The sequence below is a fragment of the Magallana gigas genome, chromosome 7 (genome assembly GCF_963853765.1).
Source record: "Magallana gigas chromosome 7, xbMagGiga1.1, whole genome shotgun sequence".
Lineage (NCBI taxonomy): Eukaryota > Metazoa > Mollusca > Bivalvia > Ostreida > Ostreidae > Magallana > Magallana gigas.
This window is the reverse complement of record NC_088859.1, coordinates 5,342,276-5,395,120: the sequence shown is the minus strand read 5'-3', so window position 1 is coordinate 5,395,120 and position 52,845 is coordinate 5,342,276. Positions and strand designations below refer to the sequence as shown.

The 52,845-nt window shown below is 37.4% G+C and overlaps 4 protein-coding genes across 4 annotated transcripts; 1 reads left to right on the top strand and 3 right to left on the bottom strand.

Annotated features, from left to right (window-relative positions):
* Positions 1-3,893: 3,893 nt before the first annotated feature.
* LOC105324650 (uncharacterized) lies at positions 3,894-8,081 on the bottom strand. Its single transcript, XM_011423773.4, has 2 exons — positions 7,710-8,081; positions 3,894-6,219 (listed from the first exon to the last, which is right to left on the bottom strand). The coding sequence occupies exons 1-2, from the start codon at positions 7,730-7,732 to the stop codon at positions 4,194-4,196; spliced, it is 2,049 nt and encodes a 682-aa protein (XP_011422075.3). The 5' UTR covers positions 7,733-8,081; the 3' UTR covers positions 3,894-4,193.
* A 139-nt stretch (positions 8,082-8,220) lies between these two features.
* On the bottom strand, positions 8,221-25,293 carry LOC105324652 (amyloid protein-binding protein 2). Its single transcript, XM_011423775.4, has 9 exons — positions 25,173-25,293; positions 24,224-24,866; positions 23,010-23,702; positions 21,816-21,940; positions 19,828-19,933; positions 19,471-19,678; positions 15,507-15,687; positions 10,105-10,277; positions 8,221-9,949 (listed from the first exon to the last, which is right to left on the bottom strand). The coding sequence occupies exons 2-9, from the start codon at positions 24,863-24,865 to the stop codon at positions 9,684-9,686; spliced, it is 2,394 nt and encodes a 797-aa protein (XP_011422077.3). The 5' UTR covers position 24,866; positions 25,173-25,293; the 3' UTR covers positions 8,221-9,683.
* Positions 25,266-29,305, top strand: LOC105324651 (ATP-dependent Clp protease proteolytic subunit). Its single transcript, XM_011423774.4, has 5 exons — positions 25,266-25,366; positions 25,547-25,690; positions 26,547-26,831; positions 28,771-28,876; positions 29,109-29,305. The coding sequence occupies exons 1-5, from the start codon at positions 25,337-25,339 to the stop codon at positions 29,216-29,218; spliced, it is 675 nt and encodes a 224-aa protein (XP_011422076.3). The 5' UTR covers positions 25,266-25,336; the 3' UTR covers positions 29,219-29,305.
* A 561-nt stretch (positions 29,306-29,866) lies between these two features.
* LOC105324653 (uncharacterized) lies at positions 29,867-49,869 on the bottom strand. Its single transcript, XM_066067803.1, has 26 exons — positions 49,716-49,869; positions 49,282-49,396; positions 48,375-48,692; positions 48,097-48,229; positions 47,751-47,859; positions 47,378-47,462; positions 46,350-46,487; positions 45,659-45,773; positions 45,188-45,288; positions 44,573-44,770; positions 43,472-44,458; positions 43,166-43,333; positions 42,782-42,916; positions 39,363-39,511; positions 38,687-38,811; positions 37,971-38,146; positions 35,980-36,061; positions 35,698-35,904; positions 35,402-35,483; positions 34,841-34,948; positions 33,681-33,724; positions 32,834-32,936; positions 31,465-32,575; positions 30,456-31,234; positions 30,235-30,271; positions 29,867-30,145 (listed from the first exon to the last, which is right to left on the bottom strand). Exons 1-26 carry the CDS (start codon positions 49,749-49,751, stop codon positions 30,075-30,077), a joined length of 5,712 nt encoding a protein of 1,903 aa, XP_065923875.1. The 5' UTR covers positions 49,752-49,869; the 3' UTR covers positions 29,867-30,074.
* Positions 49,870-52,845: the final 2,976 nt, after the last annotated feature.

Sequence of the window (52,845 nt, the reverse complement as noted above, 5' to 3'; positions counted from 1 at the left end):
GAAATCAATAAAAACAAATTAAAATATACCGGTATATTATAATTCAACATCGTGTTATAATAACATACATTTAAAACAAAAAAAGTTTAATTTTTTTTTAAAAGACCACCAGTTGGATTTGAACCCAAAATACTGAATGTATGTATTCACTAAATCCAGGACGAAACCACTGACCACGGAGACTTGTCAATATATGCTCTATAAAGTACTGTTTGAAACACCACTGTCATATCAATGGACTTTGTTTTTTATCCTTCAAAAAATAATTTGAAAAGTACATAATTAGTCATCTCTGGGTCATCTCTCCATCTTTTTTTAAAATGCGACATTTTTAATGTTGAAATATGTTACCTTTACACGTTTCAAATTTGTGGAGAGAAGACCCAGAGACAACAAAATCATTTAAAAACAGTTGTAAATAAGTAGGATTTTGCATGAACTGCATCGTGTTGCTATATTTAGACCCATATTATAATAAAACCTTTTGCATTTCAAATATTTTCCCACTCATTCCACATCCAACAGAAACCAAATAACGGTTATAATTCGAAAAATATCAAAATTAATTGATGAAATTTTCACTCTCCTTCTACGCCCAGATTCCTGCCGAATCTACATCTTAAGCGCCCACATTCAAATTTACATATAAAAAATTGAATGATCATGGAGTTGCCCCCCCCCCCCCACTTTTTTGGGAGTATGTAAAAAATAGACATGAAAATAAGGAAATGAGGAGTGAAATTGAAGTTATATACCACTATAACACGCCAGCCCCCCCCCCCCCCCCCCCGATTAGGATTTTGAAGATTTTTGGAAAGTGTAAATTTCCTTTTTTTTTTCTTTTTTTTTTGCTTGTCAAGATTTTTTGGATAAGTCTGCCCCCCCCCCCCCCCCCCACTTTCAAAAACGATGCTACGTGCCTGAGTAATAATCAATTAAATACCTGAGCTGTTAAAATTATTATGTAATATTATGCATTAAAAGTTGTTCTTTATAAAACATGCAGCTTAAGGGGATTATATATTTATGATGTGGATTCCATATGTTTACATGTACAGGGACTGTACTAAGACAGACTGTTCAATGTGTTGTTATTCATCTCGATATATATATATATATATATATATATATATATATATATATATATATATATATATATATATATATATATATATATATATATATATATATATATATATATATATATATGTGAATCAAACAAATATTTAAAGGACTTGGACTCGATTGGACATGTTGGAGCTAAAACAAAATTCAATTAAGTTTGTTTTATAAATAATTTTCTACAGTTGATAAAGGCAGCATTCACGATCCTTTTTTTACAATACTCTTTCAAAAACAAAAACAAAGTCGGGATAGGGCTACATTATTGCAGCTACTACACTATATGTGGTTGCTTTTACTAAAGAACTATATATGATACGAGTCAAATTTGGTCCCCATAATTCGCAATTTTTAAGTGGTTCAATTATACATTAGATTGTTCTGTTATTTTTAGAGTAGCTGATGTAATGTATGTTTTTCACCTATTAGTTTGATACATTTGCACTCACTGGCAGTATATGAAATCAAAACTGGCGTATTTTTGTAATTTCATCAAATTCAGTCAAAAATTTACATTTTCCTCCTTTTTGGAATAATTGGAAATAAAGAGTGGAGCTTTGAACAAAAAAAAAACTTTTTGTCACTGACAAGTCTTGTATAAATAAATCTTTGATGAAAATATTTTGTTGTTCAAGTAATCGCTCTATGTTTTCTGAACGACAATTAAGCCGTTTCATATGCTAAAAATGCAAAAATATGGGGAAAAGGTTCACTTTTTGATGTCATATTTCAAAATTGTGTTCATTTGGATCACAATTAAAATTATGAAAAACTTTCAGATCTATATCCGACATTATCCGTACAAACGAGGACAAAAATTTCGGTAAATGACGATGTTCATTATAGGGGCTATATTACGCCCATACATTTATATACTAGTAGTTCTTTACTGTTATATTGGCTGATTGGTTTTAGAGAAGAATTTTAAATATTTTTCTTTACATTTTCTAACGTAAAAATTTGACCCCTCCCCCATTGTGGCCCCATCCTACCCCATGGGATCATGATTGGAACAAATTTGATTCTACCCTACCTAAGGATACTTCCATACAAATTACAGCTTTTCAGGCCAAATGATTTTTAAGAAGTTTTTTTCCTATGTAAAAATTCGACCCCACCCAATTTAGACCTTACCCTACCCCGGGGACCATGATTTTAACAAACTTGAATCTTCCCTACCCATACAGGTAATTTTTTTTTGCTGGCCAAGTGGTTTTTGAGAAGATTTTCAAAATGTTTCTCATCTTATTCCTATATAAAACTTCAAATTCCATTGTGACCCCCTTAGCTTCCCCCTTATGATTATACAAACTTGAATCTACACTACCCGGATGCTTTCACACAAGTTTCAGTTTTTCTGGCCGAATGGATTTAGACAAGAAGATTTTTAAAATTTGCTCTATATACATGCAACTTCCTATAAACATTGTTAAAATTCGACTCGCCATTGTGGCCTAACCCTACACCCTCCCCTTGGGAAACATGATTTGATCAAATTTGAGAATCTACACTACCCGAAGATGCTTCCACGCAAGTTAGAGCCTATGACTAAATGTTTTTTTAAACGAAATTTTTTTCTCCATATACTCTTTATAAAGAGGATGAGATAATTAATGTTACTAAGTCTGAGACAAGTAAATGGACGATAGTAAATTCCCTTAAGAATTTAATGGTACTTTTTTTCTACAGAGTTCCAAAACTAGCATTAGTTTTTGTGCGCCGTAAATTGCATCTTTTAAATACTGTAGCTCCCAGGTCGTCCATCCGACTTTTTAGACCGGGAGCTACAGACCTGCAGCTAAGATACAGAGTAGCGGTAAATGAACTTCTATCAACGAATATTTACATTTTCAACCGTCTTTGTCTGTGATAACATTACGAATCAACTTTGAACCCTAAAACGCAATAACTTCATAAAGCATGAGTGACACAAAATGGGCGTGTCTTATAGCATAACCGAAATACGGTATTGGCCGCACCGCGTAGTAATACATAGCATGTGCTACAAAAAAAATATTGGTTTTATAATAATGGTGTTTTAAAGTGTACAAATTGGAAATAATATAACTATCAGTCTTTAAATATTATGAGGTGATAATTTTGGTCGGAGCGTGGTCAAATCTATCATAAAGCCCTTCGAGCTTTATTGGATATTATCACCTCATAATACTCAAAGAACGATTCCTTAAATCAGTCAGCTTTGTATGTTCCAACTAACAGACCTACAAACGCATAATTAAAAACTATATAGCTAATGATCAGACATTCAACCAAGGTAAACTAAAAAGGAAGGAAATATATCGACTCGTATTGTAGTTTGGTTCCCCTCCATCCTCTCCTGTATTCGTTATGACACAAATGTATACCCTCAGGGGACTGTGACTTTTACCTTCTGCTCCGAATCAAAATTAAGCACTATTATATAGTGCCTGTTTTGGAGGGTAACAGTTGAAATTGACACTCCGAGAGGTGTCAATTTCAACTGTTATCCTCCCAAACAGGCACTATTTATTTTGTTATACTGAATGTCTTAATTTTAAAGAAAACATCACTGCTTTTAGATAGGAATAACGTGAATTCTAAGGCGAACCTTACGCGCATGATTTTCGCGCATGTTACAATTTTTAATGGTACCCGTTGCTAAGTGCGTTGCTAACGCTGAGGGTAATAAAACAAATTATGAACTGCGTCTAAACCAATCAGATTTCAGTATTTAACATGAAAGTTTAACAATAAGAAAAGGAACACTGTCAAGAAGACGTGAAGCTGTGATTTTTTATTGTAAGCGACCGAAAGTAACAATAATGCAGTATAAGGTATAAATATGAAAAATATGTTATGAATAAAACGTTGAACAAACACTCTAAACAAAATTTTGGTTTAAAAAAAATAACGCACTTTGAAATTTTGCTAAGTGCGTTGTAACAATGCAGGTATCAAAGGAATTGCTCGACCAAACAGAAGAGCCGATATCTCATTAAATGAATATTGAATGGTTCTTAAATCAGTCGTTTCCCCATTATAAATTCACCTCAGAATCATCTACGTGTGATAGTGTGCAGTTATCCCCACTATAAATCCTGTATTCTCCTCTGTGTAGCAGTGTGTATTTTGTGTAATGGATACTGTGTGAGTGACTGTTGGTATGAGTATAGAGCAGCCTGGAGGTTCCCTGTGATCTGTTGACAGATCCCCAGGATCTCCCAGTAGATGTCTCTGTATAGATCAGGTACATACAGTCCCTGATCATGGTGGACTAGGACCTGTAGCTCATCTAGAGCTGCTTGTGATAATGTTGTATCAATGTGTCTGTAACACAAGAACTCTAGGAAGTGTAACATTACAAACACTGGGATATATAATACATGCACTACATTCTGTAGAGCAGACTGTTGTTCTGGTATTAGTTCACTGATATAAAAGATTCTGTTGTCAAGTATGATATCCTTTGCTACAGCTTGTCTCATCTTTGTAGACAAGGACTGTCCCCCTACAGCCTCAATATATCTCTCCCTATCTACACATCCATTATACATCAGATATGGCTGTGCTAACTTGGCCTTTGTTATCTTTATAATAGATGAAGCTTCCCTGTATCTGAGTGTCTTGTAATAATAAATGGCAATGAATAACATGTCAGAAACATTCCCAAACTTGGCTGCTAATTTCAGCATGTGGCGGGACATTTTGTCTGCAATATACATCCGTTTGTTAGCTCTTGTGTTAGTGCACATGTTGTGTAATACAACAGCTGTGTTTCGAAGGAAGGACGCTGTAAGTCTCTGTAACATGAAGACTTGATAGTGTGTTAGGCGTAAATCTACCCACTGTTCTATTCCATATAGGTATTTCACACAACTGTGGAGATCTATGTTGAGTCCGCTATAGCAAGTAATACCATATACTATCTCATAGCCAAGTTCTACATCACAGTCAACTTCAGACTTCATGAAATTCTCATCTGTACAAACAAAAACTCTAGGATTGTACAGGACATCAATGATGTAGGACCTGATAGAGGGACTCTGTAACAGACAGGCCAGACCTTTCTTGTACAATTCATGTAACTGTAGGAACAATCTGTTTTGTGCTGAGCCATGGACCTTTGTCAGAAACATGTTGTTTTGTGGGATGAAAAAGTTAGGACAGATCCCCTTATACACCCATTTTAGGAGGAGTTTAAAGCAGACCCAGAAACCTGCTAGGAGGTTTTGTGGACACCAGTGAGGTAGTGTGTTTTGTTGAATTGCCCAGAAAATAGTTGTCTTCATGTGATAGGAACACAACAGTTTATTGGTTTCTTCTAACTGTTTATTTAAAACTTCTTTAAGAAAAAGTTTTAATAATCCATAAGTCAAAAACTGACAGTGGTTCATTGCATACACACATTTATACTCTGCCTGGGAGAAAGAAATTCTCCATTCTTCATTTGCATGGGGTCCTAATGGGTGTCCTATTGCTACAAAGTGACATCCATTTCTGACAATGTCATCAACAACTTCAGAATCAGGCCATGAGTGACATCTGTTTATCCATGAGGAAGCAGACAGAGGCCAAAAGTCACAAACAAAACACAAGGCAAGGTCACCTTCATGTCCTTCTTTAATAATACAACTACCACAGGGTCCATGTTCAGTAACATTAAGCCCCAATGCTGAACCAAGTAATACTATCTGTCTGAATGCAGAACTAGACATATAGACTTTGTCATTCATTCTGACGCATGCTGGTTGGACGTATATGGATCTTGTTGGTGTCAGTAACTGAAGTAGAGTGAATCCTGGTGGACTCTCAGAACTGTCAGAGAGAATCAAGGTTGTACTGGCTTTGTTGTAATACTCAGACTGAGACATGTCCATGATCACTCGGTGGTTGTTTGGCCATAGCATAACGTCCACATCTGATCCCTCCAGTCTGAACCCTTCTCTTCTACTTCCACTCAACATCATAATGACTCCATCATAAGGTGCCACTCGTCTCCCCACCATCTCTATTATGTCCGCTCTCTCCCTTCTCATGGCCACCTGTTTTGAGGTTCCCACTTTATCACGCAGTCCCACAAACACGGACTCTGACATGTGATGCAGTCCCTCATATCTGTCAATACCAATAAAAAAATACATTGAATTGACTCAGGAATCTCTATTTTGCAGTGTATAAGGCCATGCATTTCTGTACCAACAACTAGAAACCAATTTGAAAGAAATCAAATTTATGCTTTAAGCATAATATATTCTAAAATGTGGATTTATTTAAAGTTCAAGACCTGAATATTAATCACCTTTATCACGCACTCCCCCCCCCCCACCCCGGCCTTGTACGCCATCTGACAGCTTTTTCAAGAAATGCAGACTACGCATTACCACGGGATGCAAAACAACAATATATTAGTAATGTTGATGAACAAGCGCATTTAAAGTAATTATGTGCCAACGGTGAAATTATCGTAAATTTGACTATATAGTACTTTTATCACAGACAAAGACAATGCAAAATGTAAATGAAAGGATATAAATTGAACAAGAACCGGTTCATATCAATTATGTATATAAAAGAAGCGCACAATGAAAAGCAACTGAATGGATGAAATGAACAATACCGATACATTGCGATGAAATATGATATATGGGGGATGGGGGGGGGGGGGGGGGGGGGCTGGGGGCTGGCGTAGTATATAACTTCAATTTCACTCCTCCTTTCCTTCTTTCATATCAATTTTTTACATACTTGGGGGGGGGGGGCAACTCCATGATAATTCTATTTTTTATATGTAAATTTTATAAAATCTTTTGCTGCGAGAAAAAGTGGGGGAGGGGGGGCAGGCCCCCCTGCCCCCCCCCCCCCCCCCCCGATGCTACGTGCCTGCAGACAGCTGTATGTTTGTACGAGTATCAACATCAAAACGAATGGGGAATAGGATTTTATTTTTATCCATTTTTTAATTCATGTATAATCCAAAACTCGAATAACAATTAGTCACATGAACGTAAAGCAAAATTTACATCTACCAAGTATTATTCCCTCTATTTTTTACGGAAACTTATAGTTAATTCATAGCTCTATAAAAACACTAGACTGAAATCTACACGCTCCGTTTATCGATTGGTCGAAACCTACAGCGACCCAAGGAAAATCACAGATTCCACGAAATAATCCTGATGATGTCAGACTCAAAGTCTCACAGGAGACGATTCATTATCAATTTATTGAATAGTTAAAAGAAAGATGTTAATATAAACAATAAAATGCTTTCTTTAATGATTCATTCGGGTTATGAAGGTAGCGATTATTGCAGAAAAAATATACATAAATCGCTAACGCAGGTTATGTATATTTTTGCAATGTCGCTACCTTCATATAAAACCCGCATGAATCATTAAAGAAAGAATTTTATTGTTAAAATAACACAAAACTCGAATATCAATTAGTCGCATGTCAACGTAAAGAAAAAACCCCGCTAACAACGAATTTAAATGATTCCGCGGGGTAACTTTACATTTTCTTTACTTCACATATCTACCAATGTCGTGGACACAATCTAATGAACAAGAGTTCAACGTTTGTCGAATCTCACAGATAATACTTACATTTGTTGTGTAAAGGAATCCATCTCTCTTGTAAAGTATCACGGGAAAACTTAAAAAAAATGATCAAAGACGACAGGGTTTTTTGGTTTTTTTTTTACGTCTTATCGCTTATCATAAATGATTCAAATATACGTCAATGTTTGATTAGACTGTAAAATTATAACATTGACTGAACAATTTCCATATAAGGAAGCAAATGTTAAAAAAACCCAAAATATCATAAGCTGACTTAATTTAGATGTGAGCATTTCTTATTTACCCACTCTTTCGAATAATTCTATTGGTAACGATATTTGTTAAATAAATTTTCTAGTCAACTGGTTCATTACTAATACATTAATTAGGACTGTTTATAAGGGTATCTTAAAAATTCACACAGGCACGGTATTACCCCCCCCCCCCTTTACCTCCACATCACTTGCTTGTTATCGCTTCCCCTTTTATTGACAATATAATGAGTTAGGACGCCCCTCCCTGTTCTAGAAGGAATGTAACAACGGCAACAGCTTAATCAGAGAGTCCACATTTTATTATCCAGTACATAGAAATCATTGAGCAAGGTACATGTAAATATTATGTGTATAATCAGGAAATCAAAACGTACAAATGGCTGAAGTAACTAAAGACAACAGTAATACAGAACAGCAATATCTTATTCAACAAACATGGACGGAGTAAGTATTACACTACCACACAGCAGTGTGCCAGAATATCCCACATCAGAGAGTATAACAAAAAAAATGTCATGTACATTAAGATTCGTAATACTGAGATTAACAAAGCACTTGAACTTACCCATGCTATTAATTAAAATGTACCACACATTGTACAAGTATATACCATAACATGTAAATAGTCTTTAAACTATATATATAGTGTTTCTCTTCAGGGGTTGATGCTTGGTAATATGTTAAATTACAAAATAAAATAAAATTCAATGCACAGGGTTAAATGTATGTACTACGACACTGTACATGTATAAACAAAATAGCCATCAATCATAACACTGGGCCACCACCATCTGGTTCTCCTGATGTGTTGTAAAGTCGATGCTGCCATTTTGTGCAGTTTTATCATACAACATGTATCATGTACAGTAATTATGTTGTATCTTGTACAATATTTGTATCTTATACAATAGAACTCTTGTATCTTGTACAATAATAATCTTATATATTGTACAATTATTATCTTGTAATATCTTGTACAATAATTTTCTTGCATCTCGTACAATAATTTTCTTGTATCTTGTACAATAATAATCTTATATTTTGTACAATAATCATCTTCTATCTTGTACAATAATAATCTTATATTTTGTACAATAATCATCTTCTATCTTGTACAATGATAATCTTGTATTTTGTACAATGATCATCTTCTATCTTGTATGATAATAATCTTGTATGTTGTACAATAATAATCTTGTATGTTGTACAATAATTATCTTGTTTTATGTTCAATGTTTACCTTGTATCTTGTACAATGTGTATCGTGATAACCGTTTATTAGACAGTTCCTCTGTCTACAATTTAAGGTACATTTCACAAGTGCAGCAATAATATTGAGTCTACAACAAAAATCCCCAAGATTGCATAGGTATCAAATTTATATGATTTTTGAAAACTAAAAAAGGTAAACAGATAAAACTATAGGGAATGTTATTATCAAGCTAATGGTCTCCAGTATAGCTGAATCTCTTAAAGGTATTTATAATTAAGAAGACTATGGTAAAAATAGTCTTATGGAATACTGAAATACATGTAGATGAAGATGACAAGAAGCTGGGATTTTCCTGATACCTGACATCATGCTAATAAAGGTCATAGTTTCTTAATGACTTGTCAAGAATCTTTTTTCATTTTTATAATTGTTACAGAAAACCAAGGGATGAAGAAAACTTTGAAGCATTAAATGTAAAGTAATTATTAATTGTCATCATCACATGATGCTCCTTAAACAAAACAATGGCCTTCAATTCTTGGCTTTCTTGAGTACACTCAAAATGGCCTTGCCCTTCTTCTCCCAAACATTGAACTCGTCCTTGAAGTTGTCGATGGTGGGGGGATCCTCCTGAAGCTGTTGGAGCGTGACCACCGTGTCGTGCTTGGGGTTGTCCCGGAGCCACTTGGACAGCTGAATCTGATAGTGGTCACTCTCCTTGTTACGGTTCAGTGACTGCAAGGTCGCAATCAGCGTGTCATAGACCACATGGACCCACTTCAGATAAACTCCACAGTCTGGAGAATTCAACAAAACATATTCATTACTTACATAGACGATCTGCATTTCTTGTGCAAGAATAAAAAAGATGTGAAAACAATACACAACCACACTTTCTGTCAAAAAGTTTTGAAAAATGGAAAGAAAATAATTAAGATTCCATAAAGAATACCTGGTACTTTAACAACATTTTGTAGGAAATGGATGGCCTCCCTTGGTTTGTCCATGACCTTGAAGAAGGTGCCAAGGGTAGCATTGGCCAGCATCAGGAAGTGGCTGTTCTCCGGCTGACACAGCTTCATGTACAGCACGCTCCTCTTCAACATCTCCTCTGCCTGCTCAGTCCTGTACATCAAACATTGACCAGATCAAGAAAAGTCACTCTGATACATCAATCAGATCAAAAAGGTCAGTCAGATGAATCAACCAGTTCAAAAAGGTCAGTCAGATACATCAACCAGGTCAAAAAGGTCAGTCAGATACATCAACCAGGTCTAAAAGGTCAGTCAGATACATTAACTAGGTCTAAACGGTCAGTCAGATACATCAACCAAGTCAAAAAGGTCAGTCAGATACATCAACCAGGTCTAAAAGGTCAGTCAGATACATCAACCAGGTCAAAAAGGTCAGTCAGATACATCAACCAGATCTAAAAGGTCACTCAGATACATCAACCAGATCTAAAAGGTCACTCAGATACATCAACCATGTCTAAAAGGTCAGTCAGATACATCAACCAGGTCTAAAAGGTCAGTCAGATACATCAACCAGGTCTAAAAGGTCAGTCAGATACATCAACCAGGTCAAAAAGGTCAGTCAGATACATCAACCAGATCTAAAAGGTCAGTCAGATACATCAACCAGGTCTAAAAGGTCACTCAGATACATCAACCAGGTCGAAAAGGTCAGTCAGATACATCAACCAGTCAAAAAGGTCAGTCAGATATATCAACTAGGTCTAAAAGGTCACTCAGATACATCAACCAGGTCGAAAAGGTCAGTCAGATACATCAACCAGTCAAAAAGGTCAGTCAGATATATCAACTAGGTCTAAAAGGTCAGTCAGATACATCAACCAGGTCTAAAAGGTCAGTCAGATACATCAACCAGTCAAAAAGGTCAGTCAGATATATCAACTAGGTCTAAAAGGTCAGTCAGATACATCAACCAGGTCTAAAAGGTCAGTCAGATACATCAACCAGATCTAAAAGGTCAGTCAGATACATCAACCATGTCTAAAAGGTCAGTCAGATACATCAACCAGGTCAAAAAGGTCAGTCAGATACATCAACCAGATCTAAAAGGTCAGTCAGATACATCAACCAAGTCAAGAAAGGTCAGTCAGATACATCAACCAGGTCTAAAAGGTCACTCAGATACATCAACCAAGTCAAAAAGGTCAGTCAGATACATCAACCAGTCAAAAAGGTCAGTCAGATACATCAACTAGGTCTAAACGGTCAGTCAGATACATCAACCAGGTCTAAAAGGTCACTCAGATACATCAACCAGATCTAAAAGGTCAGTCAGATACATCAACCAAGTCAAGAAAGGTCAGTCAGATACATCATCCAGCTCTAAAAGGTCACTCAGATACATCAACCAGGTCGAAAAGGTCAGTCAGATACATCAACCAGTCAAAAAGGTCAGTCAGATACATCAACTAGGTCTAAACGGTCAGTCAGATACATCAACCAGGTCTAAAAGGTCACTCAGATACATCAACCATGTTTAAAAGGTCACTCAGATACATCAACCAGGTCAAAAAGGTCAGTCAGATACATCAACCAGTCAAAAAGGTCAGTCAGATACATCAACTAGGTCTAAACGGTCAGTCAGATACATCAACCAGGTCTAAAAGGTCACTCAGATACATCAACCATGTCTAAAAGGTCACTCAGATACATCAACCAGGTCAAAAAGGTCAGTCAGATACATCAACCAGGTCAAAAAGGTCAGTCAGATACATCAACTAGGTCTAAACGGTCAGTCAGATACATCAATCAGGTTGAAAAGGTCAGTCAGATACATCAACTAAGTCTAAAAGGTCAGTCAGATACATCAACCAGGACAAAAAGGTCACTCAGATACATCAACCAGGTCTAAAAGGTCAGTCAGATACATCAACCAGGTCAAAAAGGTCAGTCAGATACATCAACTAGGTCTAAACGGTGGGTCAGATACATCAATCAGGTTGAAAAGGTCAGTCAGATACATCAACTAGGTCTAAAAGGTCAGTCAGATACATCAACCAGGTCAAAAAGGTCACTCAGATACATCAACCAGGTCTAAAAGGTCAGTCAGATACATCAACTAGGTCTAAAAGGTCAGTCAGATACATCAACCAGGTCAAAAAGGTCAGTCAGATACATCAACTAGGTCTAAACGGTCAGTCAGATACATCAACCATGTCTAAAAGGTCAGTCAGATACATCAACCAGGTCTAAAAGGTCACTCAGATACATCAACCAGTCTAAAAGGTCAGTCAGATATATCAACCAGGTCTAAAAGGTCAGTCAGATACATCAACCAGGTCTAAAAGGTCAGTCAGATACATCAACCAGGTCTAAAAGGTCAGTCAGATACATCAACCAGATCTAAAAGGTCAGTCAGATACATCAACCATGTCTAAAAGGTCAGTCAGATACATCAACCAGGTCTAAAAGGTCAGTCAGATACATCAACCAGGTCAAAAAGGTCAGTCAGATACATCAACCAGATCTAAAAGGTCAGTCAGATACATCAACCAAGTCAAGAAAGGTCAGTCAGATACATCAACCAGGTCTAAAAGGTCACTCAGATACATCAACCAGGTCGAAAAGGTCAGTCAGATACATCAACCAGTCAAAAAGGTCAGTCAGATACATCAACTAGGTCTAAACGGTCAGTCAGATACATCAACCAGGTCTAAAAGGTCACTCAGATACATCAACCATGTCTAAAAGGTCACTCAGATACATCAACCAGGTCAAAAAGGTCACTCAGATACATCAACCAGGTCAAAAAGGTCAGTCAGATACATCAACTAGGTCTAAACGGTCAGTCAGATACATCAAGCAGGTTTAAAAGGTCAGTCAGATACATCAACTAGGTCTAAAAGGTCACTCAGATACATCAACCAGGTCTAAAAGGTCAGTCAGATTCATCAACTAGGTCTAAAAGGTCAGTCAGATACATCAACCAGGTCAAAAAGGTCAGTCAGATACATCAACTAGGTCTAAACGGTCAGTCAGATACATCAACCAGATCTAAAAGGTCAGTCAGATACATCAACCAAGTCAAGAAAGGTCAGTCAGATGCATCAACCAGGTCTAAAAGGTCAGTCAGATACATCAACCAGATCTAAACAGTCAGTCAGATACATCAACCAGGTCTAAAAGGTCAGTCAGATACATCAACCAGGTCTAAAAGGTCAGTCAGATACATCAACCAGATCTAAAAGGTCAGTCAGATACATCAACCAGGTCTAAAATGTCAGTCAGATACATCAACAAGGTGTAAAAGGTCACTCAGATACATCAACCAGGTCAAAAAGGTCAGTCAGATACATCAACCAGTCAAAAAGGTCAGTCAGATACATCAACCAGTCAAAAAGGTCAGTCAGATACATCAACTAGGTCTAAACGGTCAGTCAGATACATCAATCATGCCAAGAAAAATTATTCTTCGATCAGATACATCAAGAGTAACATTATCCTGGTCAAGGGAGGTCAGTCAGATACATCAACCAGGTCAAAAAAGTCAGTCAGATACATCAACTAGGTCTAAACGGTCAGTCAGATACATCAACCAGGTCAAAAAGGTCAGTCAGATACATCAACCAGATCTAAAAGGTCACTCAGATACATCAACTAGGTCTAAAAGGTCAGTCAGATACATCAACTAGGTCTAAACGGTCAGTCAGATACATCAACTAGGTCTAAACGGTCAGTCAGATACATCGACTAGGTCTAAACAGTCAGTCAGATACATCAACCAGGTCTAAAAGTTCAGTCAGATACATCAACCAGATCTAAAAGGTCAGTCAGATACATCAACCAGTCTAAAAGGTCACTCAGATACATCAACCAGTCTAAAAGGTCAGTCAGATACATCAACCAGATCAAAAAGGTCAGTCAGAGGGAGGTCATTTAGATACATCAAACAGGTCAAGGGAGGTCATTTAGATACATCAAACAGGTCAAGAGAGGTCATTAAGATATATTAAACAGGTCAAGAGAGGTCATTTCGATACATCAAACAGGTCAAGAGAGGTCATTCTCCAATCAGATACAGTACATCAAGAGCAACTTTATCAATGTCAAGAAAAGTCATTTTGATATAGCAAGCAGGTCAAGAAAGGTCATTCAGATATACCGTACACCGGGTTATTTTCGCCCTGTGTCATTTTCACCCTTCTACACTTTCAAATAGTTTCGTTCCATCTTGAATTTGCCCTGACATGTTTGTGTTTACTATGATTTGATTTGAGATATTGGAATTCGCCCAGTCTTAAATTCGCCCACTGACAACGAGGGCGAAAGGGGCGAAAATAAAACGGTGGCGAAAATTTCCGTGTATACAGTAGTAAGCAGGTCAAGAGAGGTCTTTCAGATACATCAAGCTACATCAACCAGTGCCAATTTTTATTACACATGTAATTATTTCTCCAATACTAAACAAAACATTTCAAAGATTTTCAGAAGAGATTACAGACACCATTTTCCAGAAGGTGAGAAATTGAAAATGAGGGATCGCTTTACAATTTTGACACTACAAGACTATGTTTAAACAAGATATCTGTGAGCCAATGCTCACTAGTGATACCCCCGCTCTGATGTAAATATGCAAAATAAGCAAAGTCGACATTTAACAGAAAGCTGGCATCCGATTGGTACAGAAATATATCCCACAATATGGCATGCCTATACAAATTGTGTGTTAAAATTTCAAGCATCTGCTATAAATAGCTGCTGAGAAATCTTTGAGGAAAATTTGGGCTAAAATAAACAAAGTACTCATTTAACAGGAAGTTGACGTCCATTTGGTACAAAAATATATCCCACGATAAAGCATGCCTATACAAATACTGTGTAAAAATTTCAAGCACCTGCGATAAACAGTTGCTAAGAATTCTTTGACAAAAATTTGTTTGAAAATTTTTGCTAAAAATAAACAAAGTCATCATTTAACAGGAAGTTAAAGTCTTATTGGTACAAATATATATCCCACGATATGGCATGCCTATACAAATACTGTGTAAAAATTTCAAGCATCTGCGATGAATAGTTGCTGAGATAAATGCGGCAGAAATTTTTGTTACGGACGGACAGACAGACAGACAGATGGACAGACGGACGGACAGATAGATGGGCAGACAGACAGACACACAAGGGTAAAACAGTATACCCCCTCTCCTTCGGAGCGGGGGTATAATAATTGATTGCAAGGTTCCTACAGGTAATATCATACAGAAAATTTTAATTTATCTTTCAAAAATGAGATTGACTATCAAATCATTTTATGGCAAAACACATTTTATTTTCCCATGAACAGACAGAAACTTAGATAAATCTCAACAGTTAGTTAACTTACTGGTCCATTTTAATGTAGATCTGGCCGAGCAGTAGACATATCTGTGCTGTGCGGAAACTGAGTTCTCCGTACGTGGATGAAACGACCATCAGTGCCTGTTTTGCCTCAACCTCAGCCTGCTTCAGAGAGGCCTCCTGAGACTCCTTGGAGGAATGCAGAGCCTTCCACTGGAGAGCAGAGGCTGAAAACAAAGAGGCAGATACCTCACTGAAGATAGGGGCAAACACATGACTACGTATAATAGCCTGAATAAAGGGAAATTGGATTCAACACTGAACTAAAATTTAGCAACAGTTCTAGACTAAATTGATAGTGTTACAACTCCTCTAAACACAATTAAACTACACTGATAATGTTACACTGAATTGCATTAGACCTAATCTATACTGAAAAATCTACACTTACTTTACACAAAAATTATTAGACTGAATATACACTGCAAATGTTACACTTACTCTACAATGATAGTGTAAAACTTTAACTACACTGATAATGTTACACTTAAACTACACTGATAATGTTACACTTCAACTACACTGACAATGTTACACTTCAACTACACTGATAATGTTACACTTAAACTACACTGATAATGTTACACTTAAACTACACTGATACTGTTACACTTAAACTACACTGATAATGTTACACTTAAACTACACTAATAGTTTTACACTTAACCTACACTGAAAGTGTTACAATTAAACTACACTGATAATGTTACACTTAGACTACACTGATAATGTTACACTTAAACTACACTGATACTGTTACACTTAAACTACACCGATGTTACACTTAAACTACACTGACAATGTTACACTTGAACTACACTGATAGTGTTACACTTAAACTACACTGATAATGTTACACTTAAACTACGCTGATAGTTTTACACTTAACCTACACTGAAAGTGTTACACTTAAACTACACTGATAATGTTACACTTCAACTACACTGATAGTGTTACATTTAAACTACACTGATAATGTTACACTTAAACTACACTGATAGTGTTACACTTAAACTGCACTGATAATGTTACACTTATACGACACTGATACTGTAGATTCCTTATTAAATGCGAGAAATTATTATCCACTTAAAATCGCGAGAAGCACTCTTTACCAATTTTAAAATCTCGCCATTATTTTTTGAGAGTTGAGAACTATGAGAAATTAGAATAAAAGTTCCGCATTCGCGCTTTTATGTTCTCGCAATTTGATACAAAACAGCAAGGTCGCAGAATTAAATACTCGCGTAATATAAGGAATTTACAGTAATGTTACACTTAAACTACACTGACAATGTTACACTTAAACTACACTGATAATGTTACAAATAAACTACACTGATAATGTAACATTTAAACTACACTGACAATGTTACAATTAAACTACACTGACAATGTTACAATTAAACTACACTGATAATGTTACACTTAAACTACACTGATAGTGTTACACTTAAACTACACTGATAATGTTACACTTAAACTACACTGATAGTTTTACACTTAACCTACACTGAAAGTGTTACACTTAAACTACACTGACAATGTTACAAATAAACTACACTGACAATGTTACAATTAAACTACACTGACAATGTTACAATTAAACTACACTGATAATGTTACACTTAAACTACACTGACAATGTTACACTTAAACTACACTGACAATGTTACAAATAAACTACACTGATAATGTAACATTTAAACTACACTGACAATGTTACAATTAAACTACACTGATAATGTAACATTTAAACTACACCGATGTTACACTTAAACTACACTGATAATGTTACACTTAGACTACACTGATAATGTTACACTTAAACTTATATACTCATAGTGTTACACATGTTTAACAATGAACTGATGTTACATCTGTCCTAAATTGATATTTGTCCACTATACCACTGTGGTCCATTTATTGTTCTGTAGATACACCTCTGTTTACCATAATTTGGTTATATTTCTTATCTAATTTTGAACACTGCTTAGATTTTGTTGCTCAAATGTTAATTACCAGTAATCACTGTTGAAATATTAAAGGGACTTAGACATGATTTGAGATCATTTTTTTTTTATTTTTTATATATAAAATGGTTTACTGGTGCATTTTAAATGATTGACCAAAATATCAAAATCCTGACAATCCTAATCTGTTGGGGGGAGGGGGGGGGGTATACCTTTATCTTCAATTACATTGATTATTTCCTTATTTTCAATTCAATTTCTTACATGGTCCCATAAAAGTGGGGGAGGGGGCCAACTCCATGTCAATTCAATTTTTTGTACATGTATGTCAATTTAAGAAAAATCATTGTTGCGCAAAAAAGTGGGGATGGGGGGGCCAGCCCCCCGCCCCCCTGATACTACATGCCTGATGTTTTGTGATTAAAGTTTGAAGGAACATGTACAATCTAACTTAAAGAGCTTATATATAATGTAGCTGTGTTTAGACCAATAAAGGCACTAAAGTTGGAACAACTGGTATTTCCTTCCCCAACCAATCGTTGTGTTCTGAGAAGTCCTCCAGTTATGTCTCATTATGTCTCAGAAAAGAAAAGTAAGGAAGAATTCCTCAAAATAGGAAGCAATCTACTACAGCAACATGTGCACACTTATACATACAAGTAAAATTAGTATGTGCAGGAAGACACAATCTTTCAATAGATTTCAAGTTCTAGTAATCTATTAAAAAAACACACAAAAATATTTTAAAGGTTTCATACTGCATTTTTTCCATATAAAAGATGAAAAAAAACTCAATTTAGATTCCTTAGTTCTTTGATAATATCCTGATTCATTCAAATGAAATACCTGTAATCTATAATCATTATAAAAGGGAAGGTGTAAATTTCCACAATGTGTATTTTATTATTTATTAAGTTAATAATTTAACACACTCTGATATTTATATTCGCTAGCCAAGGGTTTTCAGTCCACTCCGCTCCCCATAAACCCTCAGCAGATCTCAAAATGAAAACTCAGTGATGCAGCCATCTAGGGAAAACTAGAGTTGTACCCTTTGCAGCGTCACATTTTAATCCAATGAAATAACGGGCTATATACACTCCACAGAATTAAAAATTACTTGAAAATATATATTGACTGGTGGGTCTCAGAAATGAAATATGTACAATTTAATAAATGTTTTATTGATATGATCGTAATCTTTGGTGTGAGTAAAAAGTTGCTGATATATTTAAAACTTTCGTGTCATAAACCAAGGGATCATTGTCGTGAAAATAGAAATTAAACAATGGTGATACCACCGCTGGGGACTAGGCACTTGTGTCAACTTGTCAAAAGCACCAACAGTTTTACCAAATACTACACGCGTTGTTCACACTACTACAGACTCCACATAAAGACATTATTTACAAAGCAGGCGTTTTAAAACTTGTAATTGGATCAGTTACTCACAGCTGCAACCAATCATAAAACAGCTTGTCATCAAGCTTTTGTAATGAGATCTACCAAGTGTTTATGGGGAGCGGAGTGGACTGAAAATCCTTGGCTAGCGAAGATGAATATTGGAGCACATTAATAAATAATAAGATAGACATGTGTAAATTTACACCTTATCTTTCAACAATGATTATATAAAACCTATTCCACACCTTCTCAACACTGATAGTTTTACACTTGTCCTACACTGACACCTGTGAAACACTGATAGTTCCACACCTGTTACACACTGATTATTTCACACCTGTTAAACACTGATAGTTCCACACCTGTTAGACACTGATAGTTCTACACTTGTCCTACACTGACACCTGTTTAACATTGATAGTTTTCTACCTGTTCAACACTAACATTTCTACACATGTTAAACACTGATAATTATTCACATTTCACTGATTTTACACTGATAGTTTATACTGACAGTTCTACAGACAGTGTTTACACACCTGTTCTACCTGACCTGTGGGCTGTTTCACTTACCTGAACTGTGAAGGAACATGGCCATCATTCCATGGTACTGGTCCGGGAGCTGAGCCCGGGCAATTCTCAGGGCTTCAGAGGCATGGTGAAAGTAGGCCATGTCCTCAAAGTCCTGTACGGCCAGCAGGGCCTTAGAGACTGCCCTGTGGGCCAGGGCGACATCAATCATCTCACAACCGTAAGTCTTCTGGGCAGTGCGCAGGGTGTACTGTCAAAACAGATATAATAGATTTAAAGACTGAAGGAGACTTATAAGATCAAAAAAATATTTTCAAAAATTCAAAATTCAAAAAAATTAAATTCTTTAAATCTTAATGTGAAGCAAAATGGTCAGTAACAACAGAAACATTGAACTACCTTAGCAATCTGTACACCGTTTTTGTCCTGTTTGAAATCGCTGGAGAAGTGGCAGTAGTGGAGAAGAGCTTTGATATAAAGGGGATGGCTGGTCCCAAAATGATGTCTGTAACAATGCAAGTGATTGGTCACAAAATACCATGCTACATGTGTGTGTCATCTATGGTAGGGATCAACTGACAATTATCTATGGTATACCAGTACTGGTGCATTAATTTTGAATTTCATAATAGATTAAAACATAGGACTCAAGAATTAAAGCAATAAATTTATTGCTTTAATTCTTGAGTCCTATGTTTTAATCTATTATGAAATTCGAAATTAAGCTACAAATGATTGAAGGAAAGTTTCAATATATATAATTGTAGAATGAGTCAATCTTTTCGTTACTTCAAAAGGAGATCATTTCAAAACTAGAAACAGTTAAAATGCTCTCCAGGAAACAGTTATATTTTGCAAAAAATAGTTGTATTGCCCTCCAGAAACTGTTATATCATCGTAGCAATTATTCTGCATGTTAATAACGTTGGGTTCAAAATTAAAAGAGACAGTGAGTTTCCAATTGCATTTCATTCCTTTTTTTTAGATGAACTTTAATTTTTGATTAATGAGAAAAAACCTAGTAAATACAAGAATAATAATCAAGGGTGTGTGTGCTGAAAACAACAAAGTCAACCAGGGAAAAGATTACAAAAACTCTGAATTTTAAGTTAGGCAAAATGATGCATGTAATTCATGGAATTAAATATGGAATATCTTCAAAACATTTTACGCTAATTGAAAGATATGATCATGATATTTTGTAAATAATATATTTATTAATGAAATATATATATGTCGTAAACCAATATTGGTATTTAAAAAAATGTTATATTATAATAACATTTAAAACATGTCCTCAAGGAACAATACCAGAATATGTGTCCCTTGGTCACACTAGGAAAGCCCTGAAGTGTTAATTATGGCGCCAAATGTGGAAGCCAGAAGACAACTCTAAGGCTTTCCTGTCACCTCGGGGCAAACACTCTAGTATTATCACTGTTGAAGCCATGTGTAATATAAACTGTAAACAATGTTTTATTCGCGTGCCAGAAATTTTCACGAGTTCGTGAGGGCCTCGTCGCGTATATTTCTCGCCGCAAACAGTCTTCGTCATTTAGTTGTTATAACAAGAGGGTCTTAATAAGGCTTGGTTGCAAACATTTGTTTTTGCGAACCAAATTATCAAAAGTAAATCGCAAAATACAGTTGTCACGAGTAAAAATTGGTTTACAGTAGATTATTACACAGCATTTTTATATTGCATCCTGTTTAATAGCTCCAGGTGGCTGTATATCAGCTCGATCAAGAGCCATCAGGCTTGAGGGCTAATATATAGAAACCGAAGGCTTATGTAGGATGCGATATAAAAAATGTCATGTCATGATTTTTGTATCATATACTTATAGAAAATAAAAAAATAAATAAAAACCATCAGGTGATTAATGATTATTGTCAACAAATTGCTCCGTGTCTAAATACTAGTATTTCGTATCTTATAAACTTTCCAGAAAGTTTTGTGCCAGCTGTTTGTAATATACCAAGTTGACATCAACGATCAATATTTTATTTGACATCAAACTTGGAGATCGAAGTTAAACAACACATACCGAACTCTTATAGCCGATGATTAACAGAAAGGGGTGTGTAATAACAACCTAAGATTGCCGGAGAGGGGTGTGTTATAAATTTTATTACACACCCCTAGGGTTTATTACACACGGAAGGCAAATTTTCGGTTTATAACGCACAGGGCAAAATAGGGTATATTTTCTATACAATATAATTATATGTAAAACATATCATTAATTGTTGCTTTATGACCATTTTTCTTTGTCCCTGTTAAAAGAAAGTTAAAACCTCTCTCTACTGTACTGATAATAAGTTGTAATGTATTTTAGTGTTGTTAAACAAACTGATTCTGTGTAAACTCTGATATGGATGAGTACCTGGCCTGTTGAACGGCTTGAATGGCCAACGTCTCCGCTCTCTTTATGCTCCACCTAGCGCAGTACGCCATCACTCCCGCACACAGGGCGGTGACAGCATCCGCTGGACACTCCTGGTTCATACTCTGTCGGGGGGGAAAAGACAAGTTGTTATTCAGTGCCTTACTGACAATCAAACATGGTTTAGGGGAATAGGATGAGATACACACAGCTCCATATTAAATTTGCCTCTAAAGTACAACAGTTCCAATAGTATTAGCCTATAAATATTCAAACAACATATAAACTATATAGACTTTAACATGCCAACAGTGGATCAAAGCAATACAAATAACTGGAACTTAATTTGTTTCATCTTTAGATCATTTTCCTAATGAAGGATGAAATCATAACTCAACAAATTCAGGTTAAAAAAAAAAAAGTTTGCTAGATATTTAATAACTAGCCAGATATCTGGCAACACGGGGCTTAGCTTTCTTAACTTACAATCATGGAAGGTTTTTGACAGATTTTACTATGTATGGCTGATCAATCATTTCTGGGTTTATTTTCCCTGTACCAGATTATCAATTTAGAGATAGAAGATTACATTCTTATTTAAACAGCTATGGAGAATCATTTTGACTGAATAAGATTGACTTCTCCATAACACAACAGGAGGATTATCAAGTTAATCCCTGATTAAAATGAATGCACTGTGGTTTATTTTGTAATATTTCAGCCTTTCTTTTTAACAATGTACAAAACAATGAACAGATTACAAGCCATTCCATTTGAGCTACAGCTTATCCTAAGTAATAAACTTAATTATGGTCAAGCATATTTAATATAATTCATCTAAATTTGTTTGGCAGTATAAATCTGTGTTCAGTTGAAATAATGTAGAAACAACTACCTCTGTCTTATCAATTAGAATCAATCTATATATACAATGTATATACTTTATGATGAAGTGTTCATTGATAGTCTTCTTGCCATTAAAATACATACAACAAAATCCATTCACATATACATATTTATGTTTTTACATCACAAGAGAGTTAAAATCTTTGTAGAGGAGCAGAGTGGATCATAAACCCTTGGTCAGCAATAATGAGAGATTATTAAAAAGTTATTTTAAACAGTTATTCAAATGAAAATTAAATAAGAGGGAGACTTGTCAAGATAAACAGAACTGAGGTACAAGTGACTTGCCTTGATAGCTTTCTGTGCCCATCCATAGGCGGAATTAGCAGATCCGTACTCCAGCATCAATGTGGACATTTCCACATAGAATGGAGTTTTGTCAATGATGTCCTGCCCAAACGACATCATGGAGATCTGCCATTCCATCTCATTCACCAACCCATAGGCATTCTGAACTTTCTTAAAGTCATAGTTCATGTTCCTGAAATGCATCAGCTTGACGAAACCCTTGTATTTGGTCATCCAGGAGTCGACGCTGTGAGAGAGGTTCAAAACGGCCAGCAGAATGGTCATGATCACCTCCGCCTGCTGGAAGTAGCCGTACTTCCCCAGGAAATCCATCAGGGTGAAGCCCAGTTTGATTGCAGACTGGGTCGTATCGGAACCCACGCGAGTAAAATCCATCCCCTCCAATACTGAACCGAATGATTGCACAATGTCTATCATAAGGTCCACATCTGACCGCTCCAACATCCGCAGATATTTAAAGTACATGTGGTGATTCTTGGTGTCAAACAGAACGTCATGTACTGCCTCACACATGCACAGTTCAAACCCTTCCGGCAGCTGTTTCCTTCTGGATAACACAGCTACTATCTCAAGTTTTCTGATTTTCTCCAGAACAAGCTTTTCTTGTTCTAACTGAGCTTTGTCATATTTGTCTTGTGAGGTCTCTAGTTCTCTAAACAAATCCTCTGGTACCTAGAAGAGGGAGAAAACTTTTGAAGCATCTGAGTTTAAAGGATAAATTATCATTGATTGCTATAAATAAAGTACAATTAATGTATATAATTTGAAGTTCTGATACAATATTCTATGGTCTTATTACATTTCCTTATGATAAATGTTAAAACATATTCAGTGTTGCCAGCAAGACAATTTAGTCACATTTACTGAAAAAAAACCCTAACTTAAGTCAATCATGAATTTAGTACATAACTGTAAAAGTGGTTATTTACACTGGTGGTTAAGTACACGTTTTCTATGGTCAAACAATATGCATGGGTGTTCAATATGTGAATGCCTGATTTACTATATTAAACTTGAGATTTTTTTACCATACGCTGGGGGGGGGGGGGGGGTATTTTAAGCAGTTTTAAGCTTACAGCTAACTAGTGTAAATTTCCCCCACGCATAAATAACCCCTGACCACTTTTATAGTGTAATTCATAGTTCACAATACATTGTACTTGATCTTTTGCCAAGAAGAGATGCACTGCTACCTGAAGGAGAGATCTGAAGTTGTCTGGGGTGGTCACCCACTGCTGGAAGAAGCCTTTGACCAGCGTCATGGTCTGCGGCTTGTCGTGACTGACCGACACCTTGTCCTCTCTCTCTGGGACATTGTCTCGCGCACCTTTCTCTGTCATCACTTCTTCCTCCTCCGAGCGTTTCTTCCCTGCAATATTCCTTCCCATACTCCTCTCCTGTTCCTGTTTGGAGATTTCTGGCAGTGGTTCGTAGTGTGGCAGTTTTAGTGAGGCTGTCGAGCTGCTGAATTTTGAGGATTGAGACATCGGGCGATGAATGACCGTGTTGTCTAGGAACTCAACCAGAGAACGGTAACGCTTTCTTGTCTCAGCGTTGGCGTCCTCAGGGGATAAAATGGACTGTCTAAATATGTTGTACCAGTCAGGTACATGGGTTTTGGTTGTTACGATGTCTACAAGTCGGCGAGCTTTATCTGCTGGGGTCGTTCCTCTATCGACCCGCTCACGGTCGTACTCTGATATTAGCCCTGTTTGCAGCAAGTGGTTAATGATGTGCTCGGCTCTCAGTTCTTGTACCAATGCGATTCTATTGATTCTCAGCCTCATAATGTTCTGTCGGTCGACACCCGACTCACTATGCAATGACTCTGTCATGCTTCAATTTCATAAATAAAAAAATATAAGCATTTGTTACATGTACAGTCGGTTTAATTATGTCCTATAACGTCTGATGATGATCTCTTGATTAGTAAAACAAAACATTGAACAAATCAATAGCTATTAAAATCTCTAATAAAAGTAAATGAAGATAAAAGATCATTTATCTTTATAAATAATGCAGAGCACCTGCCACAATTGACCCTAGCAACCATACGCATTTACTGTTTTTGTAAAATTTATGCCCTTATAATCCCAATCGAAATAACCAAATGATGAAATCATATATGAGAACAAAGCTTACTTTGTGTTGGTCGATGTTAAACAACAATCTTTAAAATATCATCAAAACATTTCGTCGAGTTGCCGAGTTGCACTGATTACTTGTTCCACGCGCGTAATTCACCGGAAGTGGAACATAAAATCGTGTCACGCGCGATACGTTTTGACAGACGAAAACAAGAGAACATGCTGTCTTTCATAAGACAGTCTTCCAAGGTAGGATCAGTCTTGGCATTCATGATGAGACCGTAGATTACCTGATTATTGCCCTGTATATGTTTACAATAGTGCATATCCCCGTAATCACGGAAAAGGAGTAATTGGTATTTGGGCTTTCATAAGGTAGATTTTCAAAGTCATCTTGCAATCAATTTTTGTACATTTTTTTCTCTTTAGTTTGTGGGTGAGCAGTTGATACGACCGACAGGATGCAGATTTTACCGTGTACCTATCGTCATAGAGAAGGGAGAGGGAGGGGAGCGAGCTTACGACATTTACTCCAGGCTCCTGTTGAGCCGGATAGTGTGTGTTTTTGGTCCGGTAAGGGGATAACCAAAGCGTATTTTACACTTAGTTTGTATAAATCATGCGCTGTCTGAAAGTACCTATGTATCCACAATCATATAGAGTGAAGACAGCCAGTCACTAATACATGGCAAGCCAAGGCTCAGAATTGTTTATTTTCATCTCCCCAAGATGAGAAGAAAGGAATTGGATCCTTCACTATACTCTGTCCCGACTCCCAAGATATCCTTGATTCACATTTTGCCTAATTACTCAATATATATAAATACCTCAGGGTTCAAACGATGTTCATTCAAAAGTTAAGAAATTCCAAAGATTTCTCCATTGAAATGCCCCCTCTATAGCTTATCAGGTTTCAATTTATGGCTAAAAAATGTGAAAAAAAATCTATTTTTGTTCCTGTGAATTTTTCCGAATGAAAAAAGATAATGTGTCAATGAAGATATCTTGGAAAATTTCCCTTTAATCGATTTCAATTGCACTTCTTTCACAGGTATGTGTAGTTTTATTAAAAATTGGCCAAATGTGCTACATAAATATCTTGGGACAGACAATAGAGAGGATGACATATGTCAGTAATCAAGCTGTAGGCATTACAAAATTTTTATGAAGTGAATACATTAAGATAAAGCATATGTTCAAATCATTCACCCATCCAGTGGTATGACCAATGCATGAAGGCAAGAGGAAGTCGACTTGATTAAGCATTAAAAAGTTACATACATCTTGTGCAAAGAGTGTCTTCCATTCTTAATGATGCCGGATGATGCAATTTAGTAAATTTTGAAGTTACATAAAATCTTAAAAATCAGAAATGAAAATGTTTAATTCAGCTAAAATGATAGAACATAATAACTTGATGAAATTCCAGGTGACGGAAGACATGGCCTCGGCTGTTGTAGCCCAGCTTCTGTTCCTACAGTTCCAGAACTCCAAGGAGCCTATCCACATGTATATCAACTCCCCGGGAGGGATCGTGACCCAGGGGCTGGGGATCTATGACACCATGCAGTACATCTCCCCACCGGTGGCCACCTGGTGCCTGGGTCAGGCCTGCAGTATGGGGGCGTTCCTGTTGGCAGCAGGTGCCCCAGGGATGAGGAAAGCTCTCCCCAACTCCACAATCATGGTCCACCAGCCATCAGGGGGTGCAGGGGTAAATAGATGTCAGCTCAGTCTGTAGATAACAAACTAGAAACTAACTAAATGTCGGCTCAGTCTGTAGATAACAAACTAGAAATTAAATAGATGTCAGCTCAGTCTGTAGATAACAAACTAGAAATTAAATAGATGTCAGCTCAGTCTGTAGATAACAAACTAGAAATTAAATAGATGTCAGCTCAGTCTGTAGATAACAAACTAGAAATTAACTAGATGTCGGCTCAGTCTGTAGATAACAAACTAGAAATTAAATAGATGTCAGCTCAGTCTGTAGATAACAAACTAGAAATTAAATAGATGTCGGCTCAGTCTGTAGAACACAAACTAGAAACTAAATAGATGTCGGCTCAGTCTGTAGATAACAAACTAGAAACTAAATAGATGTCAGCTCAGTCTGTAGATAACAAACTAGAAATTAAATAGATGTCAGCTCAGTCTGTAGATAACAAACTAGAAATTAAATAGATGTCAGCTCAGTCTGTAGATAACAAACTAGAAATTAAATAGATGTCGGCTCAGTCTGTAGAACACAAACTAGAAACTAAATAGATGTCGGCTCAGTCTGTAGATAACAAACTAGAAACTAAATAGATGTCAGCTCAGTCTGTAGAACACAAACTAGAAATTAAATAGATGTCAGCTCAGTCTGTAGAACACAAACTAGAAACTAAATAGATGTCAGCTCAGTCTGTAGATAACAAACTAGAAATTAAATAGATGTCGGCTCAGTCTGTAGATAACAAACTAGAAATTAAATAGATGTCAGCTCAGTCTGTAGATAACAAACTAGAAATTAAATAGATGTCAGCTCAGTCTGTAGATAACAAACTAGAAATTAACTAGATGTCAGCTCAGTCTGTAGATAACAAACTAGAAATTAAATAGATGTCAGCTCAGTCTGTAGATAACAAACTAGAAATTAAATAGATGTCGGCTCAGTCTGTAGATAACAAACTAGAATTTAAATAGATGTTGGCTCAGTCTGTAGAACACAAACTAGAAACGAAATTATTTTTGGATTTTTAATCATGAGCCTACTTGTTCTTGCAGATACAGTACATTTATGTATAAGTATAGTTTTTAACCGGGTTTTCCAACGGAAAAATCCGGTTATTAAAATGGTGAAAATGGCGGGCGGGCGGGCGGATGGTGGGCGGGCGGCTGCCAAAAGGGTACCCTCATTGTACGGATAACTCCTCCTACAGTTTTCAAGATAGGAAGTTGTTCTTTTGCAGATCAATTGTACATATATCAGAGGTGTGCATATTGCTAGGATTTTGATTTCCGATAATTTATCGAAAAAATACCAGCTTTTGAACTTAGTCATTTTTTGGCAAAATATTGCATATAGGGTACCCTCATAGTACGGATAACTCCTCTTACAGTTCTCAAGATAGGAAGTTGTTCTTTTGCAGATCAATTGTACATATATCAGAGGTGTGCATATTGCTAGGATTTTGATTTCCGATAATTTATCGAAAAAATACTAGGTTTTTTCTCATTAATCAAACTAGAAATTAAATAGATGTCGGCTCAGTCTGTAGATAACAAACTACAAACGAAATTATTTTTGGATTTTTAATCATGAGCCTACTTGTTCTTGCAGATACAGTACATTTATGTATAAGTATAGTTTTCTTTTGCTATAAAATGGTGATAATTGTTGCTTTACAATTTGAAGATAGTATAAGCATTATCTTCACATGAGAGAACAACTGGAGAAAATGATGCAACAATGAATAACTTATTATCCAATTTATATGTGTGGTCATTACACGTTTATATGCCACAAAACTCAAACTGTTGATTCTATAGCTCTATTATTACATTATGAGTATGCATTACAGTGGATGTTTATACATATTATATTTTTTCTTAAGAAGGAAGCTGAATAGTGACAAATTAATAACGGTTAATCGGTTTGATAATTCCAGGGACAAGTGACAGACATACAGATTCAGGCAGAACATTTACAGAAAATGAAACGCCGACTAAACGAGTTATACGTCCACCATACCAAGATGCAGTATGATGTTGTAGGTAAGACATCATTTGTCTCTCTAGCAATAATGTTGTAGGTAGGACATCAATTGTCTCTCCAGCATTCATTGGTAAAGTAGTCAATTATTACATCTGTTATTAAGTTACTGATAAGGAGATCAGGGAGAGGATATACATAGGCTACGCCTGTTGTCCAGTCCTATTGAATTTTTTCAATAAAATATGTTTAAATTAAGTTAGTGATAACATAGATTTTATTCTATATTTACAGAACAAATGATGGAGCGAGACAAGTACCTCACCCCACAAGAAGCCAAAGAGTTTGGACTCATTGACCAAGTCCAGGAAATATCCCCGGTCCCTACCCCTAGCAAGTCCTAGCACCCCCTGACATGAGGCAGAGTATGTGTTCAGAAGTGAATGTGTGTTATCTTTTTATATCTATTACAAATAAATTGCGTATATGTACTTCACAAAGTTTCTGACTATTCTTTTGAAACTTTAAAGGGGCATAATTACGATTTGAGTAAAAAAATTTAATTTAATTTTAAAATTTTTATTAATTCTCATGTCATAGTTATAATACTTGACAAAAGTATTTTTAATGGTCAGCCAAAATTTGAAATGTCTGAAGCTCACAACTCTTTGAAATGTAAACAAAGCATTTAAAACCATAAAATACTACATTGCAGTAATAAAATTTGAAAGCTCTAGCTTAAAAGTGTTACCACAGCCCTTGAATTCTATGGATGTAATAAGCTACATGGTTTCCTTGCTATGGTAGAAAATTAAAAGCATACATTGTTTTTTGTATGAAGCAAGCTTTCATAGAGTTTTTGTGTGGAAATCTTTTCACAATCAATTACATGTACAAGTTCTGGTTATATATCAAGAAGTTAGTTATAATTATTCTGAAATAATAATTTTCATGAAAGAGGTGAAAACATTGACTCATTAAGTCTCTTGGTGATTGAATTGATTATTGAAAACAAATAGATTCAAATATTTGCAATATTTTTTAACAAGTACAGATATGACAACAGAAATCAAATTGGTACAGTGTATAGAGATGTACCAGCATACATTTGCTAACCCCTTCACAACACAGATTAATCAGTGCATTGTAACATTCAGGAAATCTGATAATCCACACATTCACCAAGATCTGATAATCCACACAATCACTACGATCTGTTCATCCACACATGAATCCTGCGTTAGCCACAGCATCACACAATCACTTGAAGACCAGCTTGCTCTGTTTGGAGTTAGGGACGCGCTGGTAGTAGAGCTTCTTCTGACTGGGGCCTGCAAGTACAATAACATGGAGACAGTGGGCTCTGTTTCGTATGGAAGAGAATTTAATATCAGCCAGGATTTGTAAAATTATGGGATACCTTGAGAGATTTTCCAGCTCTGAAAGTTCTCCGAGTCCTAAAAATACACCGAAAGAAAATATTGCTGTTATAGATAAAATGCTTATAATATGGATATACCTGTATCATAACAGGAATAAGATCCTTTAAGAATTTGCAAGTTTCTAATGAAAGAAACAAAAAGGTATCATCAAAATAACTGGGTTAGTGTAGTAAGTATAGATAGTGGTAATTGTAGATACCTGTATTGGTTCAAACTCGTACTCCATATCCATTGGAGGAGAATCATATCCCGGCCACCTCTCCGCCTCCCCTCCCTTAGTACGGTTCTGCCGGCCATTGTGTATAACCTCCTCCCCTCCTTCAATACAGTTTTGTTGGCCACTGTGAAAAGGGACGTAATCTTGCCTGGTCCTCAAAGTTACATGTGTTGATTCCACAACAGAGTCATTTCCCTGAGTGTTAGGTATGTGCTGATTTCTCTGAGTGTTAGGTAAGTTATATTGACATGGGGTGCTGGAACTGTCATGTGATAGGATGTAAGTCTGTCTACAGGAAGGCAGCCACTCTGTCTGTTGTGTTGTTTCCTTGCTGTCCACTCGCTGATCACTGTCTACATTGTCCATGAAGTCATTACAGTCAGTGTACCGACAGTGACTCAGAGAGTGGTGTCTATACGGCTCGGACAGCTGACTGTCTGTAGTCCACCGACCCTGATCTGTCTTAACCGAGTCATGATTACTTGAATGAATCCATCCTCCCTCCCGACTCTCTCTATACTGTGTCATTCCTTGTTTCCGGTGGTTGGACAATAATGCTTCTTTAGAAAGCTCAGCACTGGGTATCTCCTCAAGCACTGGATTAGCCACCAGGGGAGTTTTGTGTTGAGCAGTAGTGGTTTGTTGAGCATTGTGTGGATTAGTGGTTAGTTGAGCTGTCACTCCTGAAAAGTTGAGGTTCTGATTCTGTGAATTCATCGAGGGGGGGATTACTGCATCTTGGATTTCATGATCAGGGGTCACTACAACAGAAAATAACAATTACATGATGTATGTATTGCAAAGTATATAATGCCAAGATCTACACTCTTCGGTTAGAAGAACCAGGGATGAACAACTTTGATTTGTTTTGAGAATTATTTATATCTCATACGTTGTAAAAGTAAAAGGAAATTGAACCAACTTTGCTTTAACTAAGTTATACTTGATAGCTCTGACTTGCTGCAGTTATGGCATAGAGCAGCATTCTTACCCTGAGACTTGGGCTGTCTGAGTGGCCTAGCCAGGCCAATGCTCACTTTTCTAGGGCCTGTTCTAGGAAAGATCCTGTCACTGGCCGTCATGGCGGCCTGCTTCAGCAGCTGTCGAGTTGTGGCGATCAGATTGTCCTGAAAGTCCACCGATTCTGGTTGTGCCTCATCACAGACTATGTACGACACTGGTGGGTTGTTCACAGTGCAGGTGTGAATCCTCCCCGAGTCTTCCTCTGCCAGGTGTGCAGGATCATGTTTCGCAGGACCACTACCACTACCAACATGGTACAAAACTTCAGGAGCATAAGAGTTCACTCTAGTATTAGGACTGCATTCAGCACTTTGAAAATCCTGATACATGTACCTGTGACTAGCTGCTGGAATATCTCCAATGTCTTCCGTAAATAGATCCTCTGGGGTGGGAATCCTCTGAGAGAATGACTGAATTTGCTCAAAACTCTTTGTACTGAAGTTAGGAATTTCTTGAGTGGTAGATTTTGAAGTTAAATTGTTTTTTGCTTTATATATTGCAGTATCTTGCATGCACCAGTTTTCTTCAGAGTTGACAGAATTATTTTGCTCTAATTGTGTCATGTTATGATGATTTCTCAATGGTGCATGTACCAGTGTGTTAACTCCCTGAGTTTGCTTGAGTGGGGACTGATTCTCTTCTGAATCTCCCCTTTCATCAAGTGCTTGCCTGCTAACAACCCTCCCGAGCTCCTCTATATAGGAGCTCTCTTCTTGCTCAAACCCTGTCTGAGCCCGAACAAACTCATTTGGAGATTCCAAGTTGCAGCTGTGAGCGAGAGTATCAGTGGTGTAGTCTGAGTCTTCCCGGGGGAGCAGGGCACCAGTGTTAATGTGTACGTTGTTTGGAGGGTTACGTGGCTGACAACTACTAGTCCTGACAGGGGCAGCTAACTGTTCCTCAGGACGGAGTGGTTCCTGAGTGGCCCCCTCCTGACTATCCCAAAACAAGGTGTGTCTGTCTGTGGGGAGGGGGGAGGTACCGTTTATCTCCCCACTGACCTGTACAGGTTCTTCCAAGAGTTTTCTCCCTTGCACACATTGCTCTGTCCTCAGTTTGTCCAGAGCTTCATAAAACATCTAGATAATATAAAAATGGATTGTGAATGTTCATGGCTTTTGTGGGTAACCCTTGCCCATGATTTTTCATCCCAACAAACCTATACACAATCATTTGTTTAATATTTTATTAAAATTATCCTGTTTATTCTACCAATACAATTAAATCCCCATGAACCAGGACAAATTTTGGATACCCAAAAACATTGACCCTCAAAAATAAAAATGATTCCACAGGATTGTTTGCTGTTACCACTCCTACAGCAGACTCAGACAGACCTGTATGATCCTCCTGGGAGTGCTGGGGAACAGCCGGGCCAGCTGATGGGGGTGGAGATCAGTGATGGACTGTAGGGACAGGATCTGAAGCATTTTCTGTGCACTGCAAGCAAAACAGACACTGATAGACACTGCAAACATGATGGACACTGTAAATAATTATAGACACTACAAACAAAATAGACAGTGCAGACATAACAGACACTGCAGACAAAATAGACACTGCAAACACAATAGACACTGCAAACACAATAAACACTGCAAACACAATAGACACTACATACACAATAGACACTACATACACAATAGACACTACATACACAATAGACACTGTAAACACAATAGACACTGTAAACACAATAGACACTACATACACAATAGACACTACATACACAATAGACACTGCAAATACAATAGACACTGTAAACACAATAGACACTGCAAACACAATAAACACTGCAAACATAATAGACACTACATACACAATAGACACTACATACACAATAGACACTACATACACAATATACACTACAAACACAATAGACACTGTAAACACAATAGACACTACATACACAATAGGCACTACATACACAATATACACTACAAACACAATAGACACTGTAAACACAATAGACACTGTAAACACAATAGACACTGTAAACACAATAGACACTACATACACAATAGACACTACATACACAATAGACACTGCAAATACAATAGACACTGTAAACACAATAGACACTGTAAACACAATAGACACTACATACACAATAGACACTACATACACAATAGACACTGTAAACATGGCCCATTCTTTTACTTATCTGGTGTAGTGAATACATACAAGATGGGATTGATGCAAGGAATTGCAGTCAGAAATTCTTCCTCCTACAGTAAAAGACAATTAAAACATTAAATCAGTTAAATTTACAATTCATGTATTTGAAAATTAAGTATCATAGTCTTTAAATTAGCCTCAAAAAATGGTTAAATTTTTTATTAGTATGTAAAAAGTTGATTACGTGAGCTACCTTTCAATTAATGATACTGGTAAAAATGATCATATATGTAGTATCTTAAATTCTAAATGATAAGTAAATGCATCATGTAAATGCAAGATAACAACAATAATTAAAGCTGAATAGGGAAGTTCTCCATTATTTGTCAAAAAAATGGTCCAGATGTTCAAAGAGAGATCTAGAGAGCATCCATTTCCAGATGAGAATAGGAGAAAACAGAAAAAATAGACAACATCAGGGAAGAAAGAAAATGGGCAAATAAAAGGGTACACTGAACACAGAGGCAAACATGTAAAGCAGCCATTGAACATCTGGACAAGAGAGGAGTAACAAGGAGTAGTGATACAGGCAGTGGGCAGATGTAGAAGCCACCTTGTGTGTAGGCTCTACTATACAGCAGGAGGAAGTGTCCTGGTCAATGCCACAATGCCATACCTTGGAGGGTGAGGCGATGCTATACCTGGGAGGGTGAGGCGATACTATACCTGGGAGGGTGAGGGAGTGCTATACCTGGGAGGGTGAGGAGATGCTCTATCTGGGAGGGTGAGGTGATGCTATATCTGGGAGGGTGAGGGAATGCTATCCCTGGGAAGGCGAGGTGATGCTATACCTGGGAAGGCGAGGTGATGCTATACCTGGGAGGGTGAGGTGATGCTCTATCTGGGAGGGTGAGGGAATGCTATCCCTGGGAAGGCGAGGTGATGCTATACCTGGGAGGGTGAGGTGATGCTATACCTGGGAGGGTGAGGGGGTGCTATCCCTGGGAAGGCGAGGTGATGCTATACCTGGGAGGGTGAGGTGATGCTCTATCTGGGAGGGTGAGGGGGTGCTTTACCTGGGAGGGTGAGGTGATGCTATATCTGGGAGGGTGAGGTGATGCTATACCTGGGAGGTTGAGGCGATACTATATCTGGGAGGTTGAGGTGATGCTATACCTGGGAGGTTGAGGTGATGCTATACCTGGGAGGGTGAGGGGGTGCTTTACCTGGGAGGGTGAGGCTGCCATCCAGTTCTGGTCATCTGTCGTCAACACGAGCCGACACACACGGATCACCATCTCTGCCGTCTTCTGTAAGTCATCACTGGTCACTACCTTATGAACAAATGCAGTAATCTTCAATGCTTTCATAATCATATCTCAAAAACAAGATAATTAAACCTTCTACATGTATCAGTAATGAAAAAACGCAGAACTCCTAAATGCATATAGGATAATTAAGAAGGCTCATTGGTTGTGGCCATTTTTAGTCTTTAGATAATTAAAAGCGCAATTTCTTGACTATAATAATCTCCTTGAGGAGAAGAGATCAATATAAGGTATAGGAAAATTAAGACTCAAATTTTGAAGCCAAAGTATTTAGAATTTTTCTGTACTAAATGGCGCCTACAGTTTATGGCTAAAAGTATCAGATCTAAAAATTAAGGAAAGATCTGATTGATAATTTGTTGACCCTCCAGCCTCCTTTAACAGTACTAGTTAATGGTCAAAGATTTTTTTAATCCATCAGTCTTTTTTCACACACTGACTCGTCTGTTGTCATCTCACCTTAAACTGTAGATCAGGGACTTTGGACACAGCTCGGCCTAGGAAGAAATTCAGCTTTTGTTGGTGCTGTCTTAGCTTCAACCTAGCAAAGAATTAACAAGTACAGGGAAACATGGATAAACCAAACACATTGGGGTCAAAGAGGAAAGAATTGTGTGGTGATCATAATATTGCTGCACCATTGATAAAAGTTATACAAAGTTAAATCTCTATGTCCATGTTTGTCATGAGTTTTACTATATTGGTTCAATATTGGAATAAGGTCCTTTTATAATATCTCTGAGGACCAGACTTACAGTGGCTGGGTAAAGTTGTGGGTGCTGCCAATTATAAGGATGTCTCTGAACTGTTGGGCGAGGAGGGAGAGTACTCTCAGTAAGGGAGAGAACTCTGTCCCTATGGCTGACACATCATACATCACTACAGCAGTCAGCTCGTCAATCACAATGTGTGGGAGGGTCAGCCCCGCCCAACAGCTTCTGTACAGACAGGTCACTCCATATCTAAAAGTCACCAAATGTTAATATCAAGTAGACCCATATCTGTTAAATATGAGAGCTTTTCTGTATTTGACTTACTTGGATTCTAATATATGGACAAAGTTTTCTGGCACTGCTTTGGAGCATACTATAGTTACGTTGAATTGTGTTATACTTATAGCTGAAATAAAAATAAAATTGAAATTCATCAAGGATTCATAAAGAGTTCAGAGTAAAACTAAATCAAGCTTTCATATGAGAGAAAGAAAAATATACATAAATAGAGGAACAAGTGTCTCCTGTACAGTAAAACAATGGGATAATGATTGAAGTACTTACAATATACTGACTTGTACCATTAGTGGTAAGAGAAGTGTCTGTAGGAGATGTTCTGTGTACTGACATGTACCATTAGTGGTAGGAGAAGTGTCTGTAGGAGATGTTCTGTGTACTGACCTGTACCATTAGTGGTAGGAGAAGTATCTGTAGGAGATGTCCCATGTACTGCTCTGTACCATTAGTGGTAGGAAAAGTGTCTGTAGGAGATGTTCTGTGTACTGACCTTTACCATTAGTGGTAGGAAGTGTCTGTAGGAGATGTTCCATGTACTGCTCTGTACCATTAGTGGTAGGAAAAGTGTCTGAAGGAGATGTTCTGTGTACTGACCTGTACCATAAGTGGTAGGAGAAGTGTCTGTAGGAGATGTTCTGTGTACTGACCTTTACCATTAGTGGTAGAAGAAGTGTCTGTAGGAGATGTTCTGTGTACTGACCTGTACCATGAGTGGTAGGAAAAGTGTCTGTAGGAGATGTTCTGTGTACTGACCCGTACCATTAGTGGTAGGAGAAGTGTCTGTAGTAGATGTTTTGTGTACTGACATGTACCATAAGTGGTAGGAGTAGAGTAGGAGAAGTGTCTGTAGGAGATGTTTTGTGTACTGACCTGTACCATTAGTGGTAGGAGAAGTGTCTGTAGGAGATATCCTGTGTACTGACTTGTACCATTAGTGGTAGGACTGGAGTAGGAGAAGTGTCTGTAGTAGATGTTCTGTGTACTGACCCGTACCATTAGTGGTAGGAGAAGTGTCTGTAGGAGATGTTCTGTGTACTGACCCGTACCATTAGTGGTAGGAGAAGTGTCTGTAGTAGATGTTTTGTGTACTGACCCGTACCATTAGTGGTAGGAGTAGAGTAGGAGAAGTGTCTGTAGGAGATGTTCTGTGTACTGACTTGTACCATTAGTGGTAGGAGAAGTGTCTGTAGGAGATATCCTGTGTACTGACATGCACCATTAGTGGTAGGACTGGAGTAGGAGAAGTATCTGTAGTAGATGTTTTGTGTACTGACCTGTACCATTAGTGGTAGGAGTAGAGTAGGAGAAGTGTCTGTAGGAGATATCCTATGTACTGACATGCACCATTAGTGGTAGGACTGGAGTAGGAGAAGTGTCTGTAGTAGATGTTTTGTGTACTGACCTGTACCATTAGTGGTAGGAGAAGTGTCTGTAGGAGATATCCTGTGTACTGACATGCACCATTAGTGGTAGGACTGGAGTAGGAGAAGTGTCTGTAGTAGATGTTCTGTGTACTGACCCGTACCATTAGTGGTAGGAGAAGTGTCTGTAGGAGATGTTCTGTGTACTGACCCGTACCATTAGTGGTAGGAGAAGTGTCTGTAGTAGATGTTTTGTGTACTGACCCGTACCATTAGTGGTAGGAGTAGAGTAGGAGAAGTGTCTGTAGGAGATGTTCTGTGTACTGACTTGTACCATTAGTGTTAAGAGAAGTGTCTGTAGGAGATATCCTGTGTACTGACATGTACCATTAGTGGTAGGAGTAGAGTAGGAAAAGTGTCAGTAGGAGATGTCCTGTGTACTGACCTGTACCATTAGTGGTAGGAGAAGTGTCTGTAGGAGATATCCTGTGTACTTACTTGTACCATTAGTGGTAGGAGAAGTGTCAGTAGGAGATATCCTGTGTACTGACTTGTACCATTAGTGGTAGGAGAAGTGTCTGTAGGAGATGTTCTGTATAATGACCTGTACCATTAATGGTAGGAGAAGTGTCTGTAGGAGATGTTCTGTGTACTGACCTGTACCATTAGTGGTAGGAGCAGAGTAGGAGAAGTGTCTGTAGGAGATGTTCTGACGCTCACACAGCTCCGAGAACCTGTTCCCCTCGTACTCCAGCACGAGACAAAACTGGGACCATGGAAAGTCTGACCCGATCTGCTCCTCCTGTAGCAGCATGCAGTTACAGTGGTCCAAACTACAACAGAAGTCAGTGTTCGGCCAATTCGTCGACTTTAGTACACTGCTTTACACTGGAAACTCCAGACTGGCATGTTTTCCCAAATTTGGGGGGGGGGGGGGGGGGGGGTTATATCAGTATATCAACCATCCCAATCAAAAGCATCCTCCTATTATATCAAACAACTAACAATGATATTCCAAATTTACACTTAAATACATAGTTCTTCAAGAAAAAACCAGAACAAATACCTCCAGGTCAAGCTGGGGTGTCAGGCACCTGAATTATGGATACAGATTTTTCTTTTACTGTGGGATTAATTCTTACCACCAATATAAAAAAAATACATTTACACAAAAGTAAATATTATTATATCTGAAGAGGCCAGTCACTATTACATGAGAAAAGTGTGAGATGAATATACCAATAAAGATATAAATGTGATAACATATCTACAATAGATCATCCCTGCTAAAAAAGGAAGGAGGTTAGGAACCATGCTTCAGGTGCCTGTGGCTGGGGTGACTGGTGAATAGTTCAGTTCATTGTAAAACTTACTTGTCTAGAACACTCTGGCAGTTTCCTGTGACCTGGATGTGAACTTTGACCCCATCTACCCTCTGTAGATTGTGCCCCAGTGTGCTGACCAAACTGTCAAGGTCTTTACTCAAAATCACTAGAATCTGAGTTTGATTTGTACAAATGTATCTCAGTACATGTATAATAAAGTAAAATATATTTTGAATGATAAAGTACATATTCAATTAATAAATTAAAATTTTTATTTTGGGGTAAAATTGCAGTAATATATTTGTACCCTGGCCATGATCTGACCTCCATTTATTAAGTTCTACCCTTATACTATTTTCCAGTAAGTTTTGTTAAGATCTGTTTCACATTCAGCAAAACTGTTTGATTTAGGGAACAAAAGGAAAACTATTGTTTCATCCATTATTTATAATTCATTTATAGCAAATTTGTAAAGATATTTATAAAACAGAAGCTCAAAATAACCTACTGTAAATGAAAAAATGTGTAGGAATTTCATCATTATGTATACATAAATTTTTATATTATAATTATATATTTTCTGTAGGTTTTATATTAGAATTTTGCTAAAACACAAAAAATAATATTTCATTATTGCTGTTTGTTTCCTATATCTATAATTGCTATATTCTGGTTTGATGTACACAGTAGATTAAATAGGTTAATGTTAGTGTATGACTGGTACCTTGGTGTGACTGAGCCTCTCCGGGTCTTTACCGGTCAACTTACGGAGGACACTTTGACATGCCCGGTACACCTTGGGGTGTAGGATTCCCCGCCGGTCACACCACAGTTTGGCTGACAACAGTCGCTGTCTCAGGGTCTCCAGACAGTCTGTGGTCAGAAGTATCAAAGCATTTATTTCTTGAATCTGAACCCTTTACTTGTTCTACTATATCTGTCGGTTTGTTGGTAAGATATTGAATCTGAACCCCCCAGTGGTTCTACTGTGTCTGTCAGTTTGTTGGTAAGATATTGAATCTGACCCCCCCAGTGGTTCTACTGTGTCTGTCAGTTTGTTGGTAAGATATTGAATCTGACCCCCCAGTGGTTCTACTGTGTCTGTCAGTTTGTTGGTAGGTATTGAATCTGAACCCCCCAGTGGTTCTACTGTGTCTGTCAGTTTGTTGGTAAGATATTGAATCTGAACCCCCCCCCAGTGGTTCTACTGTGTCTGTCAGTTTGTTGGTAAGATATTGAATCTGACCCCCCAGTGGTTCTACTGTAACTGTCAGTTTGTTGGTAAGATATTGAATCTGAACCCCCCAGTGGTTCTACTGTGTCTGTCAGTTTGTTGATAGGTATTGAATCTGAACCCCCCAGTGGTTCTACTATATCTGTCAGTTTGTTGGTAGGTATTGAATCTGAACCCCCCAGTGGTTCTACTATATCTGTCGGTTTGTTGGTAAGATATTGAATCTGAACCCCCCAGTGGTTCTACTATATCTGTCAGTTTGTTGGTAAGATATTGAATCTGAACCCCCCAGTGGTTCTACTATATCTGTCAGTTTGTTGGTAAGATATTGAATCTGAACCCCCCAGTGGTTCTACTGTGTCTGTCAGTTTGTTGGTAGGTATTGAATCTGAACCCCCCAGTGGTTCTACTGTGTCTGTCAGTTTGTTGGTAAGATATTGAATATGAACCCCCCAGTGGTTCTACTATATCTGTCGGTTTGTTGGTAGGTATTGAATCTGAACCCCCCAGTGGTTCTACTATATCTGTCAGTTTGTTGGTAAGATATTGAATCTGAACCCCCCAGTGGTTCTACTATATCTGTCGGTTTGTTGGTAAGATATTGAATCTGAACCCCCCAGTGGTTCTACTATATCTGTCAGTTTGTTGGTAAGATATTGAATCTGAACCCCCCAGTGGTTCTACTATATCTGTCAGTTTGTTGGTAAGATATTGAATCTGAACCCCCCAGTGGTTCTACTATATCTGTCGGTTTGTTGGTAAGATATTGAATCTGAACCCTTCACTTGTTCTACTATATCTGTCAGTTTGTTGGTAGGTATTGAATCTGAACCCCCCAGTGGTTCTACTATGTCTGTCAGTTTGTTGGTAAGATATTGAATCTGAACCCCCCAGTGGTTCTACTGTGTCTGTCAGTTTGTTGGTAAGATATTGAATCTGAACCCCCCAGTGGTTCTACTGTGTCTGTCAGTTTGTTGGTAAGATATTGAATCTGAACCCCCCAGTGGTTCTACTGTGTCTGTCAGTTTGTTGGTAAGATATTGAATCTGAACCCCCCAGTGGTTCTATTGAATCTGAACCCCCCAGTGGTTCTACTATGTCTGTCAGTTTGTTGGTAAGATATTGAATCTGAACCCCCCAGTGGTTCTATTGAATCTGAACCCCCCAGTGGTTCTACTTTATCTGTCGGTTTGTTGGTAAGATATTGAATCTGAACCCCCCAGTGGTTCTACTGTGTCTGTCGGTTTGTTGGTAAGATATTGAATCTGAACCCCCCAGTGGTTCTATTGAATCTGAACCCCCCAGTGGTTCTACTATGTCTGTCAGTTTGTTGGTAAGATATTGAATCTGAACCCTTCACTTGTTCTACTATATCTGTCAGTTTGTTGGTAAGATATTGAATCTGAACCCCCCAGTGGTTCTATTGAATCTGAACCCCCCAGTGGTTCTACTATGTCTGTCAGTTTGTTGGTAAGATATTGAATCTGAACCCCCCAGTGGTTCTACTATGTCTGTCATTTTGTTGGTAGGTATTGAATCTGAACCCTCCAGTGGTTCTACTGTGTCTGTCAGTTTGTTGGTAGGTATTGAATCTGAACCCCCCCAGTGGTTCTACTATGTCTGTCATTTTGTTGGTAGGTATTGAATCTGAACCCTCCAGTGGTTCTACTGTGTCTGTCAGTTTGTTGGTAAGATATTGAATCTGAACCCCCCCAGTGGTTCTACTGTGTCTGTCATTTTGTTGGTAGGTATTGAATCTGAACCCCCCCCCCCCCCCCCCCCCCCAGTGGTTCTACTATGTCTGTCATTTTGTTGGTAGGTATTGAATCTGAACCCTCCAGTGGTTCTACTGTGTCTGTCAGTTTGTTGGTAAGATATTGAATCTGAACCCTCCAGTGGTTCTACTATGTCTGTCAGTTTGTTGGTAGGTATTGAATCTGAACCCCCCCCAGTGGTTCTACTATGTCTGTCATTTTGTTGGTAGGTATTGAATCTGACCCCCCCAGTGGTTCTACTGTGTCTGTCAGTTTGTTGGTAGGTATTGAAACATCAGAAAGTATATTCCATTATGAACATATAAAAATTGGTCAGACACCAGCTTACTGCTGTATCTGATTCTAACTGCTATCTAGTGTTACCTTCCGTACGCATGCTGCAGGCACTAAGGCATTTACATACTGTCCCCTGTTATACATCTTCAACAATTAAAAAGAAAAAGCTGAAGCAGACACACTTTTCTCTTGTTGATTTTTTCTGATATGCATGACAACTTATGCATAATGTAATATAATATGTCTGTTTGAGATATACATAAAAAGAAAAAAAAACATACCTTCTCTCTTTTCATGTGTTTGATGCAAATGAGATCTTAAATAAAAAACTTTCAGAGCCAAAATAAAATGATATGAAAAATTTCATTGATAAAAGTGTGTGTAGATTTTAGCTTTTTAAAAATTTGATAAAAACTTAAAGTAATGGGGGTATTCTGCAATGCATGTATTATACATGTACCCCTATTTCTACCTTTGAGCTGGTCCCTGTATTTCTCTTGTATCACTATTTCTACCTTTAATCTGGGCCCTGTATTTCTCTTGTATCACTAGTTCTACCTTTGAGCTGGCCCCTGTATTTCTCTTGTATCACTATTTCTACCTTTAAGATGGTCCCTGTATTTCTCTTGCATCACTATTTCTACCTTTGAGCTGGTCCCTGTATTTCTCTTGTATCACTATTTCTACCTTTAATCTGGGCCCTGTATTTCTTTTGTATCACTATTTCTACCTTTGAGCTGGCCCCTGTATTTCTCTTGTATCACTATGTCTACCTTTAAGCTGGCCCCTGTATTTCTTATGTACATTATTTCTACCTTTAAGCTGGTCCCTGTATTTCTTTTGTATCACTATTTCTACCTTTGAGCTGGTCCCTGTATTTCTCTTGTATCACAGACAAAAGTTCCAGTCCTGACTCCAGACAAACCAAGGTTATCATCTCTCTAGCACAGCACAGAGTGTGGAGGGCCAGACTGGAGCGATACCGCTCCTCATCTACAGAAAAACATGAATAAGGAACCATGACTCCTCCATTTCAATTGTTTTAGCATATACATGTAACAACCCTTAGGCTGTGGGTTAATAAAATTAAATTTCCCATTCAATGGTATATTATACATATAATTTAGTTTTGTTACATCAACAATCATTTCTTGTCCCATTATCATAAAAATTTGTGCTCAAATTTCCGTTTTCAATTTGTTAATTAACATGAGAATGTTGGTATGTTATAATGGAATTTACAATGTGCATTATCAGGTTGACTTGTGACTTCCTTGACAAGAAACCTTGTGAGGTCAGGGGTCAGGGAGGTGAAGGTCATAGATTTGTCAATGTCACCACTGTTCACCAAGGAAGTGATGAAATAGGAAGCATGCTGGGTAACCAGACTGATGATTTGTTGATACTCATCTAAAATAAGAACAATTACAATTACTTATAGAACGCAATCATTTGACTGATATACCCAGTACAAGTACTAAGATCAGTACTCTGACATTGGGGCATTGTCTATAGTGATGTCTAATTGATTCCATTGAATCAACCTACACTCCAGCTGGTAGGTGATACATTTCACCCTGGATTTTGATGGCCTCTTGTTTGGACTCTTCTGTGGAGTGGTTCCCGGCTCTCTCCCTCTCCGGACCTTGGGAAAATCAGAGAAGGGCGTGGTTTGTGTGACGTTATTAACTCCCAGGCATCTGCCATCATGAGTGGGGGGTGATTGTGATTGGTTAACCTTTGACCCTGTTTGACTCTCTCGAGGGGTGGTCTGACTCCTCATCTGTCCTTTACTTTGGGTGTCTTCTCCACCCCCAGGTGAGTGTGACCGTGTGTCTGACAGTGGTTTACAATTATCACTGTTTAAGTTTCTGTGCTGCTGATGGGAATCTGTCTTCTGAATATTTTGTAAATGTGGATTCTCCTTTGGTGTACCATGCTGGTTTTTCATAAATTGCATTTTGTTTTGACCAGTTTTAACAGGGGAGTCCAAGAAAGGATCCTGTAGAGAGCGGAGTGACAGGATTCTGTCAGGGCTCAGGGATACAGGTGAGATAGGTAAAACAGGTGGGACAGGTGAGACAGGTGGGCTAGTTCTGTGGGCTGGGCTGCTACTGATGCTTAGCTCCTGATGTTTTAGTACGGAGGCACTGCCGTCTCTTTGTGATTGAGTCTCCACTAGTGTCCTACAAACATTGCTAGTGCACTCACCATCTTTTAACTTAAATGGCCTTGGAATCAAACACTGATACTGTCCTTCATGCTCTGTGATTTTGCTTTCTCCTTGGCTCAGTGAAGCCTCTTCTTCTAAGTCAATATATAGAGTTTCTACTGTGCTGTTATCTGAAGTTATGCAGGGGACAGTATGTGCAAGACGCTTTGTGATTGGAGGTAAATGCATCGGCTGGTACTCTGAATCACACAGAGCAGAAAATGGTTTTGAATTATTCACTTTCCCCTTGATTTTAACTGTAGGTCCAGGCAATTCCAAGGGAGGCAACTCAAACATTTCTTTGTGAAATATCTCTTGATAATCTGAAAATGAATTTTAACCATTAAAGCAAATGTGCATTAATTTTACTTGTCTGCTCAGGAACAAATACATTGATCTATCTGCCTTTGACAGTTGGTTAAAACTTTGACTTGTACCTTTATGATTTTGTCTCCCATTCCGCATGTACCCCAGCACTGCTTCATTCAAATCCAGTCTTTCCTCTGTCGGAGGGTGGAGAATCCAACACAAGTTGAGCTCCACCTTCCACATATTCCACTTCAATACAGCCACTGCCTTCCACTCTTTGTTTAGTCTCTCCATCTGCAGGAGTTCCACTCTGTCAATGTCTGGTTCTGTGTGGATAAAGACCGAAGACAGATCATTGTTAGTCACAACACACATTTATTATACATGAATACTGTAAATTCCTGATTAAATGCAAGGAATTAATATCCTTGTAAAATCGGAAAAAGCACCATTTGCACTTCTTAAAATCTTGCTATTATTTTTCTTCACAGATTTAAACTAGATAATTTCATATTCTCGCTATCTGATAGTGGAATTAAGTACACATGTAAAATAAGAAATCCACTATAAGTTGAATATTTATCATGCCTGAATATCTTATATTTACTGTATATAAAATAAGACTTTTACAAAAAACAAAAACCAGCAGTGAAAACAATAAAACATTTGTTCTCCATGCCCCTAATCTAAAAAAATGAAATTAACTGTACACTCTGAGATTGATACTTTATAAGTAAACATACCAGAAAATCTGCATCTCTCTACACAGCACAAGTCAAAATGGCTGTCTGATGGTAATAGTTGATGTTGTGTAGAATTGGACAGTGAAACAAACTCCCTGCCTCTGTGGAGTCATAAACAGCTTTTACACAGGGCACAGAGAAATGAGACAGTGCTAGTATAATTCTAAATTATAATGGTGTTTGAAAAATTTCACTCAAGTAGCTAATTAAACTCATACCAAACTCATCTTTCTAGTTAAGTAGAAAACAAATGTGTTCCCAGTCATAACATCAGTTAAATAACTTATAGTAAAGGCAAATTGATTTTATAAAACTGACATAACAAAGGCCTGTAAAGCAGAGCTAGAGCTTTCAAGTTCCAGCCAGAATTCCCAATTACTCTCACACAAAGAGAATACCTATGGTAGCACTATCGAGAGCCCAGTCTGCTGACAGGTATCTGTAACTAGTACCCATAACTAGTACCCATACCTTTTGAGAGCTAGAGGTTTGAGTTCTCCCACGGTAAGTAAATCAGCGGACAGACTGGACTTTATAACGGGGGTCTCCAAACTGTAGTCCTCAGGCCAGCTACAGCTCTCTAGATCTAAAATATTAGACCCATAATAAACTACTGTATATACCAACTTTTATTTGCATGGGAAACTTCGCAAAGTTCGAGAGAATTTAACCTCGTCCTTCCAAATATTTCTCGCCGCCAACCAGTTCTAATTGTCTCTGGTTGATTATTATCTAGAAAATCTACATCCTGACTGAAGATTAGTCTTTAATAGTTAACCATATACATGTGTATTTCAGCAATTGGATATATATATCAAATATCACATTTCCTAAACCAGCACAGAGCAAAGTAATTTACACCCTTGTCTTATCATGTACAAGAGTTATAGAACCTTGGATTCAGTCACATTGCACAGGATGCATCTTAAATTCTATCAGATTTTGAATTTAAACTATTTCATGTCTATACCGTATGATGAACAAGTATTCTGTTAGAGGAATACATTTAATGTCTCCATTTTTACTCTTCATTTTTCTATATGTGCGATATGATGTCTATTATATATATCCATCAATACTTGATATGATTAGGCTCTTTGGATCAAGTTTACTGTTAAATATTTACAAATAACATAATGATATATTGTAGGTATAAATGAACCTGTGCTCCAGGTCTTCACATGGGGATCCTTTGTTGATGACAATGGGGGACCCCCAGCCTGTTGGTTTACCACATACTCCTCCAGCTGACAGCAATGCTTAACACTAGTCCCCATCTTTATGTCCTCTGTACCCTCATCTATGAGTAAAGCAAAAAAACATTATGTTAAGCCTCCGAAGTATGTCACATTGTTAAAAATTCAAACACTAATATATTTTGATGTGGCTCCTTTTACAAATAACTTCCAGCTCATCTGACCCTGCATCTCTCCTGGGGCAAAACATCAATGAAATACTACCTGAAAAGGTTGTACTACCAGCATAGTGAATGAACAGCAAAAACAGATAGTTATCCTTGTCATCTAAGTCATGTAACCTACACCCTCCAAGCAGCCTACACACAGTTTGCTAAGTCATTATTGTGGATACCTACATCCTCCCAACAGCCTACACACAGTTTGCTAAGTCATTATTGTGGATACCTACATCCTCCCAACAGTCTACACACACAGTTTGCTAAGTCATTATTGTGGATACCTACATCCTCCCAACAGTCTACACACATAGTTTGCTGAGTCATCATTGTGGATACCTACATCCTCCCAACAGCCTACAGACACAGTTGGCTTAGTCATTATTGTGGATACCTACATCCTCCCAACAGCCTATGTCACAGTTTGCTAAGTCATCATTGTGGATACTTACATCCTCCCAACAGCCTACAGACATAGTTTGCTGAGTCATTATTGTGGATACCTACATCCTTCCAACAGCCTACAGACACAGTTTGCTTAGTCATTATTGTGGATACCTACATCCTCCCAACAGCCTACACACAGTTTGCTAAGTCATTATTGTGGATACTTACATCCTCCCAACAGCCTACACACACAGTTTGCTGAGTCATTATTGTGGATACCTACATCCTCCCAACAGCCTACACACACACTTTGCTGAGTCATCATTGTGGATACCTACATCCTCCCAACAGCCTACACACACAGTTTATTAAGTCATTATTGTGGATACCTAGGGGTAATGGAGACAGCTGACCCAGGCTTGTCAAGTGGGAGTCTCTCTCTACCAGGTCTCTGTTCTTTAATAGAAGGTTCTCCTGTAAACAATGAAACTAATCTACATACATGTACTTGTCTATACATTAATAGCATCCTTTATGGTCATCAATTGAAATAGTCTAACAGCACATAGACATATGCAGGTCTGCTTGTCAGACATCAATACATATCATCTTCATTATTTGAAAAAGAAGTTTGTAAAATAGTATTAAATAATAATTGCCCAACTAATGATGGCTATGCATTAAATCTGTGTGACCAGAAACAGGAGTAGAGAGGGATATAAAGACACAGTGGGTCTACACGGTCACTGTTGTCATGGTTACCAAATAATTCTCCCCATGGAATCGCTCCTCCCTGGTGAACACCTCCTGGGTTTGATTCTGTGATGTGACGGAGGTCTCAGGCACTACATGAAGTTCTAAGGGCTCATGTCTAACCAATCAAAAATCCAAAATTTCACAGCATCATTTAAAGGACAGTAGAATTTGAACCTATATATCAGAATAATCTCAGAGTGGTTACTGGGTACTGACCTATTGAAAGCATTTAGTACTTAGTATTTAAAGTATAAATAGTCATCTTATATTGAGGTAGAATATAGCAACTTCTACTGATGACATTAAGTGCATGCAGTGTTTATTTAGATTTAAAAATAGAAAAATCTTTGACCTGCACTCTCTTTCTCCATTCAGCAGGGGGTCAAGTAGGGGAAGAGGCTGCAGACCCTGGACTTGGGATCCCAGTGAGGGTACATGTGGTGTCACAGGGTCAAGGTCAAGAGTCACATCCTCGAAGAGGTCATCTAGAACATTTCAACAGATTGTTTCTGTATAACTAAGACTCTATTCAACCAAGCTGGTCTACTCTTAAAAAAATCTTTCACTAGATAAGTGTACTTTTAGGTGTAAACATAAGATGGGACAGAACTTGACCTGTAACAGTTGTACCCCAACAAAGTGTCTCTGTTCGAAACTCCTCTGTATACAATAGATCTTTGTCCTCTTCCTTTGTGTGAACAAAGTCAACCAAGTCAAAGTCTCCATACAACTCGTCAAAATCTCCATGGTCCTCAGCCTCATCCTGGTCCTCATTGGTCCTCAGGCCCTCAGAGACTGGAGGGGAAGTGTTGATGCTTAGGGTTGAAACCTCTCTACCATAGAGCTCTAGTGAGTTGTGTTTTACAGATTTCAATGAAGTGAACAGCTTGGCTATATGAGGATCAGGCTGTTCAAGGTCTCCTAACAACAGAGCCTGGTCAGGGATGGCTTTGAAAAAAAACCCATAAATTATATATAAGGAATTTTTCTATCTTTCAGATTCATACATAATAGTATAGAAAAGAATACAGCTATTACTTGTCAATATCCTTTACACTTTTTCAAGTGTTAGCTCAATACAATCTTAGTTTTATTATTTTTTTTCCATTGTTTTTTTTTTTTGGGGGGGGGGGGGGGGGGGGGTTAGGGGTTAGCTCAGGTGATCTCAAAAGTTTCAGGCTCATGTATACATCTTTTTAGGAAATATTACTTCACACTCTCTTGTTGTAGTGCACTTTACTTTAATTAATTCACTCCATATTTGTAACTGTTAATCAATATATTTAGAATATATCATGAATGTAGTTTTAGAAAATATATAATTGGCAATAGCTAGAAATAGATTGGCAGAAAAGCCAATGCTGTTTTGAAGGCAGACTTTATTAAACTAAAAAAAAAATCATTAGCAAGGCGTTTGGAATGATTTTTCATAACATCTATATATAGAAAACGTTATAAAAGATGGATAGATTATTGAAGTCTGTAGAAAATTTAATGTCGATTTAATTAAGGACTGCGGATATAATTAATACCTCACCTGAAGCCCAAGGGTGTCTGATTCTGTGAAGACTTCGATCCGAGAGAACAGGCTGGCATGTTTCTGCCAGAGACAGTCGGGCTCTGGCTATAAATTCTTTCCTTTTTAGTCTGACCTTCCAATAATTAATTAAAGAACTTAAAAGCCATTCATATCTTCAATGAAGAATCAATCGAAATGATCCAGATTAGCAATAGTTTGGTCTATACTTAGACTGTGTTGAATTTCTACCGATTTATATCTACCGACGCGTGTAGTTCCAAGAATAGACATATGTATTGATAACTTCACCGTTTCAGATGTCAAACATATTGGTCCTAAATATAGAACTTTTTCATACTTTAAGATGCGCCACTATCCCAGCATTTGATCATTAATATCATTCAGATGTTAAAGACATTAACAGCAAAGAGGACTGAAGCGAGTTGACTTACTAGCGAAAGGTAATCTAGTCCACGATACCGCACCATATTTCGATTTCTTTCATTTAAAAGTTGCAGAGATCCTGAACTAACTCAAGGATTTTAAAGTATAGTACAAGTATAATTTAAGAAAAATATAATCTAAACAAAAATGTTATGCTAGCTTGACTCTGGTCTTCGCTATCGTCTGCAATGTTATTATTTGAACATCGATCCCGATTTTAAAATTGTTAGTTGTAAACAACGCACAAAATGATTGGGCCCACCTGCACACGGCTGACGTTTGCGAAATTGAAAGGAAGGTTGACTTTGCTTCAATTAAGTGCATATATGGTCAATATTCGTTAGAGACAGAATTCAATTAAGTCTGTAAATTATAATTTTTCGTTGAAAATGACATTGTTTTCTACTAACATTGAATATAAGTGCAGGAAAACAAGCCAGCTCCATGAGAATCATGACATTTTACATTGGAATTTTACTGTCAAATTTTGGTTGAATGCTACCATGATTCGTGTATCTGTCAGTGATAAATGTATTGAATTGTCATGATTTTACGCTATTCAAATTTTACTTGTTTAAGTCAATTAATATAACAATTTTTTGTATATTTATAAGTACCACCATAGATTTATGTACATTTGGTGAGGATTAATTTTTCATTGTATTTCTTTCGTAATGTAGTTTAAACACTGACGACAAATTAAATCTGCACTCATAAAGTCAATTGTAAGAGGATCGATTTGTATAACTGAAGACCGGGATATCAAACTGTTCCATGTGTAATATTTTTTGTTGCAATTTTGTTTTACTTATCAAACATCTGAAGACAGTTTGGTAATTGAAAAGGTCTCATGCAGTTTTACCTATACCACAACAAACTTTTCTTTTCAATGAGACTGGTCACGGCACCAAAAGCGAAAGTTAGGAATATTCAATAAATTTAAATTTCATGGAGCCTTGTGTTTGATAACCACAGATATTTGCTCTAAGATTTTAGGATTGCCCAGAATATATTAAGAGAGCATTCAATCGCCATGATAAATAATAATCAAAGTTTCTTCAGTGTTTAACTTCAACCATACAAGTTTGATTTCCAACATTTCACCAATGAATTATCCAGAACTTTTTTCATCGAACCATAAATCTGCCTTTTATAAAGGCAAATTTAATCAGTCTTTTACTGTTAATATTACAAATAGTTATTCAACAAACTGCTTGGCTGAGTGGCTCCACGGAGACCTACATGTACTATACAGAGGTAAAGGGGTTCGAGCCATGCATTTTGATATCAACTTGTAAATTTATTCCATTATATCCATCTGAAAAAAATGCAATAACTTCGGAAAATGCCTGGATACCATCAGCTTTCTTGTTATTTAATTTTATTTATAAAGTTTGAAGGATAAATAACATTTTTAGGATGAAAAAAATACTTTGATGCTGAGGATCGGAGAACCTTAAAAAGGAAGTGTTTCTGTGCAAAACTGGCTGTGACTGTTGACTGTTGGTAGGAACATTAGACTAGAGTATAAATATAACGAAGCAAGTACAATTTGAGCTGGAGGAGTGTGATATTAGTATATACATAAAAATATTCTAATGCTTGCCGTTACCACGATAACAACTAAATGATTGTGGTTTTATGCAATATTTAGTAGCATCTAATGATACATACATGTCATCGTCTGTCACCGCCACCGAATCCACCAGTTATAGCCATGCGTGGACAGGGCCTGGCAAGGTTGTATTTACTTCTGGGTAATTAAGGGCAGCAATCGATAGCTAGCATCTTTATTGTGTGTGAAGCTGACCCTGTGTGTGGGGTGATGATGTATACGTTAGTACACTGAGCTCTGGGTAATGGTCGATGGATAGGGGTCGTTTTATTGTACTCAGACTAACGCTTAAGTACATCTATAAATACGATTCCCCTATCTACGGTTATAAGTCATAGAATATAGGCCTCAAACTATCAAACAAAATTTGAAAAAATAATGTTTTTATAAAAATGTCAATGAATTCTGCGATGTCTCAAACACAATACATTAATACATAAAGTTATCTGTTTTGTGTCATGTAGCTATATAACGATATATGCGATACTGACAGGAGTCGCTAGGGGGCGCTAATCCAAATCATTATCTGAGTGTCTCATGAATTATAGTACTTGGATTTTTATTAACGGGATAAAAAAGTCTTATATGCGCACATTGTTTGTCCTAGTTATCGGTCCGATTTGTCTTGCAGTTTCCGTCAGAGATCTAAGGTCGTCCACAATGCAATAACTTATTATTTACTTATTGATACTGGTCGCTGCATGAAATAATACACCCAGAAATTAAAACAAAATATGACAGTACAAAATGTAACCTGTGCGAAAAAGGCAAAGAATTTTATTACGGTATTATTAAATGTCAGTCGTTAAATTAAAAAGAAATACGTTGCAGAGTATGTTACCATATATTCGAGGATATGACTAGTTTTAATGTTTTTTTTCGGGGAGGGGGGGGGGGGGGTTGTTGGTGGAATATTTCTAAACTAACCCTCCACACTCTCAAATGAAATTAATTTTGTTCGATCTCCTTTTTATTCCGTTATTTGATTTCCAGCATACAGTGTATATTTATTTCTGTTTCTGGAGATCTTTATATTTCACTAAATTTAAGAGCACATAACTTTTAATGGTAAATATTTAAAATCTTCAAAATATACATCTAGCGCTTGCTTTGTTAAGATATTTATCAATGGAAATGAATAAAATATGCTCCTCTAACTTATCATTCCCCCCCCCCCCCCAGTCCTCAAGTTTTTGGAGAAAAAATATTTTTTTATTCCTTATAGTTTGTTTATGACTAGCAAATACTTGTTTTTAATTGTGTGGATTTTTTCTTTTGTTGTTTTAATTTGGCAGTCTCTATTCTTATTACTTTGACTTGAAATCATTTATAATATAAAGCTATTAGCATAAAAATAATTTGATTCCTATTTTCACTTTACATAAATCCACATAATTTCATTTTAGATATCACGTGATGCTGTTTTTACTAAACATATGATATGTTTTATATATACATTACCACAAAAACATTGAACAATGTACACAATCTGTGTTAACCTAGGTAGGCGACTTCTGCGATTT

What these genes read in the sequence shown, in the direction of transcription:
- LOC105324652 (XM_011423775.4), bottom strand. Translation starts at nt 24,865, where the DNA reads ATGACAGAGTCATTGCATAGTGAGTCGGGTGTCGACCGACAGAACATT. An exon ending in GGGCACAGAAAGCTATCAAG is followed by an intron (nt 21,941 to 23,009) that starts GCAAGTCACTTG and finishes CCCCCCCGACAG; the next exon opens with AGTATGAACCAGGAGTGTCC. An exon ending in ATCTACATTAAAATGGACCA is followed by an intron (nt 10,278 to 15,506) that starts GTAAGTTAACTA and finishes TTTGATGTACAG; the next exon opens with GACTGAGCAGGCAGAGGAGA.
- LOC105324651 (XM_011423774.4), top strand. Translation starts at nt 25,337, where the DNA reads ATGCTGTCTTTCATAAGACAGTCTTCCAAG. An exon ending in TAGTGTGTGTTTTTGGTCCG is followed by an intron (nt 25,691 to 26,546) that starts GTAAGGGGATAA and finishes ATGAAATTCCAG; the next exon opens with GTGACGGAAGACATGGCCTC. An exon ending in GATGCAGTATGATGTTGTAG is followed by an intron (nt 28,877 to 29,108) that starts GTAAGACATCAT and finishes CTATATTTACAG; the next exon opens with AACAAATGATGGAGCGAGAC.
- LOC105324653 (XM_066067803.1), bottom strand. Translation starts at nt 49,751, where the DNA reads ATGGTGCGGTATCGTGGACTAGATTACCTTTCGCTA. An exon ending in CAGACACCCTTGGGCTTCAG is followed by an intron (nt 48,693 to 49,281) that starts GTGAGGTATTAA and finishes TTTTTTTCAAAG; the next exon opens with CCATCCCTGACCAGGCTCTG. An exon ending in TCAACCTGATAATGCACATT is followed by an intron (nt 42,917 to 43,165) that starts GTAAATTCCATT and finishes GTTTTTCTGTAG; the next exon opens with ATGAGGAGCGGTATCGCTCC.
- LOC105324650 (XM_011423773.4), bottom strand. Translation starts at nt 7,732, where the DNA reads ATGGATTCCTTTACACAACAAAT. An exon ending in GATTCCTTTACACAACAAAT is followed by an intron (nt 6,220 to 7,709) that starts GTAAGTATTATC and finishes TGGTATTGACAG; the next exon opens with ATATGAGGGACTGCATCACA.